This window comes from Pantherophis guttatus, chromosome 3, assembly GCF_059756535.1.
Source record: "Pantherophis guttatus breed Tessera chromosome 3, ASM5975653v1, whole genome shotgun sequence".
In the NCBI taxonomy this organism is placed as follows: domain Eukaryota; kingdom Metazoa; phylum Chordata; class Lepidosauria; order Squamata; family Colubridae; genus Pantherophis; species Pantherophis guttatus.
The window spans coordinates 33696246-33768334 of record NC_142065.1 but is presented as its reverse complement, the minus strand read 5'-3'; the positions used below and the strand labels follow the sequence as shown (position 1 = coordinate 33768334).

The following is a 72089-nucleotide window of genomic DNA, read 5'->3' as shown; positions in this document are numbered from 1 at the left end:
ATCATTGGAATGAATCCTGGACCAGTCAACATCTTCCTCAAAATTAGCAGATTGGGAAATCACAATTACATGTTTAGAGTCAATAAATTTGCTCCATTTTGAATTATCATCAATACCCATAAATCTCAGTCTCTTTGCTGCTGGACCTCCTTTCCTTCTTTGAGCTAAGGGAATGTTCACCATAGCATATGAACCAAAAATATGGATGTTTTTAAGATCAGGCTTGTAGCCATACAACATGAAGAAAGGAGTCTCATTTATTACATTGCTCCAAGTATGGTTGACAATGTAATTTGCATATTTTATAGCTTCACCCCAGTATATCATATCAAGGTTGGCGTCTTCTAGGAGGCAACACATCATGGTTTGCAGTACCCCACCGTTGTGAGCCGGTGTGTAAGGAGCCGATGTCTGATGAAGAATTCCATTCTTACGCATCCAGTCCTGGAAACGCTGAGACATGAATTCGGCACCACGATCACTCTGGATTCTGGCGATGCGAACTTGGTGTTGGGTAAAAACAAGGGCTGCAAAGTCTTTAAAGATCTGAAAGGTCTCAGATTTTTCTTTCATAGGATATACATATCCATATCTAAAGTAATTATCAACAATTGTTAGGAAATATTTTCTACCACCAAATGATGGTGGAAAAGGACCAACTATGTCAGTGTGAACCAAATCAAAAATGCATGTTAACAGGCATGTAGCGCATTTGGGAATGGCTGCCGCTTTGGATTTGGCCTTTTTGCAGACAGCACAATCCAAAAACACCTTACACCCCTTTAGATCCAAACCTTTTGCGAAATCCGGCATCTTCCTAAGAACACGGAAATTGGCATGCCCCAATCTTCTATGCCATTTATGGATACACCTAGAATGCAAAGGTTTACCAGTTAGTGAATTTTCAACATTAACAGTTTTATGAGGAACCTCAGGCTTGCTCTGAGCAACCTGTTTCCCAATTTTCTTTTTGTTGGCTTTAGGAGCCTTTGGAGCAGCAACAGGATCTCTCTGGAGCATCTCTCTCTGGACCTGTGCTCTCCCTTTTTGGAGTTTGTATACTTGCCTGTGTTTGTGTTTTAGGCTTTGGCTTTAAGTAATAAACACGACCAATTAATATGGTTCCAGCAACAATATCTCCATCTTTAACTATGTAACTTGCATTTTCAAGGTGGTGAACCTGGAACTTTAACATTCTAGACAAGTGACTCTGATTAAGCAAATTACTGGTTGCTGTTGGTATATAATAAACATCAGGAATGAATGCATCGAGCTCTTCAACATAAACAGTTCCTTTTCCTTTGACCTCACAAGGATGATTGGAAAAAGAATAAAGTTCACGTAGTTCAGGTTCAGGCTCGTGCATCTCTGTGAAAAGTTCCTTTCTGTAGGTAACATGCAAAGCTGCACCACTGTCCAAAGTCTACAGGAGTCATCTGTCGTACTCTGGTTGAGGTTGTGGATCATTGGTTAAAGCCAATGTGGCGAGTGGAGCTTGTGGATCATGCCGGGGACCACAACGACCTTGTCTTCCGCCTCTGCCTCTGCCTCTGGAGTCTGTTCCTCTGGGCTGGTACGTGACGGGAGCTGGAACTCGTTGGGGACAATCCCAGGTGGCATGTCCCACACGATCACAGATGTAGCATCTTGGCATCCTTGGAGCGTAGGTCCTTCCTCGGAAGGGGCGCCTAGCTGGAGCTCTTGATGCGGGTGGTCCTTTCAAGTGTGAAGTAGCTAACATGAGTGCTTCTTCTTCAATTAAAAGTCTGCATACATTGTCCACTGTGCGTTGAGCAATAGGGACTTGGTTAATCTTTGTAATGGCATAGTTCTATTCATAGTTCAAAGAGTTAATGATAATGCTGATCATTTGAATATCATCAATATTATAGCCTCTTTCTCTCAATTCTTTTCTCAGTCCTTTCAGTTTGGTCAAATGTCCTCCAATTTGTTCACCAGGTTTCAATCTTGAACCGTGGAACTGAGACATGAGCAAACATGAAGATTCAATTGAAACAGGCCTGTAGCAATTTTCCAATTGGGCCCAAATTTGTTGGGCTGTTGCATCAGGCGAAAATGTAACCTGCAGTTCAGTATCCATGGACATCAATAATGTTGTGCAAGCTTTAATTTCTAAGTCTCTTATTGCAGGAGACCAAGGCTGAGCAGGGGGGTTAAAAATCATACAGTGAGTGCCTTCTCTACGAAGTAACAATCCAATCTCACTGACCCAGGCTTTATAATTCTGTCCTGACATCTTTAATTTTGACTCACCAGCCAGTGGAGCAACAGAAGATGCCTGTTGAAGAATGTGCATTTGAGGTGCTGGCTGTGGAAGTAAAGGCACTTGTTGCGCTGGAGGTGGACCAGGAGCTGGCCCTGGTTGTACAGCTGGAGGCGCGTGTGCATGCATTTGTGGTTGAGGCTGTTGCACTGGAATCTGCTGTGTTCCAGCTGCCATCTGTGCTTGAGCTGCAATATTAGCATGACCTGTTGGAGATGCAGTCATTTGCCTTTGCTGCATTAAGCTTTGTTGTGTTCCATCTAAGAGGACACCAGCGCCACCAGGGGGTGCTTGAGTTTGGGCCTGTGGAGACACTTGTGGGATTGCAGCCTGAATCCCTGAGTGAGTTAGAGACAGGTTTGCCAGGGTCTGCTGTAATAATTCAAAATGTTCATGTAGACTACGTTGCCTTTCAGCTTTCTCTAGTAAATTACTTTCGCCAGCAGATGGTGCTGCACCTTTAGTTTCGGGCAGCTCAGATAATCTCTCTGCATAGGTGGCACTTGGAACTTTAGAGTAGGAGTGTAAGACGTGACGTGTGCACTGCTATCTGTTCTGATTGGCCTGACACAAAATCCACCAGGGGGAGTGTCTTTGGCTCCGAAGAAGGAGCCAAAATGGCGCTTTTAGAGATTTTGAAGTCACGAGATTCTCCCTTATCTTGCTCAAGCATAGATAAAGCCATTTTTGCCTGGGATAGCTCCTGTTCATAGAATTTTATACGGTCACTATAGGCTTTCATAGCCAGCTCATCCAGGGTGAGCTCAAGGGTGTGAGGAGAATAATGAATTATTTCTCTCTCTGCGTGGGGGTGAGAATGCTCGGCCGTTTGTAAATGTTTTGGCCTTGCACCAAGCGTTACAAAATCAGAAGGCTCTGGGAGGACTGTTTGAGAGCATGCATATTCAGAAGGAGACGCTACTGACCTCAGTTGTAGCACGTTATCTTCAAAAGCAGTTTCTCTCTTATCTCTCTCCTGATGCCTTTTTAAGAGCATTTCATCTGTTACTTCTCCCACGGCTTCTAGTTCCAGGCGTGTGGCTGTAGCAAGGGGCTGAAAGTTTGAAATCCTCCTTTCTTCCTCTTCTTCGTAGGAGAGGTTGAAATCATTAATAGGGAATGCTCTGAGTTTCATTTTTCCCTTTTTCTTCTGTTTCGGCATCTTAGCAAAAATAATTAGCGTACCTCAGTAGCTAAAAACTAATTGTCTATGCGCTTATCATCAAAAGTAACAAACAAGGAAAAAGCCATAAATTTCGACCGCCCTCTGCTACCAGATGTCAGGGCGTTGATTAATCCCATTCTGCTTTTGGGATAATTGCACCTGATTACGAGGGGTGGATCGAGACCTCTCCTTGCAAGTATACTTTAAGAAAACAAAACCCAAAGATATTTCTTCTAAGACAAAACTCATTAATTTGTTATAAAGAAAATAAAACATCTTACTGATCTAATTAGATTAATTGTTACATTTTGAATAAAAGTTCGTGCCAGCTGCTTTCTCAGCAGCTGGACCTTCCTGGCAAGAGAACAAAGAAAAGTGTGTGAAGGAATTTGGGTGGAGATACATGTGCAGTTTAGCTCACTGATAACAATTCTTGGCATGCTACGGAAAGTCTGATAGTCCAGAAATAATGAGCTCTGCTGGTAAATACAAAAAACGCAGTGACAAGGACAATTAAAATATAAAAATAAAGATGAATTGCACAGAATGCAACTTAAAGCAAATTATAGAATAGAATAGAATAGAATAGAATAGAATAGAATAGAATAGAATAGAATAGAATAGAATAGAATAGAATGCCCATTGTTTAGGGAGAAGGCAGCAGAAGGTATCACTGCATGAAAGCAATGATGTGAGAAGAGAATCAATAAAAGCTTAGGGCAGACATTGCCCAAAATATCAATAATATCCTGAAGCAGATTGGTATTTATTCCTTTGAACATAAAACATGATGTGATTGTGATTTTGTCATAGTGGCTTTCAAACATTCGTATGAGATGAATTCAGAAAGAAGGCAATAGATTTCCACAGATTATCTGATGAGAACAGACACAGAATGGTGCAAGATAACAAATAGATCAAACAAGCAAAGTAAAGACATGCGATAAAAGAATTAACAACCCACAGCAATATTGTGGTCCTATAAATTAAATACAAAGCTTCCAAGCAAGTTTTCAATGATAAATAAAAACTCAGTACAACAGCATAACCAATAATTTTAATGCCTTATAATCAGTCTTGTTTTGGCTTTTTAACCAAGGTTAAAGCATCCTGTTTCAAATAAGACTCCAGCACATACAAAAGTACATTTGTTCTTCTTCAATTAAAAAAAGCTGCTTCAATTTGTGTAATGATGTTTAAAAACAGATTTTTCACTATACTGATTGTATTAAAAGTGATTACTCTAAAATGAGATTAGGATAGCAGACATTTTAATTTATAAACCTAACTTTTTAGCAGCAGCAGCAGTGTGTGTGTATGTGCAGTGCATGATGCCACCTAGCACTGTTCATGACACAAAGCAGGTGTGCCAAACTCATGATGACACGTCATGTGATATATCGCAACTTTTCCCCCCTTCGCTAAACCGGGGGTGGGCATGGCCAATGTGTGATACATCTGGCCCATGGGCCACGAGTTTGACAACCCTGACACAAAGAGATGAAATTATGAAAAGAAATTAACATTTTAGGAAGATCTATGCTTGCTATGCAAATACATTTTGCAAGATCTTCCATTTCATCTATAAGTCCATTTTTTTGTTCTTTTACAATAAGAAATCCACATTGCTTTTCTGTGCATCTGTACAAGATTGGAAAAGACCCAGAAAGACTAGCTTTAGTCAGTTCACATGATTGGATTATAAATATTTGGAACATCATTCCTCCAGAAATAAGATTGGCCTCTACCCTGATGCTTTTCCATAAGGTCTTGAAGACTTGGTTTTGTCAGAGGGCTTAGGGACCCCGTTCTGAACCAGTCAAATGGCTTGTCTGATTTTGTTGTTACTGCACTAAAAAAATGTGGATTTTTAAAGTTATACACTGCCTGGAGTCACTGTGTGCAAGTCAGGTGATAATATAAATTTGTTTAATAATAAATAAATTTCAAAAAATGCAATACACAGTTATCTGTATTCATTAATAAAAGAATGGGATAAAATCTAATACTCGATTTGGCACTTTTGGTGGATTGCTAAACAGAATTCTACCTGTTGACTATATGATCAGAGTATGACAACTGCAATAATAGTTCTAGCTATGCATGATTCCATCATTTTCCATCTGGTAGAGCTTCAATCAAGAAAAAGTTTTTTAGTATTCACACTCTTCCCCCTCCCCCACCGCATACACATCATAACACAGAATTTCACAACAAGAATAACCTATTTGACACCCTCCCTATGTTCACCATACTATCTACTCTCTTCTTTTATTTTAGAAACCCAAGAAATAAAACCTAATTTGGAAAAATCCAAATAGTTGTCAGGATTATTTGGTAGTAGATCTTTTATTATGTACAAGGAAGTCAGAAACATCATGCCAAACATTACTGTCGTCATATAGGTAGGTCATAGATGATTGTAGTGATGGTTGTAGAGTGTGCCAGTGATACTCAAAGAGCCAAAGAACAATCCCACAAACCATAGCAGCAAAAAGTGGGAAGGGATCTTGTTTGGGCTGTGGGATATAACCCTTCTCTACTGCCAATCGAGACAAGCCAAACAGGATACGAGATAATAAATACATATTTATCTGTTCAGGAAAAAATACTGAATTAAAATTAGGCAATTAGCACAACAGGAAAATGAGATTACTTGAAACAACTTTCAATTTAGGAGATCAACAAATTCTTTCATACCAAAATCAGTCTTTAATTTTAACCAGCCTACTTGCATTTTAATAAGGTTCAGCAACAATATACCTCTATTCCCAATTCTAATGCTAGAAATATCAGCTGTAAATCAATCCTTTCCCAGTTGCATGAAAACAATGGTTTGTTTCTGGTTATCATCTGGTTTCAAAAGAAATGCAACTGTGTGCAAAGTACATTTCCTAAAAAGCATCCAAATTATACCTGGATTTTTTACAATAAAAAATCAACATGGATAGTCATTCTTCTGCCACAATTATCTACCACTGTGAAGTATCAATTGTATTTTTTTTCATCCCGGAAGAAATAATGCTTCTCTCAATGGGTTTACCATTTGAATAACAATACTTATATTTTGTTAAAATGTTCATTGTGTGTGGTTAGCAAATAGATAGCAGATATTTTTTATAGCAGGGCCTGCCCTCTGGAATAAGATTGCCCCCAAGACCCAAAGGGACCCCAGTCTACTATTGTTTATATGAGCTGTGAAGACTTGGTTCTTCACCCAAGCTTTTGGTACAGGAAAGTGAGACCCCTCACTTCATTCCACTTGCCGCCTTTTATCTTTTATTAATGTTCTTGTAATGTGATTGTTGTGATCCATCCAGAGTAGTTGAGAATTGGGCAGCATACGAGCTAAACAAATTATTATGATTACTAATCCCTTTCTTACAATTTGCTAGAGTGAAAGAAAGAGGCAAAAGAATTGTATTCAGATAAATTCACTACCCCATCTGCGGCAGATATGCAAAAATTAATAATGGAAGAATGTGATGGTACAATTTACTAAATTTCCCTAATTTCCCTTTCATTCTTCATTAGATCAGTAGAACCATAAATCTAACACAAAACAACACAGTTGCTTACCTGGCTGTTAATATTATTATTTTCCCCAAATGCTAACCAGCCGCCAATAAAGGCTGCGAGGAAAGACTGAAATGGAACCTTCTTTCCTTGCATTCGTGACTGCATGGCCATCAAACCCTTATAAGTGAATACAAAATAGGCCATGTTTCTGGAATGGGTATAGGTAGCTTGAAGAATTGCTTTCAATTTTTCCTTTAGGCTGAAGGGAAGAAACAAGGAACAATTATTACACATAATATTATTTCCCTGAAAATATTATAAATCAATTATAATATTTATTGGTCATTGATTCTGATGTACATTAAAAAGTAACAATTATCTTCATTTCACTTTCAGAAAATATTAGAAAACTAAAGCCACATAAGTCAATCTGTTTCTAATAAAAGAGCATGAATATGTTTTCTAGTCAATATAGAGATGTACTCAAATGTTCATAACTTTTACAGTTCGTGGCACTTTTGAAAACATTTATAGTTGTATAAACTATAACATTGGAATTAACATTGAATTAACATGCAAAGAGTGGCAGTTAAGTTAAATCTGACATGACTAAGATTGTTAAAAGTATTAAAAATTCAAAGAAGGAAATTCTACTGATATCTACTACCTCAATTCTATTATATTTAGTCAGGAGAACATCTATAAATCAATGAATCTTCAACTACAGAGTCACATTAACAATGGATAAGATTGCAATGTTATTTCTACCTAAGGGCTGATATGATTGCATCATAAACTGCATTGGAAATAGTGAAACTTGCTTGAGAATATATATGCAAAATTGTATTGTTAGATTGCCATCATAACCCCCACCCCCTTGATTTCCTATAAAATGTTGTTTCTATGCATAAATATCCATAAAACAGTATTAAATATATTTATAGTCTGATTTAAGTAAAAAAAGGATGACAATCTCTTCTTTTTCTGTCCTAATATATTTAATTCAGTGAAAAACATCCAAACAGAAACATTAAGAATGCAGAGAAGAAATCACAATGCGTACTAAGACTACAGATAGCCCTGGACTTACAATCACAACTGAGATCAGAATTTCCATTGCTAAACAGGGTTTTTGTTGGGTCATGCCCAATTTTATGCCCTTATTTGCCACAGATGTTAAGCAAATCACTGCACTTGTTAAGTAACTCAAAGGGTTGTTAAGTAAGACTTTCCTTGTTGGAAGCTGGCTTCTGCTTCCAGAAGACTGCAAATGACAATCAAGTAACCCCGGGACACTGCTACTATCATAAATGCATATTGGTTGCCAAACACCCAAATTTTGATCATGCGAGTGTGGGGATGGTTGTAAGTGGCTGTGATGATTGTAAGTGTGAGTATCAGTTGTAAGTCACATTTTTCAGTAATGTCGCTAAACTAATGGTTGTAAGTGGAGGACTACCTATATTTAAGAAAAACATGCACACAAACAAGGTAGGCTTCTTTAACTTCTATGACATTATTCTGTAAGTGACAGATGCTGTGAGAAATGTACCTTCCACTTTTGAAGAGAAATGTCATTACCAAAGCATGAGGGGCACGGACTTTGGCTCCATAACTGCCAAAAATAAAGAAAATGCATAAAATTGTCAGTAAAATAAAGTTTAATGTGTGTTTGAATGCAATTATTGCAAGTAAGCAATACCCCAATCAAGAAACTGCCAAAAAGCCCTCAGTAAACAGCCCAACCAAAGAATCTCTAAGACTTCCCCCATCCACACAGGCAGGCACGACACCATAATATAAACTGTCAGAAAACAGCACTCTTTACCTGCACTGATTAAGTTACCTAGTTAAGGTAATGAAACGCCTACAAGAAAAGCAAGCTCAGAGAGCACCAAGGCCCCATTAATTATTGCTTTATGTAACTTGGGGATAGAGTTCTTGGATGACAAGAACATCTTGTCAGCCAAGATGACAAGGCATCTTGCACAACTCCTTTGCCTTGGGTATTGGATATAAATTGCACAAACAGGTTGAGTTTGCTCTACACTGAAAGACTTAACATGCTTGCCTAATATGGCACCTAAATCTGAATACTCACATTTAGTGTACCACTAAAACAATGTTCTGAAACCTCTTCCTCACTTTTAACTTCTTAGAATACTCGTTATTATCATGGGGGAAATGATAACTAATGCTTTGAAAATATAGAGACAGCCAAAAACAGGAAGATAATCTTGTTCATAAGAGAACCACAGAGTTTGTTTTGAAGTATCGCCCACTAGAAAAGAAACTACTCTTAACACCAGAGATGATTTTAAAATATCTAGCCACAATGTTGCAGAAGCTGAGATAGGTAACTACTAAACAATGTATAGAATAACAATTGCTTTATTAGAATGATAGTTGAATGAATGGATTTTGGAGATATCTACAAGAAGAAAACAAAAAAGCATTTATCGGTAAGCATTTAGTATGAATGATTAAAAATGAAATCTAGGTGTATCCAGACCTTAGAAGGCATTACCTAAGCTCACTGCTGTTCTGTAAATTTATATATACAGCAATGTTTTACCACAACACAGTATATACTGAACCAATACTGTCCTCTAAAAGGAAATGAAAACTCAATCTAATAGCAGACATATTATCACTTGGTCAGTAATACTTCTTTGAAGTCAACCATAAGAATTTTGAAATGAAATGCAGATAAAGCATAAGAAGCAAACGTGCTGATATATACATAGCCAGGACCACTTTAAATTATTTAAATTACCCCAAGCTGTCAGTCTGATCGTCACTCAATTTAGCTTGTGTCTATAATTTGAAACCTTATTTATAGAAGATCGGGAGAATCTGTCATTAGATTAAAATCTTATACCTGCCCACCCAAAACGTCACTTACACCTATAAACAAAACATATCAGTAAAAAGGGTCCAGTTATTATTTTCTCACTACGAGGCAATCTATTGCAGCATCCCAGAAAGCGGGGGGGCTATGAAGGAGAGCGAAAGCAAAGACAGCCCAGCCAAGAGCAGTCAACTGCAAATCTGCTTCCTCCCGCTCAATTCTTAGTGAAATCAGCGTAAATACTCGTCCCTGATCGCCAAGATCGCCCCTTCGGCGATCGTTTCGGAACAGGAATGCGAAAGAAAGACGGTCCCCAGCTCAAACTTACACCGCTCCGTTGCGGAAGCCCTTGAGCACCGCCAGCGTGGCCTGATATCTCCGCTGCTGCAAGAGAGAATTGACGGTGTAGAGCAAAGTCTTGAGAATCGTCTGATCGCCCATCGCTTCAGCCTTGACACTTGCGGATCTAGCAGCCGGTCAATCCGGGGAAACAACTCGACTGAAACACAAAAGGCATAGAAGTAGAGCTTCAGGAAATAATGTAGATAGATCGCAAATGTGGTACCAGTTCCCGTTGGCTCAATATGTCTTTATTAATAAGCCATGCCACATGCTACATCAAAATGTTGATAGGGTGCATTTCCATTTTCTGGGAGGGATTTAAACTTTCTGATTCCTATCAGTGTTAGTCACAAAGATAATTTCCCCATTACTCTTTAACACTTGAATTTCTTTTCAGGCTGGCTCCCTTCCCATGGAGGCCATTGTTGAAGCTACACATAGTGGAACATGAATATTGTCTTATAGCAGTTCTGAAATAACATGAGCTCCATAGCTGAAAGCTAGGCTGGTGACCATCATTTGGAGTTGTTGAGCATATCTGAAATTTTGAGAACATGTTCTGGGTGTTTCAGAAAATTACTTCCATAATGAAAGTCTCATCAGTTTTGGTTGTGGCTGAATATCTGGCAGAAAGTGGCAACATTATCCTACACCTGCCTTTGGTGACTGTGTCTGAACATTGCATTGGCAACCTTCAGTCTCAAAGACTATAGTATCGTGCTCTGGAAAGAGGTCCTAAAACAGCATCTAGTGTGACTAAAAAAGCCAATTCAAGACTGGCAATCCCTTCCACACTGAGGGCAGAGACATTCTGTTCCCTGCCCAGCCCCCAGATTTCGCTGGTTCCGGGACTGCTTCTTTGCCTCAGCCTGCTGAACAAGTGTCTCTTCGAATTGGAGAAGGCCATGCTGCGTCTTTAGCCTCCAAGCTGAACGATCGGAGGTCAAGGTTTCTCAGTTGTTAATGTCCATTCCCAGGGCCTTTAGATCCCTCTTGCAGATATCCTTATATTGCAGCTGTGGTCTCCCTCTGAGGCGCTTTCCCTGCACTAATTCTCCATACAAGAGATCTTTTGGAATCCGACCATCAGCCATTCTCACGACATGCCCAAGCCAGCATAGACGTCGCTGTTTCAATAGTGTATACATGCTAGAAATTCCAGCACATTCCAAGACTGCGATATTTGGAACTTTGTCCTGCCAGGTGATGCCAAGAATACGTTGGAGACAGCACATATGAAAAGTGTTCAACTTTCTCTCCTGCCATGTGTAAAGGGTCCAAGACTCACTGCAGTACAAGAGTGTGCTCAGGATGCAGGCTCTATAGATCTGGACCTTTATATGTTCCGTCAGCTTCTTATAAAGCCATACTCTCTTTGTAAGTCTGGAAAATGTGGTGGCCGCTTTACCAACACGTTTATTCAGCTCAGTATCTAAAGAGAGTGCCAGAGATAGTTGAGCCGAGGTACACAAAGTCATGGACGACCTCCAGTTCTTCTGCAGTTGTCTGAACATATTTTTTTTAATTTTTTTTTATTTTTATATGCCGCCCTTCTCCGGAGACTCAGGGCAGCTTACAATGCGTTAAGCAATAGCCTTCATACTTTTGTATATTTTATACAAAGTCAGCTTATTGCCCCACAAACCAGGTCCCCATTTTACCCACCTTAGATGGAAGGCTGTGTCGACCTTGAGCCTGGTGAGAATTGAACTCGCAGTAATTGCAGGCAGCTGGATGTTAAATGCTGCCTTAGTAGGAGGCATTAGCCTCCTACGCCACTCAGGCTCCTATAATGTCTGAACATTAAACAAAATACATAAGTACCCTATATTACATTCTGCTGCAATGACCTTTAAGCTGCACATAGGTCCTATTGAATGCATGTCCAAATCCTTAGTTTGGGTGGGATTCAAGGTGTTGGTTACCACCTTTAAAGCGCTCCATGGCATTGGACCTGGATACCTTCGAGACCGTCTTCTGCCACCAGTAGCCTCCCACCGGCCAGTTCGCTCCCACAAGAGGGTCTCCTCAGGGTGCCATCGGCCAAATTATGTCGGCTGGCGATGCCCAGGGGGAGGGCCTTCTCTGTGGGAGCCCCTGCCCTTTGGAATGATCTGTCCCCAGAAATTCGTAAAATCTCTGATCTCCGTGTGTTTTGCTGTGCCCTCAAAACCATGTTGTTCCGCCAGGCTGGGCTATCAATGTAAAGATTTTAATTGGTTTTAAATGGGATTTTAAATTTGGGGTTTTACAAATTGGGTCTATTATCTAATAATTTTAATTATTTTAAAATTTTGTCTGTCTTTGTGTTTTTAATTAGGCTGTACACCGCCCTGAGTCCTTCGGAAGAAGGGCGGTATAGAAATAAAATTAATAAATAATAAATAAATAAATAGTTGAATAATACCTTTATTGGGACCAATAAAAATAGATACAAAATATCATAGGAACTTTCAGGTTCTCCAATGAACGAGTCATGCAAGATGATGCAAAAAAGGAGGAATGGATGAAGAGGCATGGAAGCCCCCAAAATCTGGACAAATGGTCCAGCCACGGGATCTCCTGTTCAAATTCAATCTGAAATGGAGTTTGATGTTGGTGGCAATATCACGGATACAACTCTTGCCAACCGGGACAAAGAACAAGGTTGGCCCTAAGCTAAGATGGCAAATAGCACAATTTTTCCTTTGCTCTCCTTTTTGCTCTAGATACAAATTTTCCTGAAGAAACTCTGACATTTCTTCTACATAAATTAAAAGAAAAAGTCCCCCTCCCTGAACAAGCCGAGGGACACACCGGGACAGCCCAGCAGTGCCCCCCCCTCGCTAACACTACGGCCAGGAGGCCCCGCCCCTTCCAGCTAGGCTATTCCCTGAGCCAGCCTCCCCTCCCCACCTCATCGCCTCGCGCTCCCCCTAGCGGCGGAGCGACCCTCCCTCGTCTTCCCATAATGCCCGTTTAGGTTGTTCTGCTGTGGCTGCCTCGGCTTCAAGATGGCGCAGGCGATATTCGAGGCGCTGGAAGGTATATCTCGGGGAGCCGGGCGGGTTGAGGCCTCGCGTCTGGGAAAGTCCATTAAAAAAAAAAAAAGCGCGGCTATTCCACGCTGGGCGCCTCCCTCCCGCCGTTGTGGATGGGACGGGGGCTGAGAAGGCGCCGGTGCCGCCCTAAGCCATCTCTGGCGCTGAGGGAGGGTTCCTGGAACAGCCAGGGTACAGTGTCTGCCTTGGAGGAATAACCGCACCATCCGGCGGTCTGCGTGCGCGGATAAATTTGTTTCGCCAGATAAATCCCGGAGGAGCCAAACCTTGGCAAGGGACGGGAAAGCAAGCGGGCGACTCGGGTCCTCCTGGAAATTGTTCCCAAAGCAAGAAGGGACGGTGGCTTGCTACCTCATTGCCGCCACCTCTTTTGCAAGTTCCGTTCAAAGGGCATTTGTTGCTTTAATTTCCTCTCTGTAAGAACTCCTTTTTACCTCTAAAGGTGCCTTTTCTGGGTTCTCGAATAATGCAGCTTGTGTAACATCGCCCCCATTCCCTGGAAAAAATTGCATCGTAGTGATGAGTGTGACATTAAAGTCTGGGCACGTACATTTGTGAAAACCGCTGCCGCTAAAGGTTATTTATTTTTTTTACAAATGCAAATGCAGTTGCTACCTGCAGCGGCAGTTCAAAATTGAGAATGTTCCCTGGTTGCAAATTACGTTCCCTCCCCCTAACTGTCTCAAACTCCAAAATACTGTATGCTTCTGTAAAAACTGAATGTTTTAAGAAGAAGGATCCCTGATGAGTTGGTTCAGCGATCTATTTCATGGATTTTGGCCAACTGGATTTTTCTCCACAATATTATATAATTTAAAAGAACATCCATTGGTTGTTACTTGATTTACACATCTCAGGACCGACTAATGTGGCTAGTTTAGGTTCATTTTCCACTGTTGTGTGAATGCAGCCACTGAAGTTTGTGCTATAGTGAACTTGGTCATGATGGCATTTGCATATTAGCGTAATTTATGAAATTATGTCTTCTGAAAGTGCTCTAAAACAGCAGTTGCATCAAGTGTATCTAGAAAAAAACCCCAAGGCACTTTGTATGTTGTATTGAACAGTAATTTCCTTTAATTATTGTTCATTTATTTATTAGGCCCTATTGCCCAGGCCATTAAAACATAAGCCAGATAAATATTTAGCCTAGCCTGACAAGTAAATTCAACTATTGACATGTGTTTTTGTAGTTGATGTGGCATGTGATATCACAGCAGTGAAACAGTTTTAGTTGGCTGTCATATCACAAGTCTTTCAGAAAAGCAGCCGCAAAATGAATATCCTTTCAGTTCTGTTTAAAAAGAAACAATTACTGGATCCCATACTCCAATCTATAAGAACTCCTTGTCACTCCTTTAAAGCTGATTGTTCTATGTTCTGTATAGCTAAATCTGACAAAACCATTGATTAAATTAATACCAAAGAATAAATCACTATCCAAACAACAATTAGGTCTGTACAGAGCATTCTTGTTTTGGAACAGTTTGATTTTGAGGCCTGTCTCAACTTGAATAAACATGATCAATTACCTCAATATCGACAATTTAAGAACTGAATGTGCTGCTTTATTGGATGTCTTGACTCTACTAAGTGCATCTTTGAGACTTAGCATAACTCTAGTAATAAAATTGGACACAAGATATCCTCAAGCTATTTCAAAATCTACCTTATGATCTTAAAATTATCTTCCTTTTAAAAGAAGCTTCTGAGGTAGTTAAATTCTCAGGATACAAAGGCTCACTTTGATTTTCTCCCCTCTGAGTTTGTTTTGTTGTTTGAGCTATCAGAGGTTACTGCTTCCACCAGGTTCTATCAACTATCTTTTAAAAGAAATATCAGTGGTAATTTCCTTTTGATCAAATTGATAGCAGGTTAAGTAGAAAAATGACAGGACTTTTCTACATGGCACTAAAATATAGCACACATGTATGATGTTTGCCGAAAGCTCTTTATCTGGTACAATGAAAAATAACTGAGGTTTCCAGAATCTTCACCTTTTGTTAAGGGTCACAGATAACTGACAATGGTATGTTTGATTTAGTATATTCTAGGATTTAGGAAAACTTATTAAAACACATGTACTTCAAGTGATTTGTAAAGTATAATGACAAATTTTGTTATCATCTGAACATTTGCATATACATCACGTAAGACTTATGTATGAATTTATAGCTCCTTTCCAACTATAGTTAACCCAAATACAATTTCATTTTGGAAAAACATTTAGTGTATTTAAACTCATACATAATATTTCTACCAATATTATAATCAAGATATTTTTATTGGAAGTGATGAGAAAGAGCTTACATGACAAGAGGGATACTTTATTTTGCTTTATTTATAGATAATTACTATAATAATGGATGGAGGAAGGGGAGGAAGAAGAGTGAAGGAGTGGAATTTGGGATTATTATTGCTAGTCTCCTATATGATCTTGAAGCATTAAGATATTGGCTAATTTGCAGTTTCAAACTATATTACAGTGGTGACTTAAATGCATGTAAGTTTTCAATTGACCCAGACAAAAGCTAAAAAAAAATAATGATTCTTAGGTGATTTATTTTATCAGTGAATTTGATCTTAATATAAAAAATAAAAATCCCTTCTTATCCCATACTGGACAAGAAGAAATTCTGTCAAGCTCCACATTTTGTTTTTAATTAAAGCTGCCAGTAGTGTCCATGGCAAACCATAGTGTTGGAATAAATTGTGGTTTTAGTGTAGCAGCACATGTTGTCATTTGTCCCATCTGCGGATACGATCATTGCCTGTTTGTTTATAAGCAGACAGTGAAACAATAGCCATCTCTACCTCATTTGTAAAAAGAAGTATGTGTTGAAGCATGACTTTCTAGTTCAGCCTTTCCTAATCTTCTAGTGTCATCGTGATATATTGGAACTTATTTTACCCTCAGCAATATAATCAAGATTGACTAGGGATAATCAGGGAGGATATACAGAATTGGAGAAGACTGGTTTAATTCATTTTAAGAGCCTTAAGTACTTTCATACCTTGGAATTCCACTCATTGACTACATATTAGGTTTTCATGTTACATTACGTAATATTGTTTGTTTAGTGTTGGTTCAGTATAATACATAAATCCAACCACCGTCATTTGCTTCATAAATAATGTCTTAGTGTAATATGTGAAACTGTCCATTGTATGAAGAAAGACCTGAATGTAAGGTTCTATCATTTAAATATTGCAGAAGGGAAGAAACTTTACTTTGTAAGTAGACTTTCCTATTTTTTTTTTAAAAAAAGATTTTATGTTTAAGATGCACAAACCATTTAATAATTTGAGGTTATAATCCTATAGATATTTACTTGGAGGAAATGGTTGGCAATTTAATTTGTGCCTTTTGTTGGTGTTTGTCCTTTTCTAGCTTCCTAATCTTTTTGACGAAGAGGCTAGAAGGATCATAGCAGCTGCTCCACAAATTACAGAATGGTGTTTCACTCTTCATAGCAAGGACAGACAGAAAGTAATTTATATTTAAATTAGTAGTTTCTCTTTCTGTAAGTAGAGCCATATGTGGAGAATGTTGGAAAATGATCTGCTGAAAGGATTCCAATACCCTTGATTAAATATCATATCGAAACCAAATGCCTAAGGAAACTTGTCCTCTGTGTAATAATTTAGGAATGCCCCCATTGTGGTCAACTATCTTTAACATGATGGTGCTGTAGGCATCGGAAAATATACTGTGTAATGATACTGAGTCATACATGGAATGTTCCTAAATGCTATGGTGAGAAGGAGTATCTGCCATAAGGATGTTATTTTCAACAACAGTCCTGTGGATAGTATAAGATTTACTCTGTTCTTTTGTATTATACTCTCGTCCAGGGACAAATGCTTAATGTAATCAATCTGTGGAATTAATACCTAGCAATCTTTGAGCTAATAAAAGAGTATGAAGTTCATTTTTAATTTATTCATTTTATAGAATAGAATAGAATAGAATTCTTTATTGGCCAAGTGAGATTGGACACACAAGGAATTTATCTTTGGTGCATGTGCTCTCAGTGTACATAAAAATAGAAGATACATTCGTCAAGAATCGTAAGGTACAACATTTAATGATAGTTATAGGGTACAAATAAGCAATCAGGAAACAATATCAATATAAATCGTAAGGATGCAAGCAACAACATTACAGTCATGCAGTCATAAGTGGGAGGAGATGGGTGATAGGAACGGGGAGAAGACAAATAGTAATAGTAATACAGCCTTAGTGAATATTTTGACAGTTTGAGGGAATTACTTGTTTAGCAGAGTGATGGCGTTGGGGAAAAAAACTGTTCTTGTGTCTAGTTGTCTTGGTGTGCAGTGCTTTATAGTGTCATTTTAAGGGTAGGAATTGAAACAATTTATGTCTAGGATGTGAGGGTATAGTATAGTATCTAAACAAAGCCTTCTCCATGTAGGTAACTAGGCTTCCTACATTGGAATACTATGAAATCTACTGTAAGCAGTTTTGTCTTCCCTATGACTGTTATCCTCCATAGTAATCTGTCAGGCTAGCATTTTTAGAAAGAGATGGTAGATGTAGGAGGGAGGATCATCTTATTGCAATAATTCTTTGCTTGATTATGAATATCAAGCTATTTTAATGCAGAGTTATATTCATATTTGTATATTGCTGTATTCATTACCCTTTGAAGAGATACTGTTATTTGGATTAATTTCTACATCAGTTGGTATTCCATTATTTTTGGAGCTTCCTGCTGAAGGTAATATTGGTCTTTTCACCTAGAAAAATCATGGCATAGGATACTAATAAATGGATTCTTCTAACAGCTGCTGCTTCTTCAACCATAAACAAAATGCAAGCTCCTCTTAACTAAGGTGACCAGACGTCCTGCTTTTGGCGGGACAGTCCCGCTTTTGAGCAATTTGTCCCGCGTCCCGCGGCGTTTTAAAAAAGTCCCGATTTTTCATTCTGCCTCCTGAGTCCCCGCTGATGGCTAGAGGGAAAAAAAACTGTTTGAACTCTTGCCGCGGGGCTTCAAAGGGCCGACCTACAGCTGATCAGTGTTAAAAAAAAAAAACCTTGGTATATTTGCGGCGCAAGGCAGCCCTCGTTTCCTGCCGACTCGGAGCGGTAAACAGCGTCTGGTTCAGGGAGCAGCCGGATTTTGCTCTCCATTGCTCTCTCGGTCCCCTGCAAGCTCTCATCTCTCAAGAAGCCCAACCAAAGTTTCCCGCGCCATTTCAGGGAGCGTTCCTCGAGAGACGAGAGCTTGCAGGGGGCCGAGAGAGCAATGGAGAGCAAAATCCGGCTGCTCCCCGAACCAGACGCTGTTTACCGCTCCGAGTCCCAAGCGACAGGAGAGGAGGGCTGCCTTGTGCTGCAAATATACCAAGGTGGAATCCTGATGCCGCCCTTACAGCGGAGAGAAGAAGCCGGATTTTGCTCTCCATTGCAGACACCAGATCGTAATGCACCACCTGCAAAAATGCGAAAATTTCCAAATGTAGCCCTGCCCTCTTACAGCTCTCCTGATGTTCAACTGTTGTCTCTCAAGGAGGATACTTGGCCAGCCTCATGCTTGATGTCTCCCACCTTGGCAGCTTTAAGACTTGTGGACTTCAACTCCCAGAATTCTCCACAATTCCCCAGAATGGGCTCGGCGGGAGTTGAAGTCCAAACGTTGTAAAAGAGCCACAATTGCCCAGCCCTGGGCTAGGGTAGGCTGATGCCGCGCGGATGGGAGGAGGGGCGGGCGACCCAGCAATTAAGTTGTGGTTTGGAGGTATATATGGGGGAAATTATTTGGTTTATTATTATTGATAGATATAATTAATTGATTTGTAAGAAATTGGATTGCATGGAAATAATTGGAATATTCATCTTCATATTGATTAATATACAAAAAAGATAGTTATATAACTAATTGATTTATATTAAAATGTTGAATTTGTATTAAACAACTGTATTACATAATTACATAATTAACCAATGTGAGGATGGATATAAAAATAGATGACAATGGGAAGGGGTATAATATAGAATAGAAGGGAAAAATTGAATTTGATTAAGATTAGAGATGAGGATGAAGGGTAATATTGGTTTTTTTAAAAAATAGATGAGGAATAAATATGGCAAAAAGGAAATATAGAAATTGTAAATTTAATTGAAATGACTAAACGCTGTTTAAATTTTTGAACCAGCCAAATATTCTGTTCAAAGAAAATACATTGTATATTTGTATGTGTGTTTCTAATTACTGCTATTTATTCATATTTGTTCTCTTTTATTCTTTAAAGTTTAACAATTCATTCTTTATCTTAATATCTTTATATTTGTTTGGGGTTGGCTTTCTTCCCGTTCATCTTTTTTATTGTACAGCAATCTTTCTCCTCAAACCTACCACCTCTCTCTTTTCTTTCCTTCTTACTTTCTCTTCCCCCACCCTCTTTTTCTCCTCCCTACTTCCTCTTCCTTTCTCCTCCTCCTCCTCTCTTCCTCCCTCTGTTACCCTCACTCCTACTCTAATTTCTCTTCCTTCATCCCTCTCTATTGCTGTATCCTTTAATGCATATGGACTACTCAGAGGGCTGAAAAAGTTATTTTTGACTGGTCCTCACACTTTTGACCAGTCCTCGAACTTACGACTGTCCTCATATTTTACATTTTTGCCCTATCTTGTCATCATGGTGAAGAGAAGCAGTTGTGAAATGAGTGACATGGTTGTTAAGAATGCTGCACAGGCATAAATATGAGGATGGTCATAAGTGTGAGGACCAGTCAAAAGTGCGAGGACCTGTCAGAAATGACTTTTTTCAGCCCTCTGGTTAGTCCTTTTGTGCATATGGACTACTCGGAGGGCTGAAAAAGTTATTTTTGACTGGTCCTCGCACTTTTGACCAGTCCTCGAACTTACGATTGTCCTCAAATTTTACGTTTTTGCCCTATCTTGTCACCATGGTGAAGAGAAGCAGTTGTGAAATGAGTGACATGGTTGTTAAGAATGCTGCACGGGCATAAATGTGAGGATGGTCATAAGTGTGAGGACCAGTCAAAAGTGTGAGGACCTGTCAGAAATGACTTTTCAGCCCTCTGAGTAGTCCCTATACACATAGCCATGGCCACCCGGTCACATGACCAGCTAGCCACGCCCACCCAGTCACATGGCCTCCAAGCCACGCCCACACAATAAGCCACGCCCACAATGGTGTCCTTACCAATCTGTTCACCTTACCCTATACACATAGCCATGGCCACCCGGTCACATGACCAGCTAGCCACGCCCACCCGGTCACATGACCAGCTAGCCACGCCCACAAAATAAGCCACGCCCACAATGTCCCTCTTTACCAATGTTAAAATCTGGTCACCTTACTCTTAACTCCTCTTTGTTTTTCTCCCAAATGGATTTTCTCTAGTAATAAATATTATGAAAGTTGTATTGGAGAAACTTGTGTTGATTTCCAGTCAAAGAGCCAAAATATTTGCAAAAATGGTTTAGTAATATTTATACCAGAAAAATTAAAGTTCAGATTTTAAATAACTTTCAATTCAAGTTATTTGGAGAAAGTGAAGGTTGCCGTCACACTTATTAGGAACCTATTGTTTTGTAATTAAATACATACAGGAACAGGAAATAAAGATTAGTCTAGTGGCTAAATTCAGATAATGGGATCCTGATATTGAAATTAATCAGATCATAGAATACCATGGCTTGCAGTCCTTTAAAAAAAAAACACCACCCAATTTATATAACCTGGTTCCCTAACAATAATCTTCCCATGCTTATTGATGGACTCTCCTTGAGAATGTTTTACTCTGGTGGATATATTAAACCATTGATATAATAGAGGCTTGATATTTGAAAATTGTAAATATATGTGGTTGTGATAATAGTATTCATTTAGTAAGCACTTTTAACATGATATTGTATAGTTCAAAAGAAAAAACAATTATGCAATTTAATAAATATAATAAATTTAATAAAACTAATTCGTAGGTTAACATGCAACCAATAAAAATATTTGCAATTACAGCAAATCAAATGCAACCACCATGTATATTTAATGGAAAGTTCTTTATTAAACAGCATACATATATCCATAATTAATGTTAAACAATATAGGATAAAATGAGAATAGGGTAAAATGCAATGACTTATGACCACAATTGAAATCAGAATTTCAGTCACAAGAACAACAAATGCAGTTGTTACGTGAGTCATCAAATGACCAGGACAAATTTTATGACCTTTTTTCCCATGATTGTTAAACAAATCACATGATCCTTAAGCACATCTAATTTCCCAAATTGACTTTGCTTGTCAAAACCCAGCTAGGAAGATTGCAAATCATGATCACATGACTTCAAAATGCTGCAATCATTGTAAATGTGAGCTAGTTGCCAAGTACCCGAACTGCGATCACCTGATTGTGGGAATGGTGGTAACTTTGAAGACAGGTCATAAGTCACTTTTTCTGAGACGGTTGTAACTTTGAATAACGGTTAAACAAATGGTTGTAAGTCAAGGATTTTCTGTAATTGGGACTTAAACTAAGCCACTAATTTTAAAAATCTTTTTAAAAAAGCCCAGAATCTGGGGACTGCCAGAAAAAGAAAGAAGAACCTACCTAATGGAAGGAAAGAAGTGGCAGTTTTGAGGGAGAAAAAAAGTGTCAAGAAATGTGTTTGTGTGACCATAGTTCTAAACATAACTAATAGTTTGAACTGTGATCGGGTTTGACTAAGTACAGTATTTGAATAAATAAAGATCCCTACATTGTAAGAAACCTAGAAATTAATGTGCTGAAATAGGTTTTATTGCAGTCAATTTTTTCATATTTTTGTCCCTGGAAATAATATAGATTTTCTGACTGCCATTTCTTTTCCCTCCAGGAATGGATAATCAGACTGTGCTAGCCGTTCAGTCCTTGTTAGATGGCCAAGGAAGTGTTACAGATCCATCATCACAGACAGTCAACACATCTTCATCCATCCAGTCCATGGGTGAGTCTTTCATTGGGACTTCTTTCTTGTTTGTCCTTGTGATGTGCAGTAACATAGTAATCGATTCCTATGTGTGTCTGTGAGTGTATGCATGCACTAATGCTTTGTTATTTTACCCCATGTATTCAAAGAATTATGATCCTGAAACAATATTAATGAAACCGTTTTATATTCTCTAACAGTAGGGCAGTTAATTTGCTATGTATTATCACATTGCTGCCATTAAAATAAATTCATTTAGCATAAGATATCACTTTATTTGATTTCATTCTATACCTTTATTTTTTTTAAGAGACACATATGCTGATTCAGGATAGTGTTTTCCCACTATCTTCTATGTAGCACATCCAATTCAAATTTATTTCTGCAATTTATATACTACTCAATTCCAAAAAGGCTCTGAGTAGTTTACTGTATTGTAATATGCTATCATGAATATATTAAAAGACCTGTGACAATTAAAAAGTTTATTGCATAGTGTTTGACAATAAAATAGGTTCCAGAGCATGTCAGATTTGGAGGATTACCACTGAGAAGGCCCACATCTGAGAAATTACCTGCCATATTCAGGCATTCTGTATGGCTAAAATCATACCAGTTGGAATTTGGATGGTTTTCAGAGGCAATCCAATATATAATGGATTATGGCAATCTAGATGAGAGATTAATCAAGCATAGTTTATTGATATGAGACTAGCAGCATCATAGCTGTTGTTGCAATTTTGGCCAATGAAAGGCATTATGTGTGCCTGAGCCTACAGTGATAGAGATGAATCTAAAAGCATGTCCAGTCTACAAATTTGACCATTTAGAGGAGTGTAACCTTTTCTGAAACAGGTTGATTTTTATGACCCACCTACCGTCTCCAGCCTTTTCATGCTATGGTCGAATCACCATGGTAGTTAAGTGAGACATCACATGATTGCCATTTGCAACTTTCCCTGCTGACTTCTCCGGATGCTACAACTGTCACTAATATATGTTTGTTGTCAAGGGTCCGAATTGCAGTCATCATGTGACTGTGGGGACACTGCAGCGGTTGTAAGTGTAAGGAATGGATTGTAAGCCACTTTTTTTCAGCACCGTCATAACTTTGAACAGTTGCTAAATGAATAGTCATATGTTGGGGACTTCAGATGGGGCTTGCTGTGAGAAAGCTAAGCATTCTCCTAACTGCAACTTGACAATTTTAGTTAATCATTTCTTACCACTTTGTTCTGCTGAAATTCTGTGTCTTCTTGAGAGAAAGTCTTTCAGGTTAAATAACTTTTTTTTTCTTTCCCTGATTTCAGATGACGAAGATGTATTTCTCTGTGGGAAATGTAAGAAGCAATTCAACTCATTGCCAGCATTCATGACTCATAAGCGGGAACAGTGTCAAGGCAATGCCCCCTCACTGGCTACAGTCTCCCTAGCTACTAACAGTGTGTATACCCCGTCCATTACCTCAGTACAGCAGGCTCAGACCACCAATCGTCAGGTAGCGATGCTGAATATTGGAGCTTTTTGTGGTTGGGTCACCAGTTGTACCTAAGCATACCTGTGTACTAAACATGCCAGTGTTTCCTCTTATATTCCAAAGTCAGTCTCAGCATGTGTAAAACCTGTTAGTGGTTGTCATCCATTACCTTAGAGCAGCAGTTCTCAATCTTTCTGGCTTGGCAGATGGGAGGGGGAGGGAAGAAAGGGGACGCTAGCCCACCACTTGTGCATCTGGGTTCCAAACAGGCTGCGGCCTGGTAATGGGCTGCAGCTTAATGCAGTTTTTCCTCCTGTTTAATGACTAATTGCCAGCTGAACAATGTTTTATTCTTTGTACCATGCTATATAATTTAATTGAAGAGGTTTATTCACAAAATGTTGACTTCTACTACATCATTTCTTATAGTGAGTAGTTGAACTGAATGAGTTGTTTTACTTTGTTTCTATGTGTTACTGAAGAATTTTCTGAAAAGTTTCTTACCTAATATCCAGTGTAAGATTTTGTTTTATCTATTTTGCTCAACAGATCTCTACATATATTACTGTTCCACCCTCTCCTTTGATCCAAACATTAGTCCAAGGGAACATCTTAGTGAGTGATGAGGTTTTGATGTCAGCCATGTCTGCTTTCACAACCTTAGACCAGCCAATGTCCTCAGTGCAACCCACTGTGCAGGTAAATATTCTTTTTCCTGCCATTTAAAACATACACAAGCACTGACATATAGAATGTGCTATAAAAACAAAAATTAATGCATGTATGTTGGAAAAGAATGTTTAATGTCTGATGACCACATAGTGTATGCATAATGTTGTGTAGTAGGGCTGGGCAGCAATCTGAAGGACAAAATGCAATTTGAAGCACATTTTGGCACACACATAAAATAGATTGGAAATACCTTAAACCATCCATCCATCCATTCATCATTCATAGAATTGTATTAATGTTGCTACCTAAGAAATCTACATATATATGTGTATGAACCAGGGGTTGACCTTGACTTGAGGCATTTTTTATCTTTTATAGTCCATAGTTCAGTTTCTTTTATGTAATAATATTGTTATGTTGAAAATGTAAGCTGATACGTTTATTCCTTAGAAAAGATCCCTTCATTATTAAATAAATGTAAATTATGATTTGCATATACGTGAACTATATCATGACAGATTTATTTTGCTAGTATGCAGAAAAACATGGATATTGATATTGATCTTGGTTAAAGAAGGAAGGTTAAAATCTTGCAAATATTGTTCCTATTTATGGACCAAAGAGCGGGGGTGGGGTGGGGGGGAGAAGAGAAGGTAAGGAAAGAAGGAAGACTAATTTCTCACTCTTTGTTTTTAGAGCAGCTTGAATATGCATCCTGGAGCAGGATACCTGTCTCAGCCTCCCCCACCCCCTCCACCTCCTCAGCCACCCCCTCCACCCCCTCGAGCCCTTGGTGTGCCAGGCCCGGCCAATGCAGGTAGCAGTGGAGTGGCGGAAGTCTACAGTACATCTACCTCCATGCCTGGGAATGGGACAGTAGAAATACAGAATCTGGGGATGCAGCCGTATCCACCTTTGGAGGTAAAAATGGCTGCCAGTGATTATTAGTGATTATATTCTCGCTTATGATTATTACATGGTCTCATTGGCCTTTGTAAAATGACCCTGGCTCTGATTTTACTCAGCCTCAAAATGCCTTTTTTTTTTTACTCAGCCTCAAAATGTCATTTTCAGAGAGTGGCATAACTAAATACACAAAGTTATATTATAATAGATGATAATTTCCTTCCTAAGGAAAATGGTTGTGAAATAGTTCCCAGTCTCAAAAAGAAGGAAATTAATTATGTTCTATACAGATTGTTTAAACTGACGTATAAGTATTACTTAAATATAGTCTGCTGGGTCGCACATGACCAGAAAGAGGAATATCATATATTGACCTACAGGTATAGTAGAAATTTGTCCATGGACATTTGAATTATTGTTGAATAGAAAAGTAAGATAAATAATACTTAACAAATAAATTTAACAATGTGTCCTGAAATGCTAAAGCTAAATCAGGTGTTAAAAAATCTGACTTTCAAGACAGAGCTGACAGATTTACTATTTAAACTCAGTATTGAGATTGAATAAGAAATTTCAGAAGGCTGTTATTCAGAAATTGTATTTAAATGGTCATTAGATTGTAGATTAGAATTAGATTATTAGGAAATCTAGATTGTGCATGATTAGAAAAAAAATACATTATAGAAGAAATGAACGTAATGTAACTACAGAGAAAGATCTCCACATTTGGCAAGAGTGGTTTAGTTTATCTGAAACCTAACTGCAATTAAATTGAATAAGCAACTAGTACTGACTTATGTTAACTGCTGTAACTATATTTCAGGTTAACTATATTTAAGTTTTGTCAATGTTTATCCAATACAGCAAATTATAGTCAGTTAAAAACAGGATTAGCACCAGATTCTCCATATGGCCATACTAGAAGATGATGCAAATGTGTAAGCAATGCAGGAGTTTGTAGTTTTAATCTGTAAGCAACAGAACCCATGCTTCCCGACTTCCGGTTGGCGCCGCAGGGACACAGACGGGGAAATGACGAGCTCCGCTGAGCCCTGCCAAATCCCCTCTGCTAAGCTGCCGCCGATAGGTCTGCGGACCTCCCCTGTCTTGTAGGGACAGGGGGACAAGAAGGAACGCCTTGGGCGGCCGAGAGGAACGGGCAGGTTCCTCGGGGCCCTAGGCTTCTCCTTCACGTTAGCGGCAGCGGAACGGCAGCCATGGTGGCTGCCCTGAAACCGCGGCAACCGGGAACAAGGATCTGGAGGAAGAAGATGAAGAAAGAGCAAAAATCAAGAAGCCGGGTGAGTGACACCAACCCAGGCAATATAACGTACCTATTTGGAATTATTGGAAAATAAGACCCCAAAATTAAAAGCGGCTGCTGGACTGCGGGGCTTAAGGATTGAAAAGAAAAAAAAATGGGTAAAAGACCCAAATTGAACTTTGTTGCAGTAAACTTAAACTGGATGATTTGGCAGTAATAAATTTCTGAAATTTGACTGTGCCTTTAACTGGAGTGGAGAGGAGAAATGGATATTTCTGAGAATTAATACCTCTAAAAGAAAATGAAGCTAATGAAGATAGACAGATGGATGGCTACAAAATAGCCATGGAGTCTGCAGTGATTAAGCAGGGAAGTGGATTGAAGAGTTTTCCCTTTCTGGGTGGAAAAGAAACATGTTAATTGGCTTTTTACCTTGGATTACTTGAAATTAATATTGGATATAAGGATTTTGGAGATTCCTACTCTGCCCCAGATGATTTTAAGAAAGAAGAAAGAAGAAAGAAAGAACATTTTGGATTTTAACAATGGAGACTGACAAAACTAGGTGTGGCATAGTTAACAAAGACAAGAAGCTGATGCACTACGCCTGGAACAGACATTTTAAAAGTTTTAAAGGGACATACAGAAATTCTTTACTTTGAACTGATGAACTTTGAAATAGAGCACTTTGGACAGAGAGGAAAAGGAAGAATTAAAGTGGATAAATTTAAATGTGACTAACTGAAATGTAAAGTTTAAAAGCCTATGTATATATGATAAACTTTAAAAACCTAGGTATATATGATTTTTGGATAAAAACAGGAAGGGTTGTGAAATAATAAAAATAAAAAATAAGAGGTGGCTATTAAAATAGTGGATGATATCAAGGGGATAAAAATAATAAAGAAGAATATATTTTGAGGCAGGAAAATTTTAAGAAAATGTACTGTTTGATGTAATACGTTTTAATTTTAATTTGCAAACAAATGTTAAACTGATGAATAAGGATTGATTGAACAAAATACAAGATACACAGATGCTAGTGATTAGTCTTGAATTAAGGTAATACAAGTTGGAAATGATGACCATTATGAAATATACTGAGATTTAAATTGAAAGAGCAGGATGGAAAAATGATATATAATAGATAATTATATTACAGTTAAAATGTGTGGGATGGATACCAACTAGATAAGAGTTTGAGACTCGGTGGAAATATGGAAATTAATTCAAAATGCTGGAAACAGCCAAACAAATAGGAGGAGAGTTGGAGGAGACTATGCTGGTAATCAGCCAAACAATGGAGGGAGTTAAGGAGGAGACTATGCTGGAAATCAGCCAAACAATGGAGGGAGTTAAGGAGGAGACTATGCTGGAAATCAGCCCATAAAATGCTGGAAACAGTCAAACAAATAGGAGGAGAGTTAGAGGAGACTGAGGAACTATTCTGAAATCAACTAAATTAGTTGGTGTTTTGGAGGAGATTAAGCTGAGAATTAATCAAATAGAATAAGCTGGAAGATAGTTAAATATTAGAGGGAGATATAGTGGAAAATATATTAGAAATTGGAGTAAATAAAATATGCCTTTGTGAGAAATCTGTGTAATATGTAAATTGGGAGAAAAAAAAACCTAAGGTAAACTGATTTGAGGATAAGGGTCAAAGGATTAAAATTAGTCAAAATGTTGTTTTATAAAATATAAATAAAAATGGAGTGGTATAACTAAGAATAAACTAAGAATAAATGGTGATAAAATTGTAAGGTAAACACTTAACAAGAGGTTAGAATATTGTAAAAATTATTTTGATATGACTTGTATAAGATATAAGGTAAAGAAGAATAAAGATATGTTTAGAATTGTTATGCAGATGTAAAAATGAGTGAAAGTGAATTTGAAACTTTTGGATAGATATAATGGATTTATATAGATGAAAATGTTAAATTTGAGGTAAAATTGGCTTTTTCTTAAGTTTTGAATTTCTTTTTTATCTTCTTTTTTTTCTTTTTTTGTTTATTTATAAAAGATGTAATGGAAATTGTGAATTGAGTTTGTGAAAGGAATGTAAGCATGGTAACCATCTATGACCGGATAGAAATTTTTGTTCTTGAAAGTTATGTTTTTACGTTTAAATTTGAAAAAATAAATAAAAAATATTTACAAAAAAAACAAACAAACCCTATGCTTCCCATTTCCAAACTTTGAGCTGACAATAGAAATCAAGCTAGCCTATTTCTCTTATGTGTGATGGTTGGAAAGTCAAGGTTGTCAAAAATGATGGAACTTTGAATTATTTATATTTTTGTGTCAGATGTGTTATCACTGATTTCTGTTTTAGGTGCCCAGCCAATGTGTGGAAAACCCAGTGTATCCTTCCCCTCCAGTATATAGTCCAAGCAAACAAAGCTTTAAGTCTAAAAATGCTAATACTGCTGCTGCCTTGAATAATACATGTGGAGGAAATCTGACCAATTTTGATTCTGCTTCCAAGAACCGTCGTTCCAAACCAGACAATAATTTGCTTGAAGGTATGTCTTCTTGCTACTCATTCTTGCTGTAAACTAATTACATTTAAGTAAGACAGAATGTCGAGTCCATGACACTGGAAGACTTGGGTGTAAAGGAAAATCTATACCCCTCCATATAGTCCTGGACTGTGATTCTTGTACCCCAAAGCCAACATGGCCAATAATAATCGAGAATGATAGACATGTCATCTGTAAACCTCTGGAAGGGCAGATAACCCAAATACTGGTTATTAGAATCCTGAGAATTCATTATTCTCATTATAAAGAAGGAACTAACAGCCATATGGTTGAATGGGCTCATTTTGTTTTTACATTCAGGTTATTTTTAGGACTGGGTTTTAGTTTTTCTTTTTGATTAACAAATCAGGTTGAATATATGTTGCTATATATTTACAAAGTAGAAATCTGTGTCCTGTACCTAGGAAATCACATTTAAACCTCATGAAATTTATATGTTTTTCATTGTCATTTTGTATAGCACATTATTGGAATATTGGTTCAGCATTAACTGAACCAATTTTCAGGAAACCAAATGTGTTGATTGTAATCCACTAATATGGATCACTACAACATTATAACCCATGAAAGCCGAGTTATTGTTCTGATGTTGTAGGAAATGTTGCAGTGCCATTCCTTCCCATGACATCAGAAAATATGAAAAATCCAGCGTGGGAAGGAGAAGCCAATGCTGCAGCTCTTTCCCTTGCCAAGATTAATGCAATCTGAATTAATGTGGTGTAAGCACGAGTTGTAAAGCGGAAAGTTCCATAACAGAAAATGCAAATAGTGGTTTTACATTCCTCCCACATAAAGTCATTTCATTGGATTTTCCACTACTTTCATTCTATTCTTCCCATAAGGCAATATACTCAAAATCCCAGCTGTGCTTCCATTCCTCAAAACTTCATTCTAGTTTGGTGGGCAGTGGACAAGCAAGAATCCATATAGCAGGATGGCCTTTTCGACATAAATTCATGCTTGTTTTTTGCTGTTTGCTTTTCAGGAAAGCCCAAGTCACCAAAACTGAAATGTACATACTGTGATAAAGCCTTCACCAAGAATTTTGATCTGCAGCAACATATCAGGAGGTAGTGTTGAGCTTCCAAAATCGGACAGAAGCAGTGTCTATTTGGACAGGCCAAGGACTTGATTGGATATTCTGAGCAACAATTGGAGCCATTCTTACTTGCTGGCAAGAGCTATGGAAAATAAAGCCATCTCTCTGCTTGGTCAGTGTGATCCCCCAAATGTTGAACACTGGTCTCTGTATGGTGTATGTGTGAAATTTAATCTTGGTCCTGATTGCTGAACCACCAGGTCTTCCAGAGCCTCAAGTGATAACAAAAGTGTGCACGTATTATTAAAACAGAATTTGTTTTATTATTATTGGATAAATCATTATGGCCTGATTGACCCATAACACTAAACTACAATAGGAGAGAGAGAAATACAGAGTTGTACCATTTTAGGCTACAGATAAGCGTTTGTATGATTTCATGTTTCCCCAGGCAAATTCTTGTCACATGGAAAAATACATCTCAAAACAATGTCTTTTATCTGTTCTTCCTGAAGGGGCACAGTTTTTATGTGTAAGAAAAGTTGCTTGTGAAGGAGCTTTCCAATCATGTAAATTCCTATCTACATGCAATTTGGAATGCAACTTAATTGTAGTTATGAGCCGACTGGAAAAAGTGTGCAGTATTAAAAGGATAGAGGAAGTTAAAGTAAGTGAAATACATAAATGGTGAATTAACTTGCTCACTTAGAAGATTGTGTATCCTCCTTGAATGCTGAGAGAGGAAACATCCTAAAAAAAGGCAAAGCCACAAAAGGGAAAATTGTAGTTGAGTGCACTAGTAATATGTTTCCCCCTCTATTGAGATATTATGATTCCTGTTCTCTGATGTAGTGTCTATTTTTCCTTCAGTCATACCGGAGAGAAGCCATTCCAGTGCATTGTGTGTGGTCGAGCTTTTGCGCAAAAATCCAATGTGAAGAAGCACATGCAGACACATAAGGTGTGGCCACCAGGAATTGGGTGTACCATCTCTCGGAGCTCTGTCACTGTGCAAGTCATGCAACTCAACCCCAACCAGCAGGAGGATGAGGAAAATGCAGGTGCATTATTAACTGCTTGGCCAATCACATGGACCTGCTTCATCAAACTTCTGAATAATAGTGCTTCTACTATTCTGTTTTATAGATTTATAGATGGCAGGGTTAGACAAATAATTATGGTGTACTGGTGGTTTAAGTATGTATTAGCACATGAATCTATAAATCAGATACACAGCTGTTATGATCTTGCTCAGTCATAGTCCTTCGTTTAATATTGTTTCATACTCTTGTAATTCTTAATCCTTTTTCAAACTTTTTCTTTGCTTGCGGAACCTGTAATACTGATTTTTCCCCTTCTATGGACTAAACTTAAAATTAGATGTATACTGAAAATCTATCATCTATCCTCAGGAAGAGAATATTTAAATAAACCTTTAGATATAATTGCTTTGCATTAGACAGGCCTTCTCCAATCGAAGATGATGTTGGCTAATAATTATGAGAATTGGCGTCTAGAGAGCAATAGATTGGAAAGCCCACATGAGATGTATTCCTGAAACAGAAGCTGTGCATCTAGTGTTTGGGTGTGTGGTATCACTAACTTCCTAAACATATCTACTGTTGGCTCTGGATGATCATAAAAAATTATGGTCAATGATCCATGCATATCAAGCCTTTTGCATATTGTGTGAATGTAACTGCTTGGGCTAAGATTGTTTATTGGATTCTACATACCAACTGGTTGATAGGCAATGAGAAGATTGGTAGGGGTCAATTGGGCTCATCAAGGCAAAAGTTGGAACGTATATAACAAAACAAAACAAGCCTGACAGTGCAGAATGAATCTTATGTGGTAGAGAATATTTGTTCTACTTTAGTCTCCTCTGCCTACATAACAAGTCTACTACTTCACCAAGACTAAGCTGTTCATTGCTTGAGAATATGAGAGGAGCACTTTAAAATCCTATCATTCGGTTCCTAATTTATTCCCACAGCAATGAAATAGATATCAGTGGGCCACCTGAAAGGAGTTCACAAGTACGGTAAAGTCCTTAGCTAGTGTTTTTTAGCAGCTGCCATTGTCAAGCATATGCTTCCAATACTGGAGATAATATGTAACATTGGTGGCAGGAGTTCTTCTGACTTTGAAGTGAAATTGAGCATAGGCTTTATCCTCAGTCATAATAAAGAATGAAAAACAAAGACACACAAAGAAGGAAATCTAATTTCCACAGTTTTGTATCTTGGAAAAATGATGAATATTAATTCTGTTTTGCGGATCTTGTTTGTAATTTTTTTGGAAGGCTTATTTCCCTTGAAATGCTTGAAACTAAAACTAGTATTTCTGTGTTCTGTGTTTTTTTTTTCCTTTAGGCTTAAGCCAGGCTCCAAGAAGCAGCCCTCCACAGCCTCAAGCCCTGCCTCCTGGGGAAGAACATGACGCGGCAAAGTTGGAAGCCAAGCAAGTGGTCTTGATAGACAGTTCTTATCAGTGCCAGTTCTGTCCCAGCAAATTCAATACATATTTCCAGCTGAAATCACACATGACTCAGCATAAACATGAACAGGTAGATAGTTTATCATGAGATGGCTTCATTCTGTCATCCCTAGCTTTTTACCACTTTTCCATGAGCTGCAGACCAATGCATGCGTACTTCCAAATTTGCACAATCTATATAGGTTACAAAACTCACATGCGAAATGTTGGCTCTTTTGCCAACTATTTTATCTTTAGCCTGTACAGTTTAAAACATAAAATTATGCTCTATGACAGAGTAATGTTCTGTTTAATTTAATTGGCTACTCACCGATTGACAAAAGCTCTTTGATGGTAGGTATGGAAATTGTAATTTATACATATGCAAACTGTATTCTTGACATATTGTTCTTTGGATCCAGCATAGGAATTTCCTCCTATGCATATTTTAATTTAGCGTGAGAAATGTGTGTTGAATAGATAACAAAATGTATTCTAGATAACAACACAAGCAATTCCACGGAATCTAAATCACAGATGTCTGATAGTTGAAATACATTTTGCAGTTACACTACTTTCATATTGTTTTTCACTGTGTAAAAACCATACAATTCCATTTTTGTGTGCATGAATTATTATTCTGGGCACATTCAGTAACTCATTGTTCAGAGCCTATGCTTTGATTGCAGGACATTCCTGTTTTCATTCCTGTAATTTCTAAGAAGATAGAAAACAAAAATTCTTCTCAAAATTCTAGAGAGCCATTGCTAGTGTAGAAACTATTCTAAGCTAGATGGTATCAGCCCGTATCAGGCACCGTCCTAGGTTCCTTATTGGCAGGAGGCAAATCTAGAGGCAAATCTCATGCACTGACATAATATGTAACCTCCGCAGGAAAATAGCTTTGTATTTTTCTCCATAAGGCAGAATTGAATGGTTCATTGCTGACTTTCAAGAGAGGCTGACCGGAAGAAGAGAAGTTAAGAGTAATTCATTGTCTAGGGACATAATACATAGCTTTCCCTGTGAGTGGGTACATCAATCTCCTTCAATTACATTTATACATTTAATGCTGAGAGTACAGTACAGTTTGTTTGCTTTTGGTGGCACAGCATAATGCTGATTTAAATTCTCTTTTCTTACCATTACTGTGCAGGTGTACAAATGCGTTGTGAGAAGTTGTGCCCAGACATTTCAAAAGCTGGACTCTTTCTTAGAGCATATCAAGAACCACCAGGAAGAGCTGAGCTATCGCTGCCACCTCTGCAGCAAAGATTATCCTTCTCTGTATGAATTGGGTGTCCATCAGTATTCCCACAACTTGCTCCCTCAACACAGCCCCAAGAAGGACATGGCAGTTTACAAGTAGGGTAGCACTGCAAATAGTAATATTTCTAATCTGTTTGGCAGAAAAAAAAATGAATGAAAAGAATGAAAAATGATGTAATTCAAACTTGATGTTATTAATATATCAGACAATCATTTAAACTGCATCTGGGAGAGCAGTCAGTGCTGTGGATTTGCTGTTGAATGATTTGGTATTTTCCTTAAAAAAAAGTAACAAAATCAAACCCCACTGTGAGAGCATAATAACCTGCTAGAGTTAAGAAAATATATTTCATAGATACTGATGTAGAGATTTTTTTTCCTATTTATGTCATACCAGAGATATAAGATGAATAAATTTTTAATCCATTCCATAAACTTTCATTCTTTTGCTGGTAAATCTGTCAATTTTGAACCCAGACTTTAGGCAATTACTTATTTATTTTAAGCCTTTATTTCTTTCAAGGGTCTCTGTTTTCCTCTTTGACAATGCTTTTTGCAAATGCATATGGATAAGGAAACTATAGCTAGCCTGCAGACTTCAGCCATACTAATGCACTCTTTCTTTCTTTAGGTGTGTCAAATGTGTAAATAAATATTCCACACCAGAAGCCCTGGAGCATCACTTACAGACAGCAACACACAACTTCCCCTGTCCTCATTGTCAGAAGGTAGGCAGATATCTTAACAGTAAATTGACTTTCTGGAGAAATAAGCGATTCTATGATTTAATCACCCTAGTATAGCAAAGTGTTGTCCCTTTTGTTCTTTCATGTTTGTTTCATAGTTTGTTTCTCAGGCTTTAGAATGAGAAAAGGGAGTCTTGCCCAAGATTGCTTATGTAGTCACACTTTTGTATAGTGGATGCACACTTACATCCAGTTGCATTGTGCTATCTGTACTGCAGAAGATGATACTGGAGTGCCAGCACCTGAGTTCTCACAATTATCTTCTTCCATGCACAATATACTTTCTGTCCTGTGGCTCATTCCCTGACGCAGGAACTATTCCTTGTAGGATTTTTTTAAAAAAAAGCTCACTTGATTTATGTTAGTGAAGTCTTTGTCTCATCTACTTTAGAATTTTACTGTATAGGTTTGTTACACATACCCATTTCCTTAGGGAAAGAGTAGGTAATCTGTAGACCCTGGACAAAAAAGAGCCCTTGAGGGCCTCAGAGTGTCCATCTAACCCAGAGTTCTTCAAACTTGGCAGCTGGTGGACTTTAACTCCCAGAATTCTGAGAGTTGAAATCTACAAATCTTAAAGCTGCCAAGTTTGAAGACCTCTGATCTAATCATAACTGATGAAAAGTGATTAAGGCATTCTGCTGTCAATTAGTGTCTATTCCTTGAGCCAAATAATAAATGAAAACTGTAAAATAAGCCCCTAAAATAAAGCTTTCCATGTTGAAAAGTGAAGACAGTCATGAAACTTTCTAAAATTCGACCGTGTCCACATTTGAGATATGACCTTCCCATTCACTTTTCAGGGTCAGTTTCTCAAAAAATATTAAGAGCAAACTGTAGCCACAAAATAGTGCCCCCTCCTGGTCTGACTGATATTACTACCCTTTTAAATGCCCTTGATCTTAACCAGAGTTTTAATGACATTGCCTTCTTTTTACAGGTGTTTCCCTGTGAGAGGTACTTGCGAAGGCATCTCCCTACACATGGAGGAGGAGGCAAATTTAAGTGCCAGATCTGCAAAAAGTTCTTCCGCCGAGAACACTACCTCAAATTACACGCACACATTCATTCGGGTAAGAAATGGCAGAAATTGGTTTCCAATCTATTGAACCTATTCATGTTCTAAGATCCTCCTGTCATCAACTTCAGTGGCGGCTGATACCTTAACATGTGTTGGGTTTTGCCTCCTTATTTTAAAAATTGTGTTCACTTAACAATTTCTGTCTGATAGATTACTACTTTGATTGGAACCATTTGAAGATATATATATATATATATATATATATATATATATATATATATATATATATATATATATATATATATATATATATATATATATATATATATATATATATATACACATACATACATACATACATACATACATACACATATACATATACATACATACACACACACACACACACACACACACAAAAGCATCTACTGACAGCAATACATTATCAGAAACAAGAAAGGTTTTAGGGAACTAATTCCAATTCTGTTTAATCATGTTTCTGTTACCCAGGAATAGAAAATGACTTATTAGAATGCTTTTTAACCAAACCCATGTATATCTTTGTTGCTAATTCATACCTCTTTCCTGTCCAGGTGAAAAACCTTTTAAGTGTTCAGTGTGTGACTCAGCCTTTAACAGGAAAGATAAACTCAAACGGCATATGCTGATCCATGAGCCTTTCAAGAAATACAAATGTCCATTCTCGTAAGTATCAGAGGGCCCAGAGCAACACTATCTTAAGAGTCTATGAAGATTCTCAGTCATTCAGGTCATGGTACCAAAGGTATTTATTCAAGAGGCAACTGGATTTTCTGGTTTTTCTTGGAAGATGTTTCGCTTCTCAGCTAAAGAAGCTTCTTGGATGAAAAGCGAAATTTGGGACTAGTTTCATAGACAACAGTGGATTGCTTAGGTATTGGAAAATAAGATGATGCAAATAATTAGCAGCTTTTTGAACAAATGCATATAAAGGAGATGGAATTGTCTTATTTTTTATTGACTCTGAGGTTGGCTAAATCAGAAGTTCCCAAACTTTCTCAATTCATAGCAGCCCCAGGGGTTTCCAACTTGTGGGCTGTGACATTCTCACTAACAGCTCCATTTATTAAATAGTGAAGTATCCCATGATACATCTGTGCATAGTTTGGGTACAGAAGGGTTAAGTGTTTTGTACCAAGGTTACTTATTTAAAAAAGCTCTGGTCACACATTGAGTTATTACACTGAAAACCAGTTTTGAAATGAAAGGAAGACAAAGCTGAGAAAACCTCGCTTGGAAGTATCATATTTTTTGTTCCATAGATGCACCGGACCATAAGACTCACATAGGTTTAGAGGAGGAAAACAAGCAAAAAAATTTGGAGCAGCAGTGTAGTGAGGGCAGGAGGCGCAGCCTGAGAGGACCAGAGATAGGTGTCCTCTCATGTGCCAGCTCTGCCCATTGACTCTTGCACTGCAGAAAAGTGACAGAAGAGGCAGGCAATGACAAAGACGGAAGTGGCGGGGTTTAGCACTGTAAGAGAATCCCGCTGCGGTGGCCTGGCTGCTATTCACCAAAGGACCGCAAAAGACTTTTGGGGTAAAAAGTGTGTCTTCTGGAGAACAAAAGTATAGTAGATTGTTCACTGTGATAGTCTTTTATTCTTTCTGCCTCTTTAATTAAAGATCAATATGCAGTTCTTTTTTGTTGTTTTGCTGTTTTTTTCATAGGGTAATTTTCAAAAACATTGTGAAGGAGAAACAACAAATTTTTTTCTATCACTGTGTAGGGACTTCATTCTTGCAGCAGAAGAGAATATAAGTAACTCAGGGTAGAACTGTAGGGTTGTTGTGCTCTCTTTCTGTACCAGATTGGGTAACATTGTCATCGTGAGGAAAAGTAGCAAGCTACTATATAAAGCCCTTGTTTAACAATCATTCGCAGTTAGGATGGTGATGAAAAAATAACTTTACAACCAGTCCTCACAATTATGACCTTTGGAGGTCTGTAAAGCAAAATAAAGCTGAAGTAAGATCATAAGCAGAGTCATGATTTCAATTAGCAATCATTGAATGACTGAGTTGCCAGTCACAATTGTGGTTGCTAAACAAGGACTATCTGTATATATAAAACAACCAGCAAATCTCACGATGATGTTACATAGCATGAAAATAAAATGTATGCAAGGAAACAACCAAGCTCAGAAAGCACCAAGGACTCAATACTTCTTGCTATAGCAAAGAGTTTGATAATTTATTTATTTTATTTATTTATTTAATTAATTAATTTTTAATACGCCCTTCTCCCAAAGGACTCAGGGCGGTGCACAGCCAAAATAAAAAACGAACACATATAAAATTTAAAACAGTTTAAAAGGAATTAAATAATTTGGCCCATTTCAATTAAGACAAAGACAACCCATATAACTTAAAATTGATCTTGGTATTCAGGCCAGCCCAGCTTGTTGAAACAACAGCGTCTTGAGGGCACGACGAAAGGTGCGTAGGTCAGGGATCATCCGTAAATCCTGGGGCAATTCGTTCCAGAGGGCAGGTGCCCCCACAGAGAAGGATCTTCCCCTGGGAGTCACCAGTCGACATAGTTTGACCGACGGCATCCCGAGGAGTCCCTCTCTGTGGGAACGTACTGGCCGGTGGGAGGCTATCGGTAGCAGAAGGCGATCTCGTAACTACCCAGGTCCTAAGCCATGGAGCGCTCTGAAGATAGTAACCAACACCTTGAATTGCACCCGGAAGACCACCGGGAGCCAGTGCAGCTCGCACCGGAGAGGTGTTATATGGGAGCGCCATGTTGCTCCCATAATCACCCACGCGGCCGCATTCTGGACCAGTTGGAGCCTCCGGGTGCTCTTCAAGGGGAGCCCCATGTAGAGAGCATTACAATAGTCCAGGCGGGAAGTGACGAGGGCATGAGTGACCATGCATAGGAAGTCCCGATCCAAAAAGGGCTGCAACTGGCGGATCAGACGAACCTGATAAAAAGCCCCCCTGGCCACGGCCGTCACATGTTCTTCTAAAGACAGCCGTGCATCCAGGAGGACTCCCAATTTGCAAACTCTCTCTGTGGGGGCCAGAGTTACACCCCCAATAGTCAATGATGGCACCAGCTGGCTATATCAGGACGCCGGGAGCCATAGCCACTCAGTCTTGGAGAGGTTGAGTCTGAGCCTGTTTCTCCCCATCCAGATCCGCACGGCCTCCAGGCATTGGGCCATCATGTCAAGGGCATCATTGGAGTGGTCCGGGGTGGAGATATACACTGAGTATCATCAGCGTACTGATGGAACTTCACCCCAAAACCACGGATGATCTCACCCAGCGGCTTCACATAAATGTTGAACAGGAGGGGCGAGAGGACTGACCCGTGGCACCCCACACATGAGGCGCCTCGGAGTCGATCTCTGCCCTCTGCCAACACGAACTGTGACCGGTCCGAGAGAAAGGATTTAAACTTGTAACTTGCTTCTGTAAGATGACTATCATTGTGTTAGTGAAACAGAATTATCTGTGCAAAGAAGGATGGTCATACAGATATTTTAATAAATAAATTATCTTAGAAGTTCATCTCTGCATTGCTTATTTTTATCTTGTTATTCAGAAATCACACAGGCTGCAGTAAAGAGTTCAATAGACCAGACAAGCTGAAAGCTCATATTTTATCCCATTCAGGTATGTGGAATTATTGCTTTGATTTGGATCAGTACTGGAAATAATTATAATTAATGTATTGAATGTTAATAAAGCATTTAGATTTTGTTTCTTAACTTCAGTGAAGAGTAGAAGCAATGCAACTCCACCCTAACAATTTATTGAGCTTTGAATCAAAATATCTAATTTTAGCTACCATTGAGATTGAATTAACCATTCCACATTGAATTGTTATGTCGGAATCTATTCCCAAAAGCCAACAATACGGTAGCAAAACCCTCAGTAAATATCTATTCAGTGTAGCTGAGTTTTCATGGCTTCTTACACAAAATATGGTTTATATCACTAGTATAATTATATAGAATTGATGTAGAGTCACTAAGAAAGTGTTCCATAAAGTTTTAGGTTCAAATCTCACTTCATCCACAAAACTATTAATTAGGTTTAGATGAGGCCTACATAAACTTTTTATATCTAAGCTGTTTATTGCATTCTCTCTTTTTAGGTATGAAGATCCACAAGTGCCAGTATTGTAACAAAGCCTTCAGCCGGCGAGCTCATATGATGGAACATCAGCGTTCTCACACTGGCAACTATAAGTACCGTTGCCCTACGTGTAGCAAAGGCTTTACTCGCCAGAAGTACATGAAGGACCACAAATGTAGGATGAACTCATCAAAGGATAAAGAATTACCAGTCAGAAAATCCCAGAAGAAGTGGGGGGCACGTGGGCGGAAAATGGGACTTCCTCTTTCAGCTCAGTTGGCTTTCACGGAACTCAAAGACACTACAGGTGGAGAGAGCCTTCAAAAAAGTGGTCCCAATAAAGAACAATTTTCTGAACCTGACACTGTTCTCTCCATTGTGGTTGGCAGATCAACAGCAAATTCAGACACTGGCAACTCTGGCCAGCATTCTGGCATCTCACCCAACCTTGCTCTGACAGAATTGCAACCTGGCTCTGAGAGTCCATGTGCCATGCTGGCAGTCCCTGTTTACATCCACACTACTGACTAATTGACAAATGCTATGCTGCGTCCATTTAGTAGGAGGGAAAAGTTCCTGTGTTTACTGATACAAAAGAACTGCTGCAGAGAGTGAGAAATGAATGGTGGTGTATGTGTATAAATGTGTGGCTTCACCAATGCAGAGAACAGCATTCTTTTAAAGAAACATGTTACAAAGTGAAGTCATTCCTCTCCTTATCTGGATGAATTCATTTGAAGAAGCTGTTAAAAACAGATGATAGTTTTATATTCTTTTTATTTAAAGATATCCGGTGCTTAAATATTCTTTCAAGTTCTTGAACTCTGAATCTAGATCACCGCAACATTTTTTTCACATTTCTTGATTTAATTTTATTGTTTCATTATGGAGCACTTACAGCAAATGGTAATGACACCAAAATGACAAAATGTGCAAGAAAATGTTATTGTGCAAATATTATGTACTTGAAATTTCCATAATGATGCCATCACCCATGTTACTTGCTCCCCTGTGCATTCCTAGGACCACATTTATGGTTCTATCCTAAACCCTACGTTGCACTTTCAAGATGAAGGTTTATTCATAACATGATCCTTTGAAAAGTTCACAGACGTATTCATAAAAGTATTTTTTTTACCATTTCCTTTTCTCAGGGTATATATATAAATGGGGAAATTTACAAACAGTAGACAAAGCTGGAGCCTCCCCCCAAAAAAAACTTTCTCAGATTTGCTGATAATAAACAGCAGCTTTGGAAGGAAATACATCTGAACATATGATTTTGAAATGGGAGAATATCACAGGAATCTGGATTTCAAAGAAAAATGTGACTCTTTCAAGAGTTGAGGGGTGCTAAATTTGCACCTGCTAAGAAAGAACTGGGAAAGGGGACAAAAGGGAGGAAAGACCAGCACGTACTGTAATGGTGCTCATTCTCTTTTCCATCCGTTTGTAACACCACAGTTATTCATTACATTAAAGAAGAGAGCTTTCTAAGGCGGTTTTTCTCAACCTCATGCTGACGGGAATTCTGGGAGTTGAAATCCACACGTTGCTGAGGTTGAGAAACGGAACTCTAAGGTACTTCAACAGTAGGCTCAGTGACAATGCGCTTGTGGAGCATTGTAGCTTGATCTTGTAGCTTATTTGATAGAGGGAAACTGGTGAAGAGGACCATCTTCTTGGACCTGAGCAAGTAGTTGCTTCGGGTTTATTAAAGACCAGATTGAAATAAGTATGGATGATATTAATTTAATCAATGAATTATATTAGTACCAATGAATTACTTGTGCTGATGTTATGTTATTTTTTTCCCAAGATGTCCTGCTATCCGATTGCAATTGTTCTTGAGTGTATGGTCCACAAGCTTCTGGAAAACATGCATTCTGTGATACTACAGATTGTTAAATCTTTGAGTCAGAATTTTTGGCCTTTCGTGTACTTCTTTTTATCTGAAATTCTAGAGTTCCTGTTATATCCATAGGAAATGAAAGAACTTGATTTGACTTCAAGAGAGGTAACTCAAAACCATGGGCATGTATGAAGGCTTATTTAAGCAGCTGCAGCTTTTTCAATCTGCATAAAGGCATTAGTGTGACTCCTAGCTGTTTCTATGTATGTGTACATATATTCCACATGTGTGGGGACAGTTGGGAGCAGTTTTCAGAGAAACCTATGTTGTGGAAAACACACATTCACTTTAATTATTCAAAAATAGGTGCTTCATGCACACTTGTATGCATTCTGAAACACAGTTTTGCACAGTTTTTAACTAAAGTACTAAACTGGTTTGTCTAAGTAATGTGTCAGACTAAAGGTAGTCCTTGATTAGTGACTGCCTGAGTCAATGACTGTTCGCAGTTACAATAGTACTGAAAAGGTAACTTTGGGACCGTTGCCCATATTTACAAACTTTAGTCAGTCAGTCAATCAGTCAGTATTTGCCATTATAGTTGGTTTGCATTGTCCTGTATAAAATTATAAGTACAATTGCAGATTTTTCATTTAGTGACAACTTTACATAATGACCAAGTTGGTGGTCCCAACTAGCTAGGTAACACAACACACTAAGGAAAAAAATCTATGATATTGTACACAATTTAGTGTGATGTGTGGGTCCAGCTTACATCAATATACTCATATGTAAGCCCCTCTAATTTAGTAGAATACTATAGTTCCATTTAAAGATACATAGAATTGCAACCTCTTGAGTTTCATGCATATGCAGACCTAACACCCAATACTTGTTTCACATTGTTTACAACTCACATTTCAAGAGTGTACCATATCCGTCTGTTGAAAGTGAATCCTTATTTTCAATTATTGCTCATTAGAATACCAAGAACATAAGGGGCTGGCATCTTCATTAGGCATCTCCATTGATCTGACTTCCATACGCCCATTGCTGTTTGCACAAGGACTGTGAAGAAAATACAGAGACGTGATATAAGTTGCCTATGTGGTCTCAAAAGTTTTAGCTGCAGTAATTTGCCTCTAGATTTCTCAAAAAACCAAGGTTGTACTTCCAGCACAGGTGATAAGCCTATGTCAACGTTTTTCTCAGTAAAATTCATTATGTCACAGAATAAAATTATCTCTATTTCAGCATTACAGTTTTTCAGATATTGCATAATTCTTGTCAGTTGTATAGTTCCTTGGGCTTCCTTTAAGAAAAACATTTTTCTAAGGTTTCCCCCCTCCCCGGTACAGTTGAGTAACATTTGCTGAGGGGGCGGGATTACTAAATATATTTTTCTCAATTACCTTGTTACCAAAAATAACATTATAATTTTGTTGTTACTACGTCCTGTTGCCTGCAGTTGCCTTTTGATGAAGTGATGTGTATAAATCAAGGCTAGTCTGCCTGGCCATGGAGTGTTCTTTTTTTAGATTAGGTTTTTTTGAAATGGCATTTTCAATCCTTAGTCATGGTAGGATAGCCGCTCATCACCATAAGTAAATATTAAGAGTAAATCTCCCGTTATTGGTGCCTGCAACACCTGACCAAAAAATATACAGAGATACAATCTCTTGGAATTAAAACTGTAAACTAGCAATGATCAGTATGTCCTGAGGCAATTTTGTGTTGGCAGAAGCATTACACCTGTTTCTCTGAAATTGGTTGCAAATCCATTCCTTAAGTCTTCCTGTCCTTTGAAAGCGCTATTAGAATATTCTCGGTTTTCTCCATATTGTAGACAATTGCCTTCCATCATGTGCTGTATTAATCCCCTGCCCCCAAGTCTCAGCTACTTCTTGTTATTGGAAAGATGCTCCAATCCTCACTGTTTTAATATCCATAGTTGGCAATAGTGTTATTAGGACTGACCAAAATGATCCAAAAGAGTATGTATCCTTTTGAATTCTCCAGATTCAGTATTACAAAAATGAGATTGGGAAGAACAAGCGATCCAAAATCAAGTGAAACATTTAAGCCATCAGCACAAGATCTACAGGTTAATGTCACCCCAAAATGGTGGTTGAAGACCAAACACATTCAACCTAAATTATTATTGGTATCAGATTATGCCCAATCTGAATCTGTTATTAATGAGTTAACTCATTCTTTGCACCACTCTTCACCCAAAAAGTAACTATAGCCCAACCTACCAAAAATATAACAGTAACAGACAGACTAGAAATAAAAATTAAAATAAGCAAGAAAATGGTAAGAGAACACCTGTCTGATCTTGATGAATATAATTCACTGGGACCTGACGGATTACATCCCAGATTCTGAAGGAGCTGGCAGATGTTATCTCAGACTTTATCATATCTTTCAAAAATCCTGGAGTACCGGGGAAGTACCTGAGGATTGGAAAAGGGCTGATGTGGTTCCTATCTTCAAAAAAGGAGAGAGAAAAAAACAGACCCAGGAAACTACAGATCAATCAACCTAGCATCAATACATGAAAAGATACTGTAAAAGTTAATCAAAAAACAGATCTACGAACATCTTCAAATAAATAGTTATAACTAGAAACAAGCACAGCTTTGTTAAAAACAGATCATGCCAAACCAATCTTATTTCATTCTTTGACAAAATGACTAAATTAGTAGATCGGTGAAATGCTGTGGACACAGTATACTTAGACTTTAGTAAGGCATTCAACAAAGTACACCACAATCTACTTCTTGGTAAGTGAGAAAAATGTGGCATAGACAGTATCACCACCAGATGGATTTGTAACTGGCTGATGAACCATACTCGATAAGTAGTTCTTATTAGCAATGAGGCACCACAAGGTTCTGTCTTAGGCCCAGTGTTCTCAATATCTTCATAAATGACTTTGAGGGAATAGAAAGGGAACTCTTCAAATTTGCATATGACACTAAACTGGCAGGAATAGCCAAAACCCCAGAAGACAAGCACAGAATCCAAAAAGATTTTGACAGACTTGAACATGGGCCCTATCCAACAAAATGAAATTTAATGCGGAGAAAAGCAAGGTTCACACTTTAGGTAGGAAAAACCAAAGGTACAAGTAAAGATCAGGCAAAATCTGACTCAAAAACAGTAATTTGGAGTCCTAGTGGCCAATCACTTAAACAGAAGCTGACAGTGCAGCAGCAGCCAAAAAAGCTAATATATTCTTGGTGATATAAACATAGAATCAAAATCACCTGAAGTATTAGTACCACTTTATGAAACCTTACTAAAACTACACCTGGAATACTGCATCCAGTTTTAGTCACCACATTACAAAAAAGATGTTGAAATTTTGGAAAAAGTGCAGAGAAGAGCAACTAAAATGGTTAAAGACCTGGAGACTAAAACATATAAAGAACGGTTTCGAGATTGGGGTATGACTAATCTAGTCTGTTTCGACAGGCCAGGCTGGCTTAGAAAATGAATTTTAAATTGGGTGTTTGTAGTTTTTAATATAAGGGCCAAATTTTTAATATATTTTAAATTGTTTTTAAATTGTGTGGGTATATGTTGTTTTAATATGACTGTACACCGCCCTGAGTCCTTCGGGAGAAGGGCAGTATAAAAATTTAATAAATAAAATAAATAAAATAAAATAAAATAAAATAAAATAAAATAGAAAGAAAGAAAGAAAGAAAGAAAGAAAGAAAGAAAGAAAGAAAGAAAGAAAGAAGGACTAAGGGCGACATGATAGTACTTCCAATATTTGAGGGACTGCCACAAAGAAGAGTGGGTCAACTTCTTTTCAAAAGCACCAGACGGCAGGACAGGAAACAATGGATGGAAACTAATTTAGGAGAGAAGCAACCTGGAATAGAGGAGAAACTTTCTAACAGTGAGGACAATTAACCAGTGGAACTGATTGCCATAAGACGTTGTGGGTGCTTCATCACTGGAAGTTTTTTAGAAGAGACTGGACAACCACTTGTCTGAAATGGTGTAGAGTCTCCTGCTTGAGCAGGGTATTGGACTAGAAGACCTCGAAAGTCACTTCCAGTTTTTTTCTGAATTGAAAAAATGCAATCTTTTATAAAATGTTTTAAAAATTCATTATTGTTTAAAACATTTTAAAATACAATGAGTATTTCAGTACTTGATCCTTTGTATCATTCCCCTTAACCAACCTGAGAAGAAAAGAACCAATTCCACTTTGCATCAAGTTTTTCCTTCTCCTCACACTGAAAAGAACAGGCTCCTGAGTTATTTCAAGCTTGCTCTGTATGAGGTGAATCTGTTGTTTGGCCTTGTGGAAACAATTTAGGCTGGCGTTTTCTATGTGTTTTAGATTTTAACACTAATCAACCTACTAGTGATTGTGAGAGTTGATTAAAACATCTGGAAAACAGTGGGTTACATATTGCCAACTTAATCTATGGATATGACACCTCTCTGCCTATTGGATTTGTAGGAAAGCAGCTTTGTCAGTTGGACACTAGGAAGTCAGCAGAGAACATCTGGGGTCATTGTTCTCTTTCACAACTACTTCTGTCTGCAAGTCTTGCAGTTATTAGGGATGATGTTACAATAACTATTTTTCAGTGATAGTTTTGATATCAAATTCAAAATTACAGACAATTGAATGTCTGTAATAGTGACAAGTTTCTCATGATTTGATTGATATTCACCTACTCATGGCCTAAAGTCAGCACAAAGACAGATATAGAGACCACAGCCAAAATAATTTAAAATCAGCAGGCTATTTTGCCTTGATCTTGATCTCTGAAGCAGAGTTGATGGCAGAACATCAGAGCATACCAACAAACTAGCCCCTTGTTGATTGAAGGCTAAAAGATTTTTAAAAATCCATAAGATATTAAGTCATGTGATAGTTGAATGAAAAGGGCAAGATACCATGTTTGGAAACCCTTGCGTTAAAACCAATGAAACAGTCTAGAAAAGATGCAGAGCAAGCAAGGGCACCAAGACATAAGCATCAAGACTAGAGCATCAGTTTTCTTTTCTTTCTTTTTAAAATAGTATTCAAGCCTCAGGGGATAAAAAAAGTCAGTCTTTTGAACAAACACCGGTTTTTTTTTTAAAAAAAACCCTCTTTGAAGCACGTTGTGATATCTGGCTGCTGCGTGTATTGAGTTTCAAAATGTATACATAAAAAATGAGGCTACTAATCAACTATTTTTATGGATGAAACTATTACGACGACTCAGGAACTGATGAAACTGTACCTCTAAGCCAGTGTTTCTCAACCTTGGTAGCTTGAAGATGGGTGGACTTCAACTCCCAGAATCCCCCAGCCAGTGCTGGGGGATTCTGGGAGTTGAAGTCTACCCATCTTCAAGCTACCAAGGTTGAGAAACACTGCTCTAAGCCAGGGGTGGGCAAATATGGTCCCTTTATGACCTGTGGATTTCCACTCCCAGAATTCCTGAGCCAGCTTGGCTGTCTCAGGAATTCTGGGAGTTGAAGTTCACAGGTTATAAAAGGGCCACATTTGCCCACCCCTGCTCTAAGCACATTTTATGCAAAAACCGTCCTTTTTTCGAGCAACACCCATCTTCAAGCTTCCAAGGTTGAGAAACACTGCTCTAAGCCAGGGGTGGGCAAATATGGCCCCTTTATGACCTGTGGACTTCAACTCCCAGAATTCCTGAGCCAGCTTGGCTTTCTCAGGAATTCTGGGAGTTGAAGTCCACAGGTTGTAAAAGGGCCACAGTTGCCCACCCCTGCTTCTAAGCACATTTTATACAATAAGCGTCCTTTTTTCGAGCAACACTACAACTCCCGGCAGCCTTTGCTGCTTATTTACACCCACTGAGCCGAGTGAGGGGTGGGGGGAAAAAGACGGAGGTGGGCGGGGTTACCGCTGTTGCCATAGCTCTACGAGTGACGTATGGGATCGTGGGCGGTTTTACTCCGGACCGTGAGTCAGTCGTGGGGGTGGGGGTGGGGTGGGGGCGCTTGGGGCTGCTGCGCTGCCGAGGACTGGTGGCGTAAGAGAGGGGTCACTGTCGGGCCTTGGGCCTGTGCGGCCAACTAACCCGGTTGACGGTTTGGGGGGACCGCAGGGATCCCCATTCGCCGCCACGTCCACTTCTGCACCTCCTCAGAGCAACCAGCATCATCCTCGGGGGAGCCTCCTCCCTCCCGTCCCCTCTTTTCCTTACTTCCTCCGGGCTGGGGTTGTCGGTCGGTGCCTCTCCTCGCGCGAGGTCCAGCCATGTCGGGGCTGCTGGGGAAGTTGTTCGGGATCGGCCCGGGGGAGAAAGGCGGCGGGAAGGGCCCTTCTCCCCAAGAGGCCATCCAGAGGCTTAAAGAGACCGAGGACATGCTGAGTAAAAAACAGGAGTTCCTGGAAGAGAAGATCGAACAGGAGCTGTTGGCGGCCCGCAAACACGGCACCAAGAATAAGCGCGGTGAGTCCGGCTGATCGGAGCCCGTGGAGGAATCCCATCTCGCGTTTGTGGGTGGACTCGGATGAGGTGAATTTGAACGCCCTCCTTGGATGGTCGAGCGAGCGGGGAGGGCGGTAAAAGGTGGCTCGTGTTCTGTGTGTTTGCTCGGGAGTAAAGCTGTGCATCTTATAGGTAGGTGAGTAAATCTGTGCTGCTATAGGTAGGTGAGTAAATCTGTGCTTCTATAGGTAGGTGAGTAAACCTATGCATCTTATAGGTAGGTGAGTAAATCTGTGCTGCTATAGGTAGGTGAGTTAATCTGTGCTTCTATAGGTAGGTGAGTAAATCTGTGCTTCTATAGGTAGGTGAGTAAACCTGTTCTATAGGTAGGTGAGTAAACGTGCTTCTATAGGTAGGTGAGTAAATCTGTGCATTTTATAGGTAGGTGAGTAAACGTGCTTCTATAGGTAGGTGAGTAAATCTGTGCTTCTATAGGTAGGTGAGTAAATCTGTGCTTCTATAGGTAGGTGAGTAAACCTGTTCTATAGGTAGGTGAGTAAATCTGTGCTTCTATAGGTAGGTGAGTAAATCTGTGCATCTTATAGGTAGGTGAGTAAACGTGCTTCTATAGGTAGGTGAGTAAATCTGTGCATCTTATAGGTAGGTGAGTAAACGTGCTTCTATAGGTAGGTGAGTAAATCTGCTTCTATAGGTAGGTGAGTAAACCTGTGCTTTTACAGGTAGGTGAGTAAACCTATCCATCTTATACGTAGGTGAGTAAACCTGTGCATCTTAAAGGTAGGTGAGTAAACCTGTGCTTCTATAGGTAGGTGAGTAAACCTGTGCTGCTATAAGTAGGTGAGTTAATCTGTGCTTCTATAGGTAGGTGAGTACATCTGTGCTTCTATAGGTAGGTGAGTAAACATTCTTCTATAGGTAGGTGAGTAAACCTATGCATCTTATAGGTAGGTGAGTAAACCTGTGCTTCTATAGGTAGGTGAGTAAACCTGTGCTTCTATAGGTAGGTGAGTAAACCTGTGATTCTATAGGTAGGTGAGTAAATATGTTCTTTTACAGGTAGGTGAGTAAACATGTGCTTCTATAGGTAGGTTCAGAATTGTGGACGTTGTGGCCAGCTGCCCCTTTGGTCTCACAAGTTATGTGATGGAATGGGTGTGATCAAGAATGATTGCAGAAGCAAAATGCACCAACATCAGCACAGAAGAGCAGAATTTTTAAGAGAAGTTTCTACCGTTTCTGAAATCCGTGATTGAGGGAGCAACCTTTGATTGTAAGGTGTAAGTCTCTTAATGAAAAGCACCCTATTTGGAATGGTTCCTTTATTAACATATCAATAGTATCATGAGTTGGATTTCAAATAATTTTGAAGGGCCTTCCCTCCCACTCCGGTAGCATCCATGGCACAACAGGTGTCTGGGGAATATTGTGTGGAGTTGTAATACACACACACACACACTTTGGATTTTTAGAATCTTTTAGATGTACAGTACAGTATGTAATCAACTGTTTTATAATGCTTTTAGTTGATTTGTCTCTTAGCATTGGTGGCATCCCATTTTTGACCATATTAATTCCTAAGTATTAAGCCGGTTGAGTTAAGGCATCAGGCTAGGACCTGGAAGACTGGGAGTTGTAGTTTTGCTTTAGGCATGAAGCCAGCTGGGTGACTTTGGGTCAGTCACTCTCTCTCAACCCAACCCACCTCACAAGGTTGTTGGTGTGGGAAAATAGGAGGAGGAAGGAGTGTTAGATATGTTCATCACTTTCAGTTATTTATAAAAAATAAATAGGTGGGTAAAACGAGGACCCAGATTGTTGGGGGCAATATGCTATTTAGTATACTGTCTTTGGTGTAAGTCGCCCAGAGTCCTTGGAGAGTGGGCGGCATAGAAATATGATTGATTGATAAATAATAAATAAATAAATAAATAAATGCATGATAAAAAATAAATAATAGGTGCACATGCAAATTGAAATTACTAATTTGTCTATTCCAATTCTTTCCAATAATATATCTCTCCCTACTTTTCCTCCCAAATTAAATTCTGCTATAGTATGGGGATCAGGTATTGAAATAGCCTGAGTGGGCAACTAAGGCAGCGGTCCCCAACTTGTCTGGCTTTGTGAGCTGGCAGCGGTGGGGTGGGGGGAGGAGATGGTACCGCAGGAGCAACGGGTGAGCATGTTTGTGAGTGCAGTTCTATTTGTGCAAGCGATGGCTTGTGAAGCCCGGGGTTTGGGCATCCCTGTACTAAGGGAATACTTTGGATTCATGTGAAATTATACAATATTTTGTATGTCTCTGCTCAACTTGGGTTGCCTCCTTATTCCTATTTGAGGCCTACATGTATTCTGTGGCTTAGTAAGAACGACCTGCAATTTAATTTCACATTGATAAGTTAAAGTTGAATCCTGTCATAGGTAAAGGTAAAAGTTTCCTCTATCCAGTCATGTATGACTTTGGGTGGCGGTGCTCATCTCTATTTCTTAGCTGAGGGAGCCAGCATTGTCAAAGACATTTGATCATGTGGCCAGCATGACTCTATGCTGAGAACACTGTTACCTTCTCACCAAATAAGTGATACTTATTTATCTATTTGCATTTGCATGCTTTCAAACTGTTTAGGTTGGCAGGAGCTGGGGCAGGTAACAGGGATTCATCCAATTACATGGCGCTCGGGTCTTGAACCCAGAAAGGGAAGTCGTGTTGTAGAGGGTTCAGACTTATAAACTCCACAAGGTAGGACTAATAGGATGAAACCTCAAGGATGTGGACATTAGAAAGAATATTTTGATGGTAAGAATTCCAGTCAATAGACTAAGTCACTACATGGACTTCTTCCCTTTCACTGGAGATTTTCAAATAGAGGTTTGATAGTCATTTACAAAATTGATATAGTGCATCTTGCAGTGTAGAGTAGGGTGGATATGATAATGATAATGTCCCTTCCACTCTATGATTCTATGAAAGTACGCATCTAGGGAATAAATTAGATATCTGGATTTTTTGCTGGTTCTGGTTCCATGCCTAACATTGTTGTTTTATTGTTTTTCTGAGAATCTATTTCACTTTAGGGGTTGTTTATATGCAAGCAATGGCTGTCACTCAATGCCTGAGAAAGTGCAGTATCATTTGGATTGTAGCATGGGTTATATATTAATAATGTGCTTGAATGGCTTTAACTGTGAATTGTGACAACTAATGACCTATTCTAGGTTTTTTTGCTCTCTTTTAATATGTCTTTCCTGGGAATTGATGTGACTTTATTGATTGCTTACTGATTTGATTGGGTAATTCAGTCTCCCAAAAGCATGGCTTAATTTCATCAGTTGAGCATCTCAGAGCAAATGCATAGATTCTACTGATAAATAATACTTGTTAGTTTTCTCAATGGAAGCTGGAAGCATGTGGCTGTGCATTATGATCTGTGGGTTTCTTGTATAATATGGTGTTTATTGTCTATTGTGTAATTTTTTGTAATGTCAAGAAAGTGAACTTGTTCTATAAATAGGTCAGAACTAAGGTTGATGGTGTAGTGTAAGTTAAGATTTTGATGGAATTTAATGAGAGATTCAAGTAAATGACAGCCTCCTCCCAGCTATCCTTAGGTCCCATAGTTAGAATTCTAATTCCTATTTTCTTCTGGTATCATTGTCTCTTCTCATGAAGTTCTTTTCATCTTTGTCCAAGTCCATTTGTACTTTCCATAAACACCAGTAACTCTATGAATCTGATCTGGTGGGTTTTTATCCTCGAGTTAGATTTAGAGTTAATAAATACAATTTATTTGCCTAGGAAAGAGTATCTGTTGGTAATAATAATGTTAATTTTGAAGTTTGGAGCAAAATAAAGAGAAGTAATTGTGAGCACACATTTCAAGTGGTTTTATATTCTGGGTAGCATTCTAGCAGAGACAGTTGTAGAGGCACATTATATATCAATCATGCTTTGTGTTATTTTTATCCAGCTGCACTCCAAGCTCTCAAACGAAAGAAGAGATACGAAAAGCAACTTGCTCAAATAGATGGCACACTTTCCACAATTGAGTTCCAGAGGGAAGCCTTGGAAAATGCTAACACCAACACTGAAGTGCTCAAGAATATGGGCTTTGCTGCAAAAGCAATGAAAGCTGCTCATGATAACATGTAAGATATCCTTCTCATTGGTTTTCTGGAAGGATGAGTACAAAGCAATGATTAGGATCTGCAGTGTTTTGTGTTTAATTGGTGCATTTTTGACCATTGTCAAAAAAAATCAGCTTTTTAAAAATTTCAAAATTGATCCAGAGAGAACAGATCACAAGTCTTAGAATTCAGATCTCCCCCAAGCGTCTTGAGTACTATAAAGCATGGTGAAATTATTAACATGCAGCATTATTGAATAAGGCAAAGAAATGCCAATTTTGCTTAATAATTACCAATTCCTTTATTTTGGAAAAATTGGAACACTAATTATAGCTCATTTCTGTGATTATTCATAAATGCATTCTACTTTGTATACTGAAATAATTTTTCGTGTAGCATAAAAGGCATTTTACTACTTTGATCTCAGTTTAAATTCTAACTGGAATAAATCCTTATTGTGTTGCAAATAATTATAGTAACTCATCTTCATAAATTGTTAAGTCTAATATTAAAAGAATTTAAATTAAATTAAAAGAATTTAAATTAAATCAGTGTTGAAATGAGTTCCATATAGGTTTCCAGAAATGCCTAGTAGTTTTAATTGATCTCCAAGATATTACCTGAATGGATGAAACTTACCAAATTTGTCTCTTACAGGGATATTGACAAAGTAGATGAACTCATGCAAGATATTGCAGAACAGCAAGAGTTAGCTGATGAAATTTCAACCGCTATCTCCAAGCCTGTAGGAATTGGTGAAGAATTTGATGACGTAAGAATAAATAACTAAAAATAATTTCATTCTGTGTCAGACATACAGTGGTTAGGAAGCTCAGTGATTTAAAATGCTGTAATAGAGGGCTAATTACTCATGAGTAATGCATTATGATGGTTTAGAAAACATTGGACATGATGATGTGGTCAGCTGTTAAGAACCACGACTGTTAAACCATCCTCACTCTTCTTAACCTTTCAGTAGTCTTCAATACCATCCAACATGGCATGGTTTTGGGTTGGCTACAGGGTCTAGGGCTGGGCAGCACAGTTTTGTGCTGATTTGTCTCCTTTCTCCATGGCCAGTGTCACTTGGAGTTAAGAGGGCGTGGGAAGTCTCTCTCGACAGTTATCTTGTTGTATGCCACAGGACTTGGTACTTTCTCCATTTCTTTTTAACAACTTGATGAAGCCGCTGGGTAAAATAATCTGTCACCATGGGTTGAGATATCAGCAGTACGCTGACAATACCCAACTTTATATTTCCACGCTTGGCGACGCATGTGATGCTGTTGCTGCCCTCTCGGGCTGCCTGGAGGCTCTGGGGGCCTGGATGGGGGAAACTTTGACTGAACCCTGGCAAGACTGGAAAGACTGAATGGCTTTGGGTGCACCCCACTCTGGATGGGGTGGCACTGCCCTAAATGGGTCTGATCTGCAACTTGAAGGTTGTCCTGGACTCACAACTCCTCCTCGAAGAGCAGGTGGCAGTCGCAGCTAGGAGAGCCTTTGCACAACTTCAGGTTGTGCACCAGTTGCAGCCTTTGCTGGATCAGGAGTCCCTGCACTCAATCATTTAGGACCTAATCATCTCACGATGTACAACTATTATAATGCACTGTATATATGGGACTATTCTTGAAGAGCATTTGGAAGCTACAGCTAACGCAGGGTGCAGCAGCACGAATAGTTCTTGGGGCCCAAACAATAACCCATGTAACACCAGAGCTTCACAAGCTGCATTCCGAGTGCAATTCAAAGTGTTGATAATCATCTTTAAAGCCCTTTATAGCATGGGTCCAGGGTACTTGAGGGACTGTCTCATCCCACTGGGATCGGCCCTCCCCACCCATGCCAGCAGAGGAAGCATGCTGTTGGTCCTGTCAGTTCGAGGATTCTGGCTGGTGGGATCCAGAAGAAGGTCATTCTCCGCCATTATGCCTGCTCTCTGGAACATCTTGCTTCCTGGAGTAAGGTTGGCTCCAACCCTTCTGACCTTCTGTAAGAGCCTAAAGGCTTGGCTCTTCCAGTTATCTTGGGGCTCCAATGTGGGAGCATAATAGTGGAAGTGGCTGATCTCATCTCCTCCCCCATTCTGCTCCTGGTCTCCTCATCTTTAATTGAACTGTAGTGTTTGGCTTGAATTAACTTAATGTTTTTAGTATATATAATTTTTATCTTTTATGATTGTAAGCTGTCCAGAGTTGCCCTGTGGTAAGATGGATAGCCAATAACTGTTATAAATAAATAACTGAAAATAAATTGTTATTTTATATTGGGAATTGCCCTGAATTACTGTCAAGGTGGATTTGATTTAAATCGAGTCAATTTAAATCATGATTTAAATCACTAGTAAAAAGGCTTGATTTAAATCAACTCGATTTAAATCATAATTTTTAAAGAGCAACTCTCATCTCTGCTATTCCTTTGACCCACTGTTGACTCACCGATAGTCCCAGTGTTGCAGAATATACAGCCTCATGCTACATAACTAAGCTCCATTTCATGCTGAATAAACTAAATTATTTATGTATCTTAAATAGAAAACTATCTTACGATAGATTTTACCCCAAAAGTTTTTTATTAAAATAAATTCAAAAAAAATCAAAAAAATCCAATTTAAATAAAAAAAATCTGATTTTTTTTATTTTTTTAAAAAAATCATTGATTTTTATCCACCCTGATTACTGTGGAGCTGGATGGTGCTCAAATCAAATAAGTGGAACAACTAGCCTGCAGAAGTTATGAATGTTCCAACACTGGAAATTTTTAAGATGTTGAATAACCATTTGTCTGAAGTGGTGTAGGGTTTCCTGCCTGGGCAGGGAGTTGGACTAGAAGACCTCCAATGTCCCTTCCAACTCTGTTATTCTATCCTAAATGGTGAGACTCTGAGAAAATCCAGTTACACCCAGTGGTTCATAAAAATATATTAAAACTATTTTTCGCATAATACAATATTAGTAAATGTGATTACAGATACTAATACAAGCAATGAAAATTTTTCTCACTTGTTCCATTACAGGATGAGCTGATGGCTGAATTAGAAGAATTAGAGCAGGAAGAATTGGATAAAAATCTGTTGGAAATCAGTGGTCCAGAGAATGTTCCACTACCCAATGTGCCCTCTATAGCTTTACCTTCAAAGCCTGGTAAATGTTGGAAAGTGATGTTTTATGACGAATGTAGTTGCTTTACAAACATAGTCATATATGCTCCATTTGCATAATTAATTTTTTTAAAATATCTTGCCGCACCTACATCTAAAATATGTTTGTTTTATAGGAATATCTGACCTTTTTTCCAATAGCAGTTTTATAGAACTATAAAAATACATATTAATGACACTAAGCTGGCAGGAATAGCCAACACCCCAGAAGACAATCTCAGGATCCAAAAAGATATTGACGGACTTGAACAATGGGCCCTATCCAACAAAATGAAATTTAATGTGGAGAAAAGCAAGTTTTTATACCTGGGCAGGAAAAACCAAAGATACAAGCATAGATTAGGCGAAACCTGGCTCAAAAACAGTAACTGTGAGGGGGATCTTGAAGTCCTAGTGGACTATCACTTAAACATGAGCCAGCAATGTGTGGCAGGAGCCAAAAAAACTAATACAATCCTTGGTTGTATAAACAGAGATACAGAATCTAAATCACATGAAGTATTAGTACTGCTTTATAAAGTCTTAGTAAGGCCATGCCTGGAATACTACATCCAGTTTTAGTCACCACATTACAAAAAAGATGTTGAGACTTTGGAAAAAGTGCAAAGAAGAGCAACTAAGATGATTAAAGGCTTGGAGACTAAAGAATATGAAGAACGGCTGCAGGGTTTGGGTTTGGCTAGTCTAGAGAAAGGAAGGAGTAGGGGGGACATGCTAGCAGTATTCCAGTATTTGAGGTAGCTGCCACAAAGAAGAGGGGATCAACTTATTTTCCAAAGCACCAGAGGGCAGGACAAGAAACAATGGATGGAAATTAGTCAAGGAGAGAAGCAACCTGGAATTAAGAAGAAAGGGTGCTTCATCACCGGAGGTTTTTAAGAAGAGACTTGTTAGTCACTTGTCTAAAATAGTATAGGATCTTCTGCTTGAGCATGGGGTTGGTCTAGAAGATCTCCAAGGTCCTTTGCAGCTCTATTCTGATTGATCTAATGTTATAAACTACATGGTGGAAATTTGAGATTAGGACAATATTACAAATTGTGACTGTACATGACAAAAAGGTTGATATGTCATTAAATGGTTCTTGGAAATATAAACTCATTGTAGACTGCATAACAAAAAACATTTGTTATAGTACAGGTAGCGAGACCTTAACGTTTTTTTCTCTGACAATTTTTTTCTCTGACGTGTGTAATTTCATATTATATTTTGGCTTGATTTAACAAGTTATGCATAAATTTCTAGTTTCATTCATTCAGCATAGCAGTAATGATTTTTCTAACTTAGAGGGTTTTTTATACCTTGCACTATGTGGTAATTAAATCAGTATTGAAAGGAAAATGTTTAATTCTGTACTATTGTGCTTTGCTTCTAGCTAAGAAAAAAGAAGAGGAAGAGGATGATGACATGAAAGAGCTTGAAGCCTGGGCTGAAAACATGTAACTGTACTAGCAATGAGCTGGATAAATAATTGGGACTGATCACCTGTTGCTGAAGGTGCACATATACTTGGGAGACTTCATTAAGCGCAAAGTCTTTTATTTCTTTAAGCCCCAAACTAGGAATTACATTCTACAGAGCATGGTTTGAACAAAGTTAGCAAAAGTTTCCAAGGAGGGCATCTGTATTATAGAATGTTGAATTCCTTTAAATAATAAACGTTATTGGCCAAACACTCCAATATTCAGCTTCTGGACTTAGCTAATGCCATTGCTGGATCCTCATCTTTCAGAATTCTGACTATGTTGAGACTTGGGATGTGAAAGTGATAACTTAAGTTGGATGAAATTTTTAGAAGTCTCGTAAAGCATTACAAAATGAAAACTCATAAGCCATTATTGGCTTACTGTGTTTAGATGTACAATTGCATTAGGCTTGTAGTACTTTAAAGTATGTATTTATATTGGCAACATTGAAATGCCTCTCATCATGACACTGAACTTGGTCACTTTCCCCATTTTAATTGGTGAAGTGAGTTTGGAATGGTAAATTATTTTGTTATGGAAATAAATTAAATTCACACTACTGTTCTAGCTGTACATTTTTCTATATAGCACTTGGATGTTTGCTATTTGTGACAACCGATAGCCCATGCAGAAACAAACATACATTTATTTTAAATATGAATGCACTGTATTAAACTGATTTTCATACTGTCTGAATGATGTGTTTATTTGTGTATATATTACAAAAACTTGGAAAACGTTGGATTTTCTTCCGTTTTATTTCTTAGTTTTTCCTTATCATTCTCAAAATATCTGCTTTTGAGATAGAAATATCGTACAGCTATTCCAAGTATCTTCCCACAAGCTTTTCTTTTCTTCGTTTTTTTATTTTTCAGAGAGAATAATCTAGAAACAAATATATTTCAGAATTAAGCAGTATTGCTGGAAAAGTTTTGAAATTCACCTATTCTGGATGGTTTACTGTGTCTGATTATCTACCTTTTGAACTTTTTTTCCATGTGAGGTTTCATAACAAGGTCTAAGAGAAACTTGGTGTCAGATCAAAAAACAATTCCTTCATAATAATATAATGAAAAATTATTTTTCAGTTTGTATATGCATATATTTTACAGTTATGTCATTTTTTTATATGAAACTCAGTGGATGTTCACACACATTTCATAAATGCATTTAGTCTTTACCAAAGTGCTACCAAATCCCAAAGCATTACGCTTTATCCTAATGCTGGCAAATCGTGCCAGTTTCTTTGTTCTCGAGTACACCAGAACCTTAATTGGAAAAATTTAGCAAGCTATAATTGAAGTGATAATATTCTGATAGGTAGAAATAAAGGCAACGTTCCTTTGTTTTTATTGGAAGCAGTATACAGTTTTTAAAAACCCTAAAACAGATAATTTCATTCTTGGTATCGCTTAAGGAAGTATCTGCATACCATCCATCTCACAATTGCATTTGAGTATGGTTCTCCATATTCATCTCAATGGTACTTGCATTGCATCGTGAAGGCAAAACAAGTTACTATGATACTCTTGGGTTTCAAAGTAACTGAAATTTTGTATAGTTGTCATTATGTATAGAGTCATAATGGCCTTGAGGGTGGCTGTAATACAGTGCCAAGTTACCCATTCTCAACCACTGATTCTTTGATTCATTTTCTCTAATGCAGTTACCGTAATTCACTTTGTCATTTAAGATTTATCACCTTATTGCCGACCCTGAATGAACAGTCCTACAGAGCTTGTGTGAGATCTTTTTATGAACTCCAGATCTATAAGAATTCTAATTGATAAAATGGTTTATATGTCTGGCTTCTATGGAATAAAGCAGAGAATGACATACAGATCTAGCTTTTACAACTCTTCCCACAACCATGTTTTTTCCTTCTGATAAAGATTCAGCTGGATTTTTTTTTTAATTAGAAAAGTAATTAGAAAATTTACAAAAACTAAGATTTAAACTAATGTAAAGGCTGTGTCACAGGCTCATTTTTGTTCGGTAAACGGGGTGGATTGGATTTTACTAACACAAGATACTTTATTGCTGAGCAGTTACAAAAGTACTGTAAGATTTGGTTCTCAACGAAAATAAAGCCTTTATTAAGTCTATCATACTCTTGTGCCTATCTTATTCTTGCTTCCTACACCTCAGGCCTTTTTCTACTATTCTGAAAATATTAGGTGCTTACAGCAAGTATATTTTCTGTAGCTTCATATATACTATGTCTCTTACGTTTACCAGCTTTCAGTTTGGAAGCATAAGCTGAACACAATCTCTGAAAAATTGGTGGCTGTCCCTTTATGTTGCTAAGTCAGCTTCACCCACTGTTAGCATTTGGACTCTCTTTTCTCCACTGCCTCTTCCATCAGTCAGAGTTCTGGATCTGATGTAAACGTGCAGATACTTGTAGATGTGTGGTTATGCTGCTTAGCTGCTAAAGGATTCACTTAATGGCAAATTCATTTCCGCTGGACTTGTTTTTCTATACTTTCTGTTATTGTTGCTTTTCCTTTAACCAGGCTGTCAATAGCTGCCTCTTCTTCCTCTTTGTTGCCCTCAATTTGCCAATTGCGCCTTGCTGTTCCTGTATTTTTCACTGTGGCTTGATTCTTTTACTTCTTTCTTCCTCCCAAACCCAGGCTTGCAGCCTTGAAATATGCACCTAAAAAGCAGAACTAGTAATATTTTCTGCAGCCTCCTGCTTTTATTGTCATTCCTTTTAACATGAACTGTCTAGCTAGGAGATGGAAAAAGGAGAGAGAGAGAGATTGATGGAGGTTCTAGGAAGGCCATGTAGCTTAATGAAGGAGAAAGGAGGAGGAAAGAACTTGCTCCTCTTGGAAGCTCTGGTTCCCCTCTCCCACTTCTGCCCCCCCTCCAAAACAACAACAGAAAAAAGACAAAGTGCTGTTCTTTCACAACTGTACTCCTTTAAAAAACAAATGGGAAGGAAGGCTTCACATCTTCCAGATTTTTGTATGTGGCCTGTCTTCCACAATCTTAACTAGCCATGCATATATTTTCATATTAAATGCATGTTATGTTCTATTCTAGCTGAGGAAAATAATATTTTATCTTTTAAAACTGCTATTCAATAGATAGAGGTACCAGTGTGTGTGTTTGTGTATAGGTATACACATATATCAACAGATCTGTACAAAGTAGAGTTACCTTTTAAATCAATCTATTAATCTATTAGTATGGTTTGGCCAATATTTACAGAGCTCTTGCACTTTGGAGCTACACATGATTTCACTACGGTTGACAGTTTTGCAATTAGTTTTATAATACAAACCATCTCTCCCATCTTTCTAATTGCCACAATAAATAAATATTGACATTCACCATGAACTTGCCTGTTTCTTTGATAGACTCCTAATTTGTCAATCTGCTTAGTTTCTTAAAAATTGTACAGTAGATTGTACATTCCTCCCTCCCCCCGTGTTTAGCTACTATCAACCCAAAGTGATGTTTTGCTACTATCAATCAAAAGTGATTACCAAACATTTTTCATGAGTGTTAACAAAACAATTGTATAATACAATGTGTAATGTCATGACTTTAATATGTGTAGATAAGAAAATTAAATCATAAATTTCACCATTCTCAAGTATACTATTTATCTGAGAGATTTCTATAAATTATATGAAGAGAAGAAAATATCAAGTTATTGATTCTTTATATCTTAATACTTCCAAATTGAACAATCCTATTATCTTTAAAGTCCAGATACCACTCTAGATTTTGCTTACTACTTAGAAATGCTCGAGCTGACTTTATATCCTTAAGCATTTTATTTTGTGCCTTTCAGTTTGAGCAGTATTTTATGAAATTTGGCCAAGAAAAAAAAAAGTATTTTATAAAATATGTGGAATTGTATTTCAGGATCCATTGAAAATCAGTCTTAATTATTGCACAGATTAAAATGAGAGAAAGAGAATATGTCTTAAAATGCATTTTAAGATAGGACAATATTTTAAGGGATTATTTCCATGCCTGCTGCTCTGTTCTTTGAGAGCAAATAGATTATTGCTTCAAGAAAATAAACATTCCTTAATTCAGACAGTAGATGTGAAATACTGTTTTTTGAACACTGGGTGGCAAACTTGCACCATTCCAAATAAAATTTCACCATGGTGTAAAGTGGAATGAGGAGAAATAATGTTTTTTTTAAGGTTGCTGAAATTTCTTAGCATGAATTATTTTTAAGAAAGACACATTTTCCAACTCCATTTTTTTTTACTGTAGCATATTCTAATTTAAATAGAGCACACTACTGTTTATCAAGCAATATAAGTCATGTGCACTCATTGTGACTTCGAGTTGCACATCCTCTATGCGTCATTTGCATGATTACTGCCATGGTCTACAGCTATTTTGATGGCTAATAAAGGAATGATATGCTCTAAAACAGTGGTTTAGAGGTCCCAACCTGTGGTCCATGGACACCTGGGGGGGCCGGGCTGCTATGTCATCAGTGGATCCGCAAAGGCTTTGTAGAAAGTTAGCAGCCACCCCTCTCCTAGAAGAATGAAATATTCTAGGAAATATTAAAAAGGCAGAATATTATACCTCCCTGGATGAGAAAAGGAGAAACATGCTCTTGGAAAGCAGCCCCCACTTTTGTTAATAGCCCCAGAAAGACTGGGCCATCCTATCTACAAGACAAAAGGCCTTCAAGCTCCAGGGTGATAGGATTAGCCCTCACTCAAGATCCAAACCAGGACAAAGCCATTAAACCATAATAGGAATTGCCCAACAACCTTTCAGAACACAAAGCCTCTTCATTACATCAACACCCAGCAAGATTCAACCAACCCTGGGACACAGACACCCTACAAGCTTAGCAGGACCCCTGCATATCCCCCTGGGAGTCTGACAACCAATAAGATACATTTCTTGCAAGGTCCAAGAGAGGGTATAAATATATCTCACTCTCCATTCCATGTGTTCATCTACCCAGAATCACACATGCTTTGTGGTTCTGCTTCACCATTAAACCATCCTTCCAAGCAGCCTCCATGTTTCCAGTATCTTTCTTCCCTCTTGGAACTGAACCCAGATGGACATTTCCCCTCCCCCAACAATTACCCAGATTGACATTTCTTCCAACAGCTTGAAGAAATGTTATGATTTAAATCTTGACTTAAGCCTTGGTGGTCCGTGGCCATGATCCGTGGCCAAAAAAGGGATTTAAAGGGGGGGACTGTGATGACGGAAAGAGAACCACTGATCTAAAAGACAATCCACATGATTTGTACATTCAATTTGCCTGCTGGCCAAGAATTGGTATCGAAAATCCTTTGTCGCCCTGTTCCTGGCTGTATATAATCACTATAATCACTAAGGGCTCCATCAGTACTTCCTCCAGTGGTGGGTTGCCACCGGTTCGGACCGGTTCTATAGAACTGGTAGTAAAACCGGCAGGAGGCTCCGCCCACTGACATTAACATCATCAGAAGTGATCTGCGTATGCCCAGAAGCAAGGCGTGTGCACGATCCCGTTGCGAACCGGTAGTAAAGGTAAGTAGAACCCACCCCTGACTTTCTCCCACACCACTCCTGTAAGAAGGTCATCGTCTTCAGTTCTTGAACCAGAATGGCCTTCCATGTCTAGGTTCTGAGCTGTTGGATAGGATTTATAATTGTTAACAGGCTTTCTGGTATGGGGATTTATCAAATAGTTCTTGTTCCAGAGAGCAGAGAAGTGCCTCTACAAAAGTTGCAAGCCATGCCACGCCCACCAAGCCACACCCACAGAACCGGTAGTAAAAAATGTTGAAACCCACCACTGGCCCTGCCCCATATAATTTCCACCCCTCATGTGCCGCCACTTTGCCCACGTCTTTGCAGCTGCAGAGCTTTCCATCCAGCCGCCATGCTTGTTTCCGGCATGTCAGGCTCCCTGCGCCTGCGCGCGCTCTGCTGCCCATCTGTTCTGCTGCGCATCACTGTTTATGAAGCCCGTGGCCCAGCTGGCCTTCTGAGGGCTCTGTAGATGCGGTAGCCTTTTCAGGGGTGTGCCTGCCCTCCCTGCAGCTTGGCAGGTGCCCCCTGGAGTGTACGCCTTCTGCTCGGCTCAGCTGTGCAGCTTACAAGCGTTTGGCAGGCGTTCGGCGGGCTTGGTCTTTGGCTGATGTGGATGCACATCCCAGATGGTGGCTCTCCAACCCCACCCGAATGGCAGCCCCAGCATGGCTGGCAACCCCAAGGGCTGACATTTGGATTTGGTCATTAAATGGGTCACCACATGACATAACTTTATTTTGTAATCACTTTTATGAGAGTGGAAAGCAAGTTACCATGGACTTCAAACAAACTATGTGGTCATTCAGCAAATTCATTCTCCCAATTGGCACTTTTTGTCAGAAAAGATCACAACCAATCATAAATGTGAGCCAATTGACAAGCACCCAAAATGTGATCATGTGACCACGAGTTTTTTTTGTGCCTCAATCATTATTTTGAGGACAGGTTGTAAGTAACTTTCTTTTAATCCATTGTAACTGAATAGTCCTTAACTGAGGATTACCTGTATCTCTTGATATATACAGTTTTCTACTTTGCCTTTTTTGTACTTCCAGGCTCATATTGTTTGATGAACTGTAAAATCATAGTGTAAGCTTTTAGATTTAGACCGTTCTTGGGGCCAAATATAAGAGTCTGTTTTGCAATGGACAAATGGTACTTTTATCAGCGATAGTTGCGGCTGGTAAAATAAAATACAATAATTAACACCCCTTACTTAGTGTAATTGTCCTGAGCCATATTGTATTACCATTCCTAACGCTAAAGTATTTGCTGTGACCTCAAAGGCATTGATACTTTTTCCTTAAGGCAGAGGTCTTCAAACTTGGCAGCTTTAAGACTTGTGGACTTCAACTCCCAGAATTCTCCAGCCAGAATTGCTGGGAATTGAAGTCCACAAGTCTTAAAGCTGCCAAGTTTGGGGACCCCTGCCTTAAGGCTTAAGTCTTGCCCATTCTCTGCTACCATCTTCTGATATCTTCTGTATCAATGCATCTTTCCCACTCATGGAGCTGCTATTATTGAAGCTTCCTGCCTGCCTGCCTTCTATTACATCCTCTTCCTTTTGGCTAATTTCCATGCATTTGTTCACTCTCTTCATTGTTCCTACCTCTTTCTTCTCCAGTCACTTTAGTTGCCTCATCTGAACTGGACTTCAGGGCATCTTTTATCTTTTGAATGTCGAATATACCTGCACCAACAGTAAATTTCCTATAGATGTCACTCTTGTCCCAGCCAAATTTTAGAGCTCCTCACTTTAGACCTGGGATTATGCCTGTGTATACTGATGCGTATTTCCAGCTCAGAAGACTATGTTATTATAGGCATCAGTTAATTACCTGAACATAGATGTGAACATAAGGCTTCTCTCAGAAGAAAGTTCATCCCCATGATAAAATAGTCTTTGAGATACGTTGAAAAGCAATTAAGATTTTTGGCAGTGTAGATTTCTGAGCAACTACTGTGGAATTTGGTCTTGTAAATCTTTTGATAAAAAAGAATGACAGATGAGATTTTTGGTTAATCCAGACAGTTAGTCTGTAAATAATTTTTCCCCTAGCTTGGATTATAGAGCACATGGGATGGTAACACAGGCTTTTAGACATGTTTCTCCTGTGCACAAATAAGGATTTTTGATGCCTAAGTCTTGCCTGACAAAGTTTGTATTCCTTAGACACTGTGTTTGTTGTAAAAGTTTGGAAATTCCAATCTCTTTTTCTTAGAATAAAAATAACAGAGTTGGAAGGGACCTTGGAGGTTTTCTAGTCTGACCCCCCGCTTAGGCAGGAAACCCTATACCAGGGGTCCTCAAACTTTTTAAACAGGGGGCCAATTCACGATCCCTCAGACTGTGGGGGGGGCAGACTGGCTGGCTGGGCATGGCTAGGTGGTCATGTGACTGGGTGGGGATAGGAGGTCATGTGACTAGGTGGGCATGGCCAATTTAGCAGTCCATTAAACAATGCACACAAATTAAATTTTAATTTAATTTAATTTAATTTAATTTAATTTAATACTGGAGGTGTTTTATTTGCTTTTGTTTGCATGTTGCTCTTTTGGTTGACTTTTCTTTTTACTAGACCATTTTTCCAGTTGTTTAGGAGTCTAGTGGTCCCCTTCAGGAAACTCAATTTTGCAGCAATTTGTCTCAGCCCCAAGGAGCTTACAATCAACAACTCACTCATTTTCTTTCTCTCTCTCCCCCCCTCTCCCCCTCTCTCTTTTTCTATCTCTCCCTCTCCCTCTCCCTCTCCCTCCCTCCCTCCCTCCCTCTCTCTCTCTCTCTCTCTCTCTCTCTCTGTCTCTGTCTCTGTCTCTCTCTGTGTCTTGTCTCTCTCTCTTTCTCTCTCCCTCTCTCTCTCTCTTTCTGTCTATCTCTCTCTTTCTCTCTCTCTCTGTCTCTTTCTTTCTCTCTATCTTCTGGAGGCAGGGGAGGTGAAAAACGCAGCACACGGATGCCCCGGGAGGCCTTGGTGCTCCCCGTTTTTGGCCTGCAGAGTGCTACTGGAGGTGGGGGAGGCCATAAACGGGATCGTTTTTGGCCTCCCAGAGCGTCTGCATGCCTGGTTTTTCATCTCCCCACCTCCAGAAGAATCCTGCAGGCCAAAAAAGGGCTAAAATGGCCCAGTTTTTCCACGAACGCCATCACTCTGCTAAACAAATAATTCCCTCAACACTGTCAAACTAGTTCTGCATTACTATTAATCTTCTCATTGTTCCTATCACCCATCTCCTCCCACTTATGACTGTATGACTGTAACAATGTTGCTGGTATCCTTAAGATTTATAGTGACTGTTTCCCTATGACTATCATTAAGTGTTGTACCTTATGATTCTTGACGGATGTATCATTTCTTTTATGTACACCGAGAGTGTATGCACCAAGACAAATTCCTTGTGTGTCCAATCACACTTGACAAATAAAGAATTCTATTCTATTCTATTCTATTCTCCCGGGGTGTCTGCACACCTCATTTTTCACTTCCCCTGCCTCTAGAAGCACTCTGCAGGCCAAAAATATTGGCCTTACCTTCCAGTTCCAGCCTGCAGGGCTCGCAAAGGTAAGTCCTACACTCGGCCAAAGGGTGGAGGCTGGCAGGTGGGCAGGGCAATATTGGCGGGACAGTTTTGTGGTCCTGCATGGGCCGGATTAATGGCTTTGGCAGGCTGTATGCTGCCCGCGGGCTTAGTTTGAGGACCCCTGCCCCATACCATATCAGACAAATGGTTATCCAATCTCTTCTTAAAGACTTCCAGTGCTGGAGCATTCACAACTTCTGGCGGCAAGTTGTTCCACTGATTAATTGTTCTAACTGTGACAAATTTTCTCTCCTTGATTAGTTTCCACCCATTGTTTTTTGTCCTTTCTTCAGCTACTTTGGAGCATAGCTTGACTCCCATTTCTTTGTGCAGCCCCTGATGTCACTGCTATCATGTCACCCCTAGTCCTTCTTTTCATTAAACTAGACATACCCAATTCCAGCAACCGTTCTTTATATGTTTTAGTCTCCAGTCCCCTAATCATCTTTGTTGCTCTTCTCTGCACTCTTTCTAGAGTCTCAACAATTCCAATTGTTGTTACTTTATTTATAGCACTAGAATGCAAAATAAAAATATAGCAATACACTTCAGGGGTGGGTTCTACTTACCGTTACTACCGGTTCGCAATGATTTATGAACCGTTTACCTGGTTTATGACCATGGTAAGTATGAAAAAACCCTGTTGAATGTCCGCAAAAATGAAAACTTTAATCTGTGAGAGAGTAAATACTTTTCCTAGTTTATTTCTCCGACTCCCCATACAGTATTACATGTACATTTAAGATAAAACTTGTCCTCTATCTTGGATGACCGGTCTTGAATAGATGCAGCTCAAGTAGACAAGACTGTCTTGTTTTGTGTCTCACACAATGGTACAAGAAATATAATCACACAATCCTGGTTCAAAAATCACTACAGATAAGTTCTTGGGTTACAAAGACAATTGGGACGGGAATTTCCACTGAATGCTGACACAGTGTGGGCACTGCAAGCAAATGCCATGAGTGGGTGGGTGTCACTGATGGTGCTAAAAAGCATAGGTGAGTGGGTGGGTGGGTGCTGCAAGCAGGAAGGCGGGCAAAAAACCAGAAGCAGGATCGACTTACGACCTTTTGCTGGCTTCCCCATTGACTTTGCTTGTGAGAAGTAGCAGGGAAGTTTGCAAATGGCATTCAAATCACGATCACATGGCAGGACTCTGTGATGGCTGCAACTTTGCGGATTGATTGTAAGTCCCCCTCATTCGGTGTCTTTTGTAACTTTGATCACTGAGCAAAAGGTGATAACCTGAGGACTACCTGTACAAATATTTATAGAAAAATAGGAAGACAAGAGCATCATAAATTTCCAGTTCAAGGTTGAAGGCAAAAACCTATTCACAAATCACAACTGAACCATGAAATCAGGTTTACAGACTACAATAGCTTGGTTCACATATCAAAGCAAATCAAAATCAAATAAACCATGAGGCATAAGGCCAGATACTTTGGCTTTTTCACAAACCAATTAGTTCCAATGGACCAACAGAAGCAGGAGGAAATGGCACTTTCACTGTAATAACTTTTTCACAAAGGGTTGGTTTTGCAAAAAAGATACTTCCATTTTTTTTCTTTCCACATTTCTCTTAAAGAAATATTAGCAAGGAACCACAAGGATTGCAGATTCCTGCAATCTTGACCCTTAACTGGCTAATTCTGAGCTCAGCATCATTTCTTAATTTGTTGTATGTAGGAAAACAGCCCTTTATTTGTGGATATTTTTAGACTCCCTTCAGATCTGGATGGCATTCACTGCTGCCAGATATTATTTGTTTCCTATAGGCTGTAGGTGGCACTGCAATTACCATAATGTAGAAGGGCACATGGTTGTTGCTATAATTGATCTTTCATTGTTCCCAACTACATTTTTGAATATGACATAGCTTTGTATCTATGGGAATGACAAACCAAACTATTTTAGCAGTATGTTTTAAAATCCATATTTAGTACTGAAATGCTTCCATCAGAATGCTATTTATTTAATTTCTTATATTTCCAATCTACCCCCAAACTTGTTAAGCTAGTTAAACATTAGTTTGTAAAAAAACCATTTTAAAAAGAGGAGTAAATTTATTTATGTTTATTTATTTATTTATTTTTATCTGATGGGATGTGGTGGCTCAGTGGCTAAGACGCTGAGCTTGTCGATCGAAGGGTCAGCAGTTTAGCGGTTCGAATCCCTAGTGCTGCATAACGGTTGAGCTCCCGTTACTTGTCCCAGCTTCTGCCAACCTAGCAGTTCGAAAGTATGTAAAAAATGCAAGTAGAAAAATAAGGGACCACCTTTGGTGGGAAGATAATAGTGTTCCATGAGCCTTTGGTGTTTAGTCATGCTAGCCACATGACCACGGAGAGGTCTTCGGACAGCGCTGGCTCTTTGGCTTTGACATGGAGATGAGCACCGCCCCCTAGAGTCAAGAACAACTAGCACATACATGCGAGGGGAACCTTTACCTTTACCTTAATTTTTTAAAAAAGCAATAAAATATAAATATGTATAATAATGTAACATAATATTATCTTTGTCTATCTATCTATCCCACTATTCCAATGAATAGTTGGCACTCAGTCAAAATGAGTTCAGAATTATTGAAATATCTGTAAGTAGCGGAATGGCAGATAGCCCATTAATGAGGATGCTCCAAATCAAGAAGACCTCTCTCTTGGACCACTTGCCCCACATCACTTGAGAGGAAAACTCATAGTAGAGCCTCTAATAATGATCAAGGTATATAAGTAGAGTATAAACTAAGACAATCTGTGCTATTTTCCTTCCTGTCAGATGTTTTGTGAAATTTCAAAAGATACAGAAGAATCATTTGAAGATAATGCCATGTTGATGTCTTTAAAACAAGTGAACAAACAGTAGTAATTCCAGAGAATATATATATGTGAATTTGCTGTTTGTCTGGTGTTATCCAGGTGTAATCCTGTTAGTAGTACAGATAGTCTTTGACTTACAACAGTTCATTTAGTGACCATTCGAAATTACAATGGAGCTGAAAAAAGTGACTTATGACCATTTTTCACAATTACAACCTTTTCAGCATTTCCCATGGTCAGGAGATCAAAATTCAGATACTTGTCAACTGGTTTATACTTATGACCGTTGTAGCATCCTGGGGTCATGTGATCACCTTTTGTGACCCTCTGACAAGCAAAGTCAATGGGGAAATGAGATTCACAGATTAATAACAGCCAGGTTATTAACTTATCAACTGCAGTGATTCACTTAATAACTTGGGCAATAAATGTCATAAAATGGGAAAAAACTCACTTAAACAAATGTCCCACTTAATAAAAGAAATTTGGGGCTCAATTGTAATTGTATGTTGAGGACTACCTGTACCTGCTTAGAAAGTTGCTTCATCATTTGAGCTTCACCCTGCACATTTGTAGAGTGTTTTGGGTATCTCCTTGCAATATCTGGAACACTAAAGCATTTTCAGTGCGTCTTTAAAGGATATTAAATTTTCATGAATTAGAGGCTAATGTTTTAAACATGTCTTATTATAGGAGACAAATTCACCAGTCATCTCTGTTAATTAAAATCATTTTTCCCTTCTTTGGAATTCAAGAGAGAGAGAGAGAGAGAGAGAGAGAGAGAGAGAGAGAGAGAGGGAGGGAGGGAGGGAGGGAGGGAGAGGAACAAATTTGATTCAGCAATGGGAAAGGCAAAAGGGAATTTTAATTTGTCTCACCAGGATACTTTTTAGAATAGAATAAAATAGAATTTTTTATTGGCCAAGTGTGTTTGGACACACAAGGAATTTGTCTTGGTGCATATGCGCTCAGTGTACATAAAAGAAAAGATACGTTCATCAAGAATCATAAGGTACAACACTTAATGATAGTCATAGGGTACAAATGATACAAGCAACAAAATTACAGTCATACAATCATAAGTGGAAGGAGATGGGTGGTGGGAATGATGAGAAGATTAATAGTAATGCAGACTTAATAAATAGTTTGACAGTGTTGAGGGAATTATTTGTTTAGCAGAGTGATGGCATTCTTTTTCAGCTAATATTTCTATAGCTATATAGTTTTTAGCATTCTGTTCATCCATTTGGTCTTTTTTCCCGATTTAGGGCAGATGGTATGTGTGTCTGATGCCCCAGGTTAACTTAAGAATTGTTTTGTTCCTGAACTACTATTTCATTGAAATTCAACTTCAGTGGGAAACATCTAAAAACGGCAACAAATAAAGTTTTCAGTGGCTCTTTACTGTTGGTTAGTAGGCATTCAGATCTTCCCAGTCCAGATATGGCAGTTCTATGATTACAAGCCAGAATCAACTGAAGTAGCAGTAAAAGCAACGTGATAAAACATGTATACACATGTATATATTTAAAAATTGAGTTAATAAGTTCTGCATATGCCTCCCTTTTTGGCTTCTACCTATAAGCGAATGTCATTCTTTTCTAAGCACAATTCTCCCAGGCTTTGCTTAGCAGCATTTATTGAAAAGAAAGGTATAACATTACAAACATTCAAGCTAATGGAACTTTTTCTCATCTAAAACTGATATATCTCCAAAGTACAGAAGGATGGTGATTTCTTTATTTTAGATTTAGCTGCTTTCCTGTGAACTGGTGAATGAGCAGATCTGTTCATTAATAACAAAGGAGCTTGCAAGTGGCTCTTTATGTAATTATCTCCTGAATTTTTAACTGTTTGGGAAGCAATCATTATAGGCTGCACACCTTGCCTTCTTAGAGAGGTTGAGATTACCTATTTTAATTTGAGTATTTGTCCACCTTGGAGAAAAAGGTGATCTCTTTCCTTTTTCCTTTCTGCTTTGTGTCTCTGCTGGTAAGTTCTGAATGGCTAGTATATGGACCAGTCCTATATAAGCATTGTTGGTCAGTACAAGTAGTTGTCAATTACCGTAAGAACCTTTTGTTTAGTGACCGTTCAAAGTTACAACAGCACTGAAAAAACAGACTTATGACTGTTTTTCACACTTATGACCATTGCAGCGTCTCCATGGTCACGTGATCAAAATTTGGGTGCTCGGCAGCTGGTATATATTTATGGCAGTTGCACTATCCCAGGGTGATGTGATTGCTATTTGTGTAATCTTCCCAGCCAGCTTCTGACAAGCAAAATCAATGGGCAAAGTCAGATCCACTTAACGTCTGCTTGATTCATTTAACAACTGCAATGATTCTCTTAACAACTATGGCAAAAGTTGTAAAATGGGGCAAAACTCAGTTAACATCTGCCTTGCTTAGCAATGGAAATTTAGGGCTAAATTGTGGTCGTTAAGTCGAGGACTACCTGTATACCAGGAAATATTCTTCTTATCCCAAAAGATAATAGAAACCGATATAGATTTGGAGAACAAGCATAGTCTCTATCATGGAGAATATGTCATTCTTTCCCTCATTGTTAACCTTTAAAAATTTCCTGAGCTGCTTCTGTACCTCTCTTTCTTCCATCCAACCACCACAAACTCTGTTTTCTTGCAATGTCACTATCCTACTCCTTTCCTGATAGGGTGTGTGTGTGTGTGTGTGGGGGGAATTAACCCTTTACTCATAATCAGCCATGATAGTCATTCATTATTTTACAACCCTTGGCTGAAAAACGGAAAAATTGTAGAGTTACAGAAGAGATATTTTACAGTGGTGGGATTCAACTGGGGTAAGAACAGGTTCCCTTAGTGTGCACTTCGTGCATTTGAAAACAGCTCTAAAACTGAGTAAAACAGCTGAGGCGTGGCAATCCGCTCTGCCGTGCTGATCAGCTGGGCTTCAAACAAAGGAAATATAGGTCAGTATAGTGCATAAGCCTAAGACTGAAAATCAGGCTTGTCAGATGTTACATTTTTTCTATCCTGCTCTATGGAGTAGAGAGTTGGTCTCTGACAGAAAACCACTTGAAGAAACTAAAAGCATTTGAAATGTGGATCACAAATGAGGAGGTGATAAGCCACCTGGGAAAGCAAAGGGAAATCATCAAAGCCTTTAAAAAGCGAAAGTTAGAACATTTTGGACATGTGATGCGACATCCAGAAAAATATGGCATCCTTCACTTAATCCTCCAAGGAAAGATTGAAGGCAAACGAGGTCCAGGCAGAAGAAGAACATCATGGCTTCAAAACCTAAGGGGCTGGTTTGGACAAAACTCAGCAGCACTTTTTCATACGGCTGTTGACAAAAATAGGATTGCCAACATGATCGCCAACGTCCGATGATGAATAT

The 72089-nt window shown here is 38.7% G+C and overlaps 3 protein-coding genes across 5 annotated transcripts; 2 read left to right on the top strand and 1 right to left on the bottom strand.

The window, feature by feature from the left end:
* Positions 1 to 4487: 4487 nt before the first annotated feature.
* On the bottom strand, positions 4488 to 10427 carry PXMP4 (peroxisomal membrane protein 4). Its single transcript, XM_087889226.1, has 4 exons — positions 10148 to 10427; positions 8521 to 8583; positions 7029 to 7227; positions 4488 to 6043 (listed from the first exon to the last, which is right to left on the bottom strand). The coding sequence occupies exons 1-4, from the start codon at positions 10258 to 10260 to the stop codon at positions 5780 to 5782; spliced, it is 639 nt and encodes a 212-aa protein (XP_087745352.1). The 5' UTR covers positions 10261 to 10427; the 3' UTR covers positions 4488 to 5779.
* A 2603-nt stretch (positions 10428 to 13030) lies between these two features.
* Positions 13031 to 42829, top strand: ZNF341 (zinc finger protein 341). Of its 3 annotated transcripts, none has more exons than XM_034414038.3 (15): positions 13031 to 13185; positions 22078 to 22188; positions 23481 to 23668; positions 24197 to 24346; positions 25016 to 25240; positions 28828 to 29017; positions 30021 to 30105; positions 30945 to 31135; positions 32450 to 32643; positions 33709 to 33917; positions 34453 to 34549; positions 35508 to 35640; positions 36182 to 36293; positions 39186 to 39256; positions 39741 to 42829. In XM_034414038.3, exons 1-15 carry the CDS (start codon positions 13155 to 13157, stop codon positions 40250 to 40252), a joined length of 2499 nt encoding a protein of 832 aa, XP_034269929.2. In that variant the 5' UTR covers positions 13031 to 13154; the 3' UTR covers positions 40253 to 42829. The 3 variants fall into 3 exon arrangements, with proteins under 3 accessions (XP_034269929.2, XP_034269933.2, XP_034269931.2); XM_034414042.2 differs by having other exon boundaries at positions 13135 to 13185; positions 25021 to 25240; XM_034414040.3 differs by lacking the exon at positions 13031 to 13185 and adding an exon at positions 13371 to 13618.
* A 4522-nt stretch (positions 42830 to 47351) lies between these two features.
* On the top strand, positions 47352 to 58886 carry CHMP4B (charged multivesicular body protein 4B). Its single transcript, XM_034414037.3, has 5 exons — positions 47352 to 48022; positions 51991 to 52168; positions 52805 to 52919; positions 55167 to 55293; positions 56686 to 58886. The coding sequence occupies exons 1-5, from the start codon at positions 47827 to 47829 to the stop codon at positions 56751 to 56753; spliced, it is 684 nt and encodes a 227-aa protein (XP_034269928.1). The 5' UTR covers positions 47352 to 47826; the 3' UTR covers positions 56754 to 58886.
* The last annotated feature ends 13203 nt before the right edge of the window (positions 58887 to 72089 follow it).

Excerpts from the sequence above, each read along its gene's own strand:
- CHMP4B (XM_034414037.3), top strand. The coding sequence starts at position 47,827 with ATGTCGGGGCTGCTGGGGAAGTTGTTCGGGATCGGCCCGGGGGAGAAA. Across the intron at positions 52,920-55,166 it reads TTGGTGAAGAATTTGATGAC|GATGAGCTGATGGCTGAATT; the intron begins GTAAGAATAAAT and ends GTTCCATTACAG. Across the intron at positions 55,294-56,685 it reads AGCTTTACCTTCAAAGCCTG|CTAAGAAAAAAGAAGAGGAA; the intron begins GTAAATGTTGGA and ends CTTTGCTTCTAG.
- PXMP4 (XM_087889226.1), bottom strand. The coding sequence starts at position 10,260 with ATGGGCGATCAGACGATTCTCAAGACTTTGCTCTACACCGTCAATTCT. Across the intron at positions 8,584-10,147 it reads GGCTTCCGCAACGGAGCGGT|TTATGGAGCCAAAGTCCGTG; the intron begins GTAAGTTTGAGC and ends TATTTTTGGCAG. Across the intron at positions 7,228-8,520 it reads TTTCTCTTCAAAAGTGGAAG|CCTAAAGGAAAAATTGAAAG; the intron begins GTACATTTCTCA and ends TCTTCCCTTCAG.
- ZNF341 (XM_034414038.3), top strand. The coding sequence starts at position 13,155 with ATGGCGCAGGCGATATTCGAGGCGCTGGAAG. Across the intron at positions 22,189-23,480 it reads TTCATCCATCCAGTCCATGG|ATGACGAAGATGTATTTCTC; the intron begins GTGAGTCTTTCA and ends CCCTGATTTCAG. Across the intron at positions 32,644-33,708 it reads CTCAGCATAAACATGAACAG|GTGTACAAATGCGTTGTGAG; the intron begins GTAGATAGTTTA and ends ATTACTGTGCAG.